The sequence below is a fragment of the Berghia stephanieae genome, chromosome 6 (assembly GCF_034508935.2).
Source record: "Berghia stephanieae isolate SIO BIC M18660-M18661 chromosome 6, UCSD_Bste_1.3, whole genome shotgun sequence".
NCBI lineage: Eukaryota > Metazoa > Mollusca > Gastropoda > Nudibranchia > Aeolidiidae > Berghia > Berghia stephanieae.
This window is the reverse complement of record NC_088365.1, coordinates 66,779,254-66,851,342: the sequence shown is the minus strand read 5'-3', so window position 1 is coordinate 66,851,342 and position 72,089 is coordinate 66,779,254. Positions and strand designations below refer to the sequence as shown.

General features: G+C 36.8%; 3 protein-coding genes across 5 annotated transcripts in view; 2 read left to right on the top strand and 1 right to left on the bottom strand.

Annotated features, from left to right (window-relative positions):
• Window positions 1–19,454: 19,454 nt before the first annotated feature.
• On the top strand, window positions 19,455–42,369 carry LOC144975498 (organic cation/carnitine transporter 2-like). 3 transcript variants are annotated; one of them, XM_078919651.1, is made up of 3 exons: window positions 19,455–20,118; window positions 37,800–37,877; window positions 39,693–42,369. In XM_078919651.1, the coding sequence occupies exons 2-3, from the start codon at window positions 37,865–37,867 to the stop codon at window positions 41,240–41,242; spliced, it is 1,563 nt and encodes a 520-aa protein (XP_078775777.1). In that variant the 5' UTR covers window positions 19,455–20,118; window positions 37,800–37,864; the 3' UTR covers window positions 41,243–42,369. The 3 variants fall into 3 exon arrangements, with proteins under 3 accessions (XP_078775777.1, XP_078775778.1, XP_078775776.1); XM_078919652.1 differs by having other exon boundaries at window positions 19,455–20,122; XM_078919650.1 differs by lacking the exon at window positions 19,455–20,118 and adding an exon at window positions 32,044–32,283.
• A 9,382-nt stretch (window positions 42,370–51,751) lies between these two features.
• LOC144975920 (solute carrier family 22 member 6-A-like) lies at window positions 51,752–54,536 on the bottom strand. Its single transcript, XM_078920108.1, has 2 exons — window positions 54,471–54,536; window positions 51,752–53,328 (listed from the first exon to the last, which is right to left on the bottom strand). Exons 1-2 carry the CDS (start codon window positions 54,481–54,483, stop codon window positions 51,752–51,754), a joined length of 1,590 nt encoding a protein of 529 aa, XP_078776234.1. The 5' UTR covers window positions 54,484–54,536.
• Window positions 54,537–56,272: 1,736 nt separating this feature from the next.
• LOC144975919 (uncharacterized) overlaps window positions 56,273–72,089 on the top strand; it is a 35,791-nt gene continuing 19,974 nt past the window's right edge. The window contains exons 1-2 of the mRNA XM_078920107.1: window positions 56,273–56,661; window positions 70,888–70,941. Of these exons, the coding sequence (XP_078776233.1) occupies window positions 56,571–56,661; window positions 70,888–70,941 (145 nt within the window). The 5' untranslated portion in view covers window positions 56,273–56,570. The remainder of the gene's footprint in view (window positions 56,662–70,887; window positions 70,942–72,089) is intronic.

Genomic DNA, 72,089 nt, shown 5'->3' with positions numbered 1-72,089 from the left:
GTACTTAGTTTGAGATCACCTAAAAGTCTCATCCAGACACAAGCACAGGTCCCAACTAAGAGGAATACACTCAAATGTTTGCAAATCTGATAATATAATATGTAAACTAAACATAATACAATGCATAACAGAGAGATGATTTATAAGGAAAAAAATATCATCTTCCAAACTATAACTATACATTCGACTGTTTCCCTCCCAGCCAAGGAACACCGGCCAGAGCCAGGACAAAACCAAGTAATCTCATTCCAAGACAACGACAGGAAACAATTGGAAAACGGGATGGGAGGATAGAAGACACAGCATGTACCTCCCTGCCCACTATGGGAGGTCAGGATCCCCACCCAGATTGACAGTCTAAATTCCACCCATTAAAAGTAAGATCAAATCATATTCAAACCTGAAACGTCAGTTCCTACATATTAATGTTAAACCCCGCCTTTTATAATATAACGTTATTTTGATAAATGTATGTCCTTTTCACCTGTTCCAACATCTCTAAAACAATTTGAGAATGATTGATTAACTAGTACTCAACACGATAACCTATCCAGTAACTTGGACATAAAAACTGCCCAAACGTATCATTCACTGACCAAGTTTTACTATGTCTGCATCGTGGACTCACTAAACCCATTTGCTGATAAATATAATTGACAATTTTGCACCAAAATTCTTAGATAACCTTTTTCCATAAGTTCAGTCTCTTACATACGCCCCTTTCTTAGAATTTAAATTGACTTAAAAACAATGTCAATTTTATTTTAATCAGTAAGAGATTAAATGTAAATGTAAAGTCTGATTAAAATCAGATAATAAAAGGTAAGAAATAGTTTATCAAAATGACAACACTTATACCATTTAGATGTTTTTAATAGTTTAAACTTCAGATTACTCAACACCAAAGTTGATTACAACATCTATATATATAAATATATCGATTATAGTTTTTTAAGTACTACAACATCGATAATAAGATATATATCAATTAAAAGTGATTACAGTTTAAATTTACCAGCACCATATATGATTAAAACATTATATATATATATATATATATATATATATATATATATATATATATATATATATATATATATCGATTATACTATTTAAGGTATTACAACATCGATAGTGATATCATTTAATTAAAAGTTGTTTATTTAATGATCTTTTCCACCTTAAATTCCATCTTCATAGCAATAAAAGTGTTAATTCTAGTCATATTCCATCGCATATCCATATTCTTGCTTGAAAAGGATGGTTCAAATCCCATTTGTGATAATAATAATAATAATAATAATAATAATAATAATAATAATAATAATAATAATAATAATAATAATAATAATAATAATAATAATAATAATAATAATAATATACTTTATTCATCCAAAAAAAATGGAAATTCGTTTACAGACGTGGAATGCATAAAAATCTATAAACACAAAGTTGAAAATCTATGGCGACAATGTATACACACACACACACACACACACACACACACATATATATATATATATATATATATATATATATATATATATATATATATATATATATATATATATATGCAAATGTACAAATATGTAAAAATATACAACCAAGAACCAAAAGCAACACCTTATATATTAATTTAATAAATTGAGATAGGCCATATGTCTGGCCTTTGGTCTGAACTTGTGAGTGTATATTTAAAAAGATAATTAATATTTCATTTAAATCACAGTTGGGCGTTAAAATTGGAACACCGTGTGGCAAAAATGAATTAAGGTGACGTGTTGTCTTTGTTTTTATAGATATAAAGCGACGGCTCCTCGTGAAGAACTTAATATATTTGCGAAGGGGGTGATTTCTCATCCTTCATAACTTTCTCCATTTTACTTAGATAAAATCTCTTGACCAGTTCTTCCACATTGAAAATTGGGTGAGTATAACTCCTGGCTTTATCAATTATCAATATACTCACGTTGTCTTATTCAATCTCAATTTACCTCTATACGACATGGGTAATAATCTCAGCTTCAAATGGATGTATGTTTACTCATTCACTGTCATATCAACAACAAAAATACATTGTGCATTCCCTTATATTGTATTATTCCATTTAAACAATATTATTACATTAATTCCAACTTATAATATGTGGTCCAAAAATATATTATATACAGTAGACTCCGGATAAGACGATGCTCAAGGGAACCGTGAAAAAATCGACTTAACCGAAAATCAACTTAACCGGAGTGTAACCAAATGAGCAAATAATCATGTGAACAAAGCAAGCCAATCTAGAATATGTCCCTTCATGTCGCGCTTTTCGCTGACGTTGCTTGGTTGCGTTGAATTGACCTGTAGCAGAGGGAATTAAGGGCAAAAAATAGCTCAATTGTGCAAACGAATGATGAAAGCATGAAACTTTCAGGGATTGTAAAGCACGTCAAGGGCTACAAAATGTGATAGAGAAGCACTTCCAACGATGTCTGTGAGCCAAGAAATTAAGTAAATAAAAGTTGATATTTTTTAATCGGCAACAATATTTATCATGGCGTCCGGTGTGTGAATATCATTGTGACAAACACGAAGCGGCGCGAAGGTAGAAGCAGGGTGGAGGGGTTGCGGGTTGGTGGAATTTACCCAGTCAACCGGAAGATTTTTATTCATAGACACGCACGTGTGTTGTATCATTCATTTTCAAATGACTGTTCATCTTTGACATTGTACTCTTCACACTTGAAAAAATATGCTGAGATCTCAATCGTCTTGATATTTGGTGAGTTCAACTATGTTTAGTAAAATTTAACGAAAATGGTAAACATTAGCGTACGTTTTTCTTTGTTTATCCACCGGATTTCTAACATCTATACGGCTGACAGTTTCCAAAAAATTATTTTTAGAATGGGCCAATATTGGGGCTGGCGGTGGTGTTTGAAGGGAAACATAAAACGTAAACCGGTGTTGACTCATTTTATAACCCTTTGTTGGCATGGATTGGTATTGATATAATCATATTACTATACACAGTTACATAGAATTATTTCGTTGATTGAAATGTAATGGTGGCGATGTTTTCTCCCTCTCTCTCTATCTCTCTCTCTCTCGCTCTCTCTCTCTCTCTCTCTCTCTCTCTCTTTCTCTCTTTCTTTCTTTCTCTCTTTCTCTCTCTTTCTCTTTCTCTTTCTCTCTCTCTTTCTCTCTCACTCCCTCCACAACCACCACCACCACCGTGCTTTTGGCATTGATCATTGTATGTAAAGTACTATATTAATTATGGCTTTACCTATGAAAATCACACACAACGAGAAATGTATTTTCTCACCTTGAGATATGCAAATCGTATATATGCACATGCAAACAAAACAGATTGTGCCTTAGGTGAATGACAAGTTCATAAAATTGCGTTAACGTCGTTTAGGTCATGCAACCACCAAAGAGTTGGACATAGAAGAACCCCATAAGTGATAAATTAAGTAAACATATGTATGCAAACATATTATATAGATAGTACCTAATATTGCACATTGTTCGTTTGGCTGTTTTCAGGCATGATGGCAACAAATATTGGTTCAAATGACTGGAAAAAGTGTTTGATTTGCCAAATTGATTCATCTGTAAAATTGATTTGTCCAGCTAATTCTAAACTTCCAAACAAGGACCAAGGATATTTAACCTTTCTGGAAAATCTAAATCAATATAATTCGTTAGCTGATAGCAATGTCAAAACACATCTTAATGGAACTCTTGAAGAATTGAAATCGAACAATGCAAAATGGCATCGGTCTTGTCGAGTGAAATATAACTCTAATGCAATTAAAAGCCTCCAAGACAAGAAAAACAAAGAAGAAAAGCATGAATTTAGACTAGAAGCGAACATTACAATATCTGATTTTGATTATCAAGATCCATCTTTGAGTATCGAATTGCCAATTGAAACAACACCCAGAAGAAGTATCAGGGAACCATGTCAAAAATCAGAGGAGAAGTTGAAATCAAACAGGACAAAGTGTTTTATATGTCAAAATAAGCGGCCAGGAAGGCTCCATGCTGTAATGACGAAGGAAATGGAAGATAAGATACTTGCTACAGCAACTTTGATAAAAGATATAACAATGATCAGCTATATCAATGGTGGTGATTTAGAAGCAAAAGAGGCACAATACCATAAACTCTGCCACATCAAATATATGAATAAGGGTAGAAAATCGAAGACTCATCATATGAAGGGAAAACATTCAGGTCCTGATGAAAGTTTCGCTTTCGCAGCAGTCGTGGCTTATGTAGAGGAGAACCATAATGCAACCCACCAGTTGTCAAAACTTATTAAGAAGTTTAAAAGTGAGTGCACCACTAGAGGCTATGGAAATAACTATGTACATCCCACCCGGTTCAAAGAGCGGCTTATGAGAATCTTTCCAAGCATAGAATTCTATTCTTCTGGACGAAATACATATGTAGCACACGATAGCAAAGTTGCTGCGTTATTAGTAAAGAATCAAAAGGAACAAGCAGTTGACAATGCGGTGTCTTTATGGCGTGCAGCAAAAACTATCCGACAAGACATCATTCGCAAATGCTCGCTAACACCAACACAATGGGACATCGGGATTGGAAGTCAAGAAGACACAGTGCCTAATTCCCTGTTGACATTCATCAAAATGATTTTGGTTGGATCGTCTCCTTCAGAAAAGTCCGATTTCAGGATTCAAGAAAGCCTATCTACGTATATCACAACTTATTGTGTCAAATACCAGAAATAAAAATAAAACCGAGCCGACTTTTCAAAAACGACAGTCGCAGATCAAAGAGACGCCATTACCGTTGTATGTAAGTATTTTTTTATACACACATACAAGTTCAAAGAAGATATTTGACACATTATTTTCGCTAGGGTTGTGTTCCTCATATAAACGTATTTGTCATTGTCATTGGATATCGCATCAGCAGCTGAAAATAGATTCGAAGAGGAAGGAATTCTTTGCCCAATCAATCTGAAGAAAGAACTCTTTACTGTTGCTGCTGTTGACAACATTGATTATAACCCAAGCTCAACAACTCACAAAAACTCTGTCCACGGAACAAGTATATCCATGTTTCAGCAACCTACAAATGTCCGGTGTTGATCGAGAAAAGTTGAATATGAATAGTTCTGACGTCATTCACACAGCCAGCAATATTTTGTCGGATTTTTTAAAGGTCGCCCAAGAAATTGCATTTGGAGTTAAACCAAATATACCTGCAACAAACACTGCTCCATCGAACATTATTTTAAACATGACAATTGACGGACTGGCTACAACATGTTTCATCAAATTTCTTGGAACAGGGTGTAAAAACATTGGCTGGATTTCATTCTAAACGCTCTTTGTCTCATAATATGCCGAAATTCATCAATACAATGCTTCCGTTGGTGGGAGAACAAGCAAACAAAGTGTCGACTATCAAGCATGCAATGGACCACATCAAACAAATGACATTTTTCCTCAACCCGTCGTAAACACCCGTAATGGCAGTTGACCAACCCCTTTTTGCTTTAGGGAAGCTTGTCCAATGGAAGTGGCCGGAGATGTATGGAAAAGAAAAGTTTGTCGTGATGATGGGAGGGCTTCACATCAAGATGGAACTTTTTAAAGACGATGGGCACTGTTTTGGAAGGAACTGGATGGACACACGTCTTGACACTGGCTAACATGTGTGGAGGCGGGACTGCCGAGTCATTTCTGAAAGCTTCTCATGTCAAGCGAACAAGGTATGCTCATCAAGTATCTGCGGCTGCAGTATTTGCTTTGAGACAAGAAGCATACTCTCTGATGAAAGAACGCGAGGAAAGTTGTGTCTCGTTTGATGAGTGGCATGAAGAAATGAATTCCAAGTCCCACCAGTTTTTCTTTTGGTTTATGGTATTGAAAATGGAAAAGCTTACTCTGTGCCTCGTAAGAAGCTTTAGAAATAGAAAGTATATGTCATACATATATATTTTGATGGAATTTGAACCTTTTATATTTGCCCTTGGAAAAACAAACTACGCACGATGGCTCCCAATCCATATCAGAGACATGCTAGCACTCCAAGAAAATAACCCATGTTTATTTGACCATTTTCAAAACGGATTTTTTACTGTCAAGAAATCTGACAGGCCTTTCACTTCAATGAGCATGGTGTTCTTGAGCAGAACAATCAATTATTGAAGGGGACAATGAATGTCATCAGCCTTATGGAAACACCCAAAACTCTACAAAGATGGATGCTAGCCGCACCGCATTTCTCGGAAGCTCTAGAGCGATTTGAATCTGATGTTCCGAATTTCAAGGCTAAAGAAAATGCGCGCCATGCAGACGACAGCTCAGCAAGGGAGCGTGTGTTCACCGATGATGTCAAGAATCATGTTGCTGCGTTCAACTCTGTTGGAAATCCATTTCTGGACTTAAGCGGCATTGAGATAGTCAATCTTGGGACGGGTGAGACTGCCAGCAAAGACGTTGTGAATTGTGCACGTGGCTTGGAGTGTACAGGGAAAGCGCTTTATCGTGAATTTGTGGAAAGAAGGATACACAAAATGTCTGTTAAAGTTATGGATCCAATCAAACTCCAGAAGCCACGATTGATGTCAGAAAAAAGTCTCCAAGCAAAGGACCACATCGTCCACCAAAATAAAGGAGTTAAAGCATGACTACAATTTGTTCTCCAAGTTATATATTGCATGTAATAGAAGAGGATGTGATATCGATGAATTCTTTTCTTATGAAAATTCATCCCATCCACCTTCATTAACATCAAATGGATTTCTTCTTACGAGTGATAGCAAATCAGATTTAATGTCATGCTTGCCTGTGGGATCTGAATTTGAGTCTTCTAGTGCGTCGATGCCACATTCAACTTGCGTTGTGTTTGATGGAGCTGTTATGGTTCATATAAATAGCCCAACAGGAATTATGACATACCAGCAGTATGCAGCATCTACATTCATTCCAAAGATATCTTGTTTTCGACACGTATCGATCCGACAGCTTAAAACTGAGTGCACGGGCAAAAAGGGGACATTGTGGGGTTAGACGCGTGACTCCCGATACACTGACACCGAGAAATTGGAAAGAATTTTTGAGAAATGACAAAAACAAATCTGCATGCTCTTGCTCCGTGTTCAATGGAGGAAGCAGACACAAGATTCATTCTGCACATAGCCGATGCTGCTCAAAATGGCCACCGTGATGTTCTTCTGCGATCTGTTGATACGGACATAATTGTTATTGCTGCAACTTTTTTCCAGCAACTTCCAATTTATACCTTATGCGTGGCGCATGGTACAGGAAGAAATTGTAGGTATATTGCAGTCCACGAGATTACCCGATCACTTGGTCCTGAAAAATCAAGTGCGCTTTTGTATTTTCACGCATTCACTGGTTGCTACAAAGTGTCAGCTTTTCGTGGAGTAGGAATAAAGACAGTATGGTCTACATGGGGAGCAGTTCCACAAATTACTGAAACCTTTATCGATTTGTCAAGGAAACCAAACGTCATTACGGATCATCACGTCACCCAGCTCGAGGCCTTTACTGTCACTATGTACGACAAAGCATTAGATTGCACAGGTGTTAATGCAGCCAGAAAATATTTATTTTGCCAAAAAGGTCGTGAATTAGAGAGATTTCCTCCCACAAGAAGTGCATTAAAGCAACACATTAAACGGGCGGCATATCAAGCTGGCTATGTTTGCAGCTCTGCAACAGAAAAAGATCCTGTACTACCATCGCCTCTGGAATGGGGCTGGAAAATGGACGGAGGAAAGCTCTTACCATACTGGTCATCACAGCCGGAAGTATCCAAAGTGTGCCAATAACTTGTCAAATGTGGCTGCAAGAAAGGATGCACGTCCCGATGCAAATGTTTGCGAGCCCGCATACCGTGCACAGACTTATGTCGATGTAGAGGATGTCATATCATAAACAATTAGGTAGGTTGAAAATGTAATTTGATTATAAAGGACTATGAGTATGAGGAAAAGTCAAACAAATACAAGCCAAGCAACTTTGGTCAGGCTTAACTCTTGACTTTAAACAGTCAATATCAGGTGTCAAGGTAGTTAGCATTAGCTTGAAAGCTTACCCAGTCCGGGAATCATTGTAAAGTGCTTTGAACAGTTTGGTGGGTATATAAGCTCACATGGTATTTTTTTGTTCATTGTAAAGCCACATGAATATGGAGTTGGTCGTGGATTCTGTACTGTGTAATATAATTTTCATGATTTTATTCATTTTCAAATAATATGTAATTTTGCCCAATTTGACGCTGTTAAAATATGTCCCGTTGAAAAACAAACAACCCTAAATCTTTCAAAATGAAAGCTATAAGATAGGGAATATGTCTATGGTTGATATACAACAAAAAGTACGAGAGAAAATATGGTTATTTCGCAACATAATTAATATGTTCAGTACTAATCAGTAAGAGGGCGAATAGAATTTCCTCGATTATTCCCCCTGAATTTACTAATGTTTATATAGTAAAATATAAAATGCTTTAATACCAACTTTTTTGTAAAATGTCAGAATGCTTCTCTATCAGATTGTGTTTTTGGTGGTATAAGGTACCTGTGTGCCAATTTTCATGCTTTCATCACCTATTTGCACAATTATACCTTAATTCCCCCTGCTAAAAGTCAAGGCTGGGGCGGGTGGGAGGGGGGCGTGCTCAAGGCCAGTGATCAATGTGAAAAGTGACCAAATAGAACCTTAGATGGGCAAACAATGCTATAACTGATCTCTTTGGAAAACTCATCGGTTTTCATAATCACAAAAATTCTAACCGCCTAGGTAAAATTAAAAATAGATATAAATCTTAATTTAAATTAATTGTCGAAACAATATTCTCTGTGTGGCCAATTTTGTTCAAATTGGCCAGGCCCATGGTCATCTGGCAGCAAGCTAAGATATCGGTATCGAGAATTGAGATCTATTTCAGGAGCCGGATTTCGAACAACTCTCAATCAAGACTTCCCGAGAGTAAATAAAACGCTGTAAATGATATTATTAAGCCGTTGAATTGCCATAAATTATATGCCTGTCCATTTCTGGTGATGCCTATAATAGGGTCAATATCAATGTCTTCATTATCGATTAAGGTATCAATTATATACGATATTTGGTCCTTTTTAAGATTTTTATTTCCGGTGGACTGAATACACGGCTGTGTTTTCAGTCCACTGGTGGACTGAAAACACAGTTCCTATTATTTATTATTATTATTATTATTATTATTATTATTATTATTATTATTATTATTATTATTATTATTATTATTATTATTATTATTATTATTATTATTACTATTATTATTATTATTATTATTATTATTATTATTATTATTATTATTATTATATTATTATTATTATTACTATTATATTATTATTATTATTATTATTATTATTATATCATCATCATCATCATTATTATTATTATTATTATTATTATTATTATTATTATTATTATTATTATTATTATTATTATTATTATTATTATTATTATTATTATTATTATTATTATTATTATTATTATTATTATTATTATTATTATTATTATTATTAGCATCATTATTATTATTATTATTATTATTATTATTATTATTATTATTATTATTATTATTATTATTATTATTATTATTATTATATCATCATCATTATTATTATTATTATCAGCATCATCATTATTATTATTATTATTATTATTATTATTATTATTATTATTATTATTATTATTATTATTATCATAACATATGGTATAGGGCATAATAGGATAATATCCATTGAATGCCCTTAATTTTAATGGTAACGCTATAAATCTATTGATTAAAGATTGCAATAATGATACACGTGGTAAAGATAGTATTTCAACTTAAATGTACTCATGCATATGTGATGTACAAACATATATCTTTAACCGTGACGTGCAAAGCGCGCGCGCACACACAGACACATACACACACACACGCGCGCGCGCATATGGAAGATAACCATAATAAGGTAACAATGCATAATATATACATACAAGATTGAAAGCCATGTCAACAACAGTGCAAACACGTATTATTCGTCATATATAAATCTCCCATCATATAATTCCCTGTCTACTAACACCTTGAAATAATCCATAGATTTTGCATTCTTTGTTTCAAATTTCAAATTGTTACATTTCTGGACAATACGAATACCGAACCAGTTTTGTCTTATGTTTGTTTTGCATCTAGTGACAAAAATCTTAAACTTGTCCCCTCTAGTAAAAGTAAAATTAGAATATGAAAAACTATCCGAAAAGTCTATCCTATCCAGACCATGTACCAATCTATAAACCTGAATTAAATCCCCACGAATTCTTTATATTTCAAACTTGGTAAGTCAAGAAATTCTGACCTTTCCTTATCAGATAAATACTGTATTGCATAAATCTTTTTGGTAGCTCTCCTCTGTACTCTTTCAAGACTAACAGATTGTCTTTTATATAATGGGCTCCAGATGCAATTTACATATTCTAGAATTGGTCGAACGAGCGATTTATACAAATATAAAAATGTGGTTTTCGCAAGTCTTATAAAGGTTCTATATATTATTCCCATCATTCTGTTTGCACGGCTTACACAATGATCAATATGTACATCAAAATTCAAAAGTGAATCAAAAGTAACTCCCACATCCTTTTCAAAAGGCGTCGGGCGGGGCTCTAACCGAGGTCCTTCCATCCGAAAGCGAGTGTCATACCACATAGCCGCTTGATTTAACATTGTTGAAATGGGTAATATTATTATTGTGTGTTGAGTTTGGGTGTGTATTTCCATAAGTAAAATTTGACATAGAAATATCGGTAAAATAATTATGACATGGATTATTATTTTCATATATTAATATGTAATACTTTACATTTCGAAACATTAAAATCCAGATGCCATGTTGTAGACCATTTGAAAAGTGAAAATACATCATTTTGTAGAATGTTATGATGTCCAGTTGTACTATAGATCTTCGTATCGTCTGAAAACAGTTTGCAGGCTGAATTTATGTCACATAGTAAATCATTTATATTTAAAAGAAATAAAAGTGGTCCCAATACGTTTCCTTGGGGTACACCGCTAATGACATTCTTAAAATCCGACCCCACCCCATTGACAATGACTCTTTGTATTCGATTATTAAGAAAGTCTTTAATCCAGTTAAAAATATTCCCTTTAAATTCATATGCTTTTAGTTTAATGAATAATCTCTCATGTGGTACAGAATCAAAAGCCTTGCGGAAATCAAGATAAACAACATCAATGCATTGATCACGAGCAATTAACTTGGTAAAATCCTCCATCACCTTTTAAAGTTGAGTAATACATGATCTCTTTGATCTAAAAACATGCTCATGGTTATCGTTTTGCATCGTAAGACTTTCAAGAAAGTCCATTATTCGGTCTTTCAAGATAGACTCCATAACATTACAGAGTATGCCTATTAAGCTGCCAGCCCTAACCAACAATTGGACAGTATCTCTCAAAAATCACAAAATCACTTTTTTCACATAATCAAAACTCTTGGACATAGGAAAGCTAACAAAGTTGTCAGAATGATCATATCTCAAGTATTTTTTGAAATTAGAGGCGATTAAAAATTTTGCTTGAAACAGTATCCGATTTAAGCCCCATCTTTAACCAACAAAAGGACAGTATCTCAGACAGTCGTCTCCGCCCCGTTAACGGGGTCCCTCGCATAGTAGTCTGTGGTCCCTCGTGAGCATGACGGTGGCGACAACGAATATTATAATAGTAATAGGCTTTTAACGAAATCGAGCCGATCGAGGAGCCGAACGCCGAACCCGAACGGATCTAGCCTTCTCACGTGACCACGAACGAGATCTGAGTAAAGGCTCTCAAGCGATATGCAGCATCGGATCTAAGGTCACGTGATAGAGGATAGCTTGGGTTGCTGTTGGCTTCAGCTGACAAGAAACGGAGAAGGAAAGAATGGAGACTACCTCAGGCCTCACCCTACCATATGTTAGGGGAGGGGCAAGGTCAGTGTCATTCAATAGTAGATAATTGTGCATGTGGCGCTCTACCCTAGATACGGAGAGAAAATTATAAATTGATTACGGGGGAACGTGGGGGGGGGGGGGGGAGGGGGGTTTGACCCACAAGCGACCGAGGTGTTGGGCTTCGGGGAGACCATGATACGACATCAAAGAGAAAAGTCCGCTGGTGGAAAAGGTTGGGGGGTGGGGGTGGGGGGTAGTGACAATCAGCATGGGATGTATACATTAACATTAGTAGTATAGGCAATAGATGACCAGGGATGTGTATTGTTTGTGTATTGTTTGAATATGTTTGTGTGTGTGTGTGTGTGTGTGTGTGTGCGCGCGCGCGAGTGTTTGTGAAAGGGATTACACAAAAACACCTTTCTCTGTAGCTTCCAAATGATTACGTATACGATAGATTTGAAAACCACATTGTTTGAATCAGCTTGCAAAAAGAAGAACATTTATCTTTGTTTACAAAAATAGGCTTAGAAATAACTTTTTTTTTCTAGTAGATGGATTGTGAAAAAAATATTGCTCAAATTTCTTAATTTAATGATAGTTTCTATATTTTCCGGTCGATTTTCTTGATTCATATCTCATTTTTTAATTCTCAATGCGACGAGCACACTGATGTATCTCGTGTGATTCAAAAGCGTTTAAAACACTAATTGCGTTGCTTCAAAAAAAAAAAAAAATATATATATATATATATATACTGAGAGTCCTGCCTCACTAATTCCGGAGTGACGAAATTAGACGAGAGGACGCGAGAAAAAATTAATCACGTGTTCGTTCAGTCGATCGTTTGGTATCCGTTCGGTGTGCAACTATAACTTGGTAATATTATAGCATGGCTGGACATGGCCGACTAGAGTACTATAGTTACGTCATGTGGCTGGATCATTCGAAACGGCTTGGGAAGACATCATAGATAACACTGCCAAATGGTCATGTTCATGGCCAATTGGGCCAAGATTGGCCACAATTAGAATAACATGGCTTTTTTTTTTAAATATTTTATTTACTTTTCCACAACTACTTTTTCCTTAGTGTAGTCGATCTTTATTTCTTTAAAATAAAAAACGATGAGTTTACAATGCAGTCAGAGCGTTAGTTCACATAAGGGTGTATTTGGATGCCTTTGATTTTGAAATTGGCCACGAGGAACTCTGATCATCTGACATTAGTGTCTATGCGTATGTGGGGAATTATTCCGTGTGTGTAAAAAAAAAAGAAGAAGAGAGCGAGAGAGAGAGAGAGAGAGAGAGAGAGAGAGAGAGAGAGAGAGAGAGAGAGAGAGAGAGAGAGAGAGATGACAATTGATAATGTATAGATAGAAATCACCTGTATCCTAGTTTGTACGTGCATGTGTCGCGGGTGGGGGGGGGGGGGGGGGGGGGCAGGGGCGTGGCTCTATTTGTTCAAATGGTGCCTGGCACCACATCCATGTTTTAAAAATGGATAACAGCATTTTTTTAAATATATAAAACTGAGAAATGGTATATGACTTACTTGACTTAGATGCCTTTCGCGTCTCGACTGTTTCCAGTATTTCCTGTGTGAGGTGTCTCCAATATTGCCGGTCCTCTGCTAGGGTTCTCAGATTTTCAAGGTCCCCTGCCGTTATGAGACTAATGCTTTGTCCAAGTCTTGTGAGGTTTTTGTTTAGGATCACAGGGAGTGTTGTGATCGGTCTTCCTCCGAAAAGGTTCCCGTGTTTTTGGAAGTATCCCGACATGGCTTGGTTAGCTGGTATGTTTTTGTCCCTGCGTAGTATGTGACCGAAAAGTTGCCATCGTTGTTGTAAAATGTCAAGGGAGATTGGTCTTTCTTTTGTGATCTTATAGATTGATTCATTTGAGATCTTTTTTGGGTATTTGATGTCCAGTACCCTTCTTAGCTGTGTGCGATGGAAGGCATCCAGATGTTCTTCTTCGGATTTTGTCAACGCCCAAGTGCCGCAGTTATACAGAAGTACCGGTTTTACAAGAGCACGGTACAGTTTCAGTTTGGTTTTTCTCTTTATTTTGTCACCTCTAATCCATACATTGGTGAGTTTACTGAGTGCGGCGTTTGATAGCTGTTTTCTTCTTTGTACATCCTCGGTGTCTCCAATTAGTGAGCCGACTTTCTTTGTTCTTTTCCATTCCTCTTTGTTCCTCGATATTGTTGTAAATTCGGTTTTATTGGCATTGACTTGGAGGTTATATTTCATGAGGGTATTTTGTATGATGTCTATATTTGCTGGTGTTGATCCAATAAAATCGACATCATCTGCATAGGCGATTTCTCTTGGGATTGCATTCTCAATATGAGTCGTTGGTTTTGGAATGACTTTTCGAACTTCTTTCAGAGCGTGTTCTAAGTATATTGTGAACAGAATCGGGCTCAGACTATCTCCTTGGGGGGTCCCGATGTTACTTTCGAACTGCGTCTGTTTTGTGGCCCCGTATATCCTTGGTTGTATCTTTGTGTTGCTGAGGAGAAATCGGATTATTCGGAGCTCGTCTTCGTCTACTATGTCTGTTAATATCTCCAAAAAGTTTTCCTCTGTCGATCGTATCAAAGGCTGCGGACATATCGATTCCGGTTATTGTTATGGATATGTTTTCTTTGAGTGCCTTTGCTGCCAACCATTTATGTGTCCATACAACGTCCGATGTGCTTCGGTCTTGGCGAAACCCGCTTTGGCTATGTGATAGATATTTTTCTATTTTCGGTCTAATTCTGTTGAGGACAATAGTTGACAGTGTTTTTCTTATGGTATTCAGTAATGTTATTGGGCGCAGGTTGTTTACGGGTCCTTTCGTTTTTCCTGGTTTTTGTATTGTAATTAGGACACCGCTGTTTATGGTATATATCGCCTTTTATCAACAGTGCGAAACTCCCTTTCTGTCACAACGCCTTCTACCCACGCTTTTCTCCCGATTCACACAGTCCGTTGATGACTGTCGTCAGCGACTGTGTACTATGGCTGAGCGAGTGACTGGATTTCCCCACTCAAACGATTCCAAGGAGCGGATCTTTGCTGGCTCCATTTGGCTATTACTATAGATAGTATGCAGATGACGTCACTCAGGCCTTTGTTATTGTTTTTGCCATCCGCGTTTGTGAGTTGTTCTCACTAAACTGTATTAACCAGACTATAAAAGTTCATGGTTACACATGGTTTGTGTGTTGGTCCGTTATACTTCCGGATGGCAATGTTGTGAACTCCTTGGCCAAGCGCATTCTATCTATAATGTACTATAATGTTGCCACATTGAATACCTGGCTCGAATTTTTACCATCTTCACATACGAGAAAAAAACCCGCCTCAGGTGCCGAGGAATTTTTGCTCCAACTCTGTTGGACTGGGGAAAAATAGCTAATGTTGGTCATTTACGTCATAGTCATAGTATGGTAACTTCGACCATCTTTATTATTATCGAAATCACGATTATTAACAAGTTCATTTGTTTCTCTCTCTGTGTCGTGATTATTGAATATAGTAATTTTTTATTATTATTATTATTATTATTATTATTATTATTATTATTATTATTATTATTATTATTATTATTATTATTATCATTATTATTATTATTATTATTATTATTATTATTATTATTATTATTATTATTATTATTATTATTATTATTATTATCATTATTATTATCATCATCATCATCATCATCATCATCATCATCATCATCATCATCATTATTATTATTATTATTATTATTATTATTATTATTATTATTATTATTATTATTATTATTATTATTATTGCTGCAAAAATTGATATGAAAGAATGTGAACGAGTTAAGTCAAACATTTCTTGATAGTGATGCTATATACTAAATGCATGGTCTTCGCGTGAATATGCGTTTTTGACTTTGTGTGTGTGTGTGTGTGTGTGTGTGTGTGTGTGTGTGCGTGCGCGTTCATCTCACATACACACACACACACACACACACACACACAGAGAGATAGATAGATAGATAGATAGATAGATAGATAGATAGATAGATAGATAGATAGATAGATAGATAGATAGAGAGAGAGAGAGAGAGAGAGAGAGAGAGAGAGAGAGAGAGAGAGAGAGAGAGAGAGAGAGAGAGAGAGAGAGAGAGAAAGAGAGAGAGAGAGATCTTGTATGGTGTCATGTTTGATTTCCGAAGTGGAATGGGGCTGTTTCATGACGTAACTTCAGTACTCTTTTAATAGGCCATGGGCTGTTTACATTCTTACGCTTTGTAAGTTTTGAAATTACCCTTTGTTCGATTGACATCTAGGCGGGCTGAGACAGGCCAGCCGAAGAGAAAAACCGCAAGGTGTGTTTAGGGCTCAACGTATAGTGTGTTCACACTTGTGGAGTGTGTAACCGAAATTCCAACAAAGTTGCCATATTGGTTTTTATTAGACAAAGCGAATTAAGTTTGGTTACTGATTCTTTGTCAAAATATGTTTCTTGGTTGAAATTCAGTTTAAGAGACACGTCTTTTAATATTTAGTGTCTAAAAATTAAAAGATATTTTAAACAATAATTTATATTCAACAAACCCAGCAAATCACACACAAAGACTTGATTCTTAATTGGCAAATATTTTTTGCTAATAAAACATCTCCTCTCTGACTATATACCGGTTTGGTACCGGCTTTGAATCTGTGATTTGCCCTATTTCACATTTCAGTCAGATTAACTGAAGCTCTAACTTTTAATTCCTTTTCAAATGTTTATACATTTAAACTGTGTTGTTGGAGTTTTAAATTCTTTATCCATATTGTTCCATACAGTAATTGTTTTGTAAAATGGGTAGAAAGTGCTCTGTCTTCAATTGTAGAACTGGCTACAGAGATCAACCTGCTGATCTGAAAATAACTGTGTACAAATTTCCGAAGGAAATTCAGAAACGTAAACAGTGGATTTCATGCTTACCAAATAAGCTTAACTTTGAAGATGTTACGGAACATATGGGAGTTTGTGCTCTACATTGGCCTGATAATCCAAAAATGGTTCGTGTAGGACGATATTTTGTTCCAGTTGACCCACCTTCTGTTTTTCATAATGTACCCCAATCATGTGTACCAAGCTCGTCACAAACTCAACATCGGATTACTACAAAAGCCACTGCTGCCTCTCGAGCTGTTGATTTGGATGAGATGTCAGATTTCATGGAGTCTGATTTATTTCAATATGATTCTTTTCATGACAAATTTTGTTGTGAAGTTGGAAATTGTGGTGCCATTTTCACTCTTCCGTCAGGATCACATGATTCATATATTTTATTGAGTAGTGAGAGGAAAGGTCAAATTCACAAGTTTGCAGTATATTTTAAATACAACACTGGAACTAAAAATCCCAGGGTGACGTATGAGATGTATCATTTGGGGAAACGTATTCGTCACCCATTCATCAGTGAGATTAAATGTTGGAGTCAGCTTGAAGAGTTTCTTCGATTTGTCAAAGCAGAAACACCATTTGAAGTTACTGATAAGAAAGTCAACTTTTGTATCAGAAATCTTCAGCTGATGAATTCGTCAAAAAACTCAAGGCTTTACTCTGCAGAGGACCTGTTTTTAGCGTTTTCATGGTATGAAAAATCCCGTGCTTTGTATCTTGAACTTCGTAATCATTTACAATTACCATCTATTTCTACCATGAAAAGAATTACAAGTGTGGCAAATAACACCTCTGATGAAAATCTCTTTACGAATGTTTTTAATCATCTTGAAGAAAGATCCAGAAATTGTATTTTGATTATTGATGAAGTTTATGTCAAGGCATCAGTTTCATACAGAGGAGGAACCATTTATAGATATGCTGTTGATTACCCTGATAAATTGGCTACTACGTTTTTATGTTTTATGGTAAAGTGCTTTTTTGGATCAAGAACATTTCTTGTCAAACTGTTACCCTGTCATGCCTTAACATCTGATTTTCAGTACAGTAACACTATAAATGTCATTTCTACAATTGAAAGATGTGGAGGGAAAGTAATTGCAATAATAAATGATAACAACAGATTGAATCAAGCTTTTTTCAAAAAATTTCCTAAAATAAATGAATCATCTCCTTGGATTACCATGTCCCCAGTTGATCCTACAAGATCCTTATTTTTACTGTATGATACTGTTCACCTGTTGAAAAATATCCGAAACAACTGGATTACTGAGAAAACAAAATGTCTGAATTTCTACCCTTGTCATTCATCTGAACCAGTAACTGCCCAGTGGTCTGATTTGGAAGAACTTCATAATTACGAGACAGGATTTCTTGTAAAACTTTCAACTCTTTCCAAAACAGCATTGAACCCCACAAGTATTGAAAAACAGAAAGTTTCCCTTGTATTGGAAGTATTTTCAGAGAAGACAAGCTCTGCATTGAAATCGTCATCAAAGTCTGTCAGTTCTTGGATCAACACTGCCTTATTTATAGATGAAGTTTTGAAGCTTTGGAAAGTTTTTAACACGAAGTTTCCCTTTCAAAGCACTCGTTTTCGTGACCCAGATCGATTATGTATTGAACTTTCAGAAGCTGGTAGTCATCAATTGAATATCCTGGATCAATGGGCACTGCTTGCTGACCGGATGACAGCATCAAGTCCTGTTCTAAGGGAAAAATCCTTCACAAGAGACACAGCAAATGCTTTAGCTTGGACCTGCAGATGCCTTATTGACTTATCAAAGTACCTATTGACACAAAAAAACTCTGTCCATCATCAATATGTTGCCATTGGTTTCTTCCAACAAGATGTCATAGAGAAGCATTTTGCTCATTTTAGGATGTCAGCTGGTTGCAATTTTTATATAACAGCTCAAGATCTTTTGAACTGTCATCATATAGACAGGGCCAAACTTTTTATTGAATTTGAGAAGGATATTGATTTTAACTCCTCTGGACATTCCTGTGATCTCTGTGGGAAAGAACTGACAGACTCGGAACTTCTCATCATTGACGACCTTCCTCTCACTACTAACACACTATCATCTGATGAGAAAATGATTCTTTATTATATCGGAGGCTATGTGGCCCTAAAGGATGAAAAGTTGCGAGGAGCAGATGGAGACGTGTTCCCTGAAGATGTCAAAGTCTACACTGAGGAAATGGACAGAGGTGGTCTAAATTACCCTTCGACTGCAACTTTTCATCTTATTCTATACTGCTACACTTTTTTTAAAATGTCTGGAGAAATGCATTGTCGTTCAAGACTCGTAAGAATTTTTCAAGATTTTCCAGCACTGTTTCATTTGGATGTTGTTCTCAGCAAAATTTCTACACGCAGAATTGTAAATATTTTATTGAAACGTTTCTGCACTCAAGCTGACAGTGACAATAAAATCCAACAACAGAGAAGGAAAATAGCCAAACTGTCATCTTTGTAGTTATAATGAATTATTTATACTCATTTTCCCAGCCTCACAAGTCCTATTTCATGCATTATTATACTGTTGAATCTTTTAATGGGCCATTGGCGGTCCCAAGCCCGCAGCTGAATGCATACCTTTTTATATGCGTTCAGTAACTCAGAGGGAAAGATTCTGTGTTTATTCAAATGGATATATATTAAATTGTGCAATTATCAAGGTAAGGCATGTTTTATATTTTAATACTTATTTTTCTTCTTTCATTCAATTTTTTTCTCTTTTTCTTTTTTTTTTTTTAAAATTTTTGTGTTTGTTTTACTAATGTGATTTATCAAAAGGGACCTTATCAAAAACAGAGCTTAAACTACAAAAATATATTTGCTATTTGAAAAATGAAAAAAAAAAACATTTTCTCTTATTATTATATAAAAAATCGGTCTCAAAAATATTGTGAAAAGAAAACAAATTCCGACCAAGATAGCGCGAGTGCACTAACACTAACACAGCGACTCGCTCGTACCTTACGCTGAGCCCTAAACGAAATCGCGACACGGTGTGCTGAGCTGGCCTGGGTCGGGTCGCTTAGATTGACATTCAATGTCTGTATGTGTCCCTTTAGCCATTTCCCTCAGTGTCCAAACTCCAATCAATATATTCGTTCGTGATTTATATAAACAAACTATTGAAAAGATTTGCAGGAATAGAAACATCACCATGCAAATTTACTTTACAAGTATGTAAGTTTTTTTTTTTCTTTCTTTTATATTTACACATGTAGCATGTGTAAGTCATTTTCGTCGGGCACCACTTTATACTGTAAGCATGCCACGCCGCTGGGGGGGGGGGGGGGGGGGGGGAGGGGGAAGGGTTGCGTATGCGTGGGTAATACGAGTGGAATGCATAATGTGATCAGTGCAATGTAGGAAGATATAACATTTTCTAATTTGATGATTTATTAGCAAGATATCGAAAACAAAGAAAATACTTTTTTTTATTATTAATTTGGGGGGGGGGGGGGGGGGGGGGGGGCTGGGGGGAAAAAGGGGTGTTACTCGCATTATTTGACTTGTTAAGTCACGCAGTAAATATAATTTTTTGGTGTTGATACATTTTGTGTTGACAAGTTTGGAACAGGAGTAATAAGAAATTTTGCAAATAATAATGTTTCCCTTAGGAAAAATCTGTCGTTCTGCATGTAAATTGCTACTTTATTCTAGCAAAAAGCCATGGGCAGACTCTTTTCGAAATAAAAGTTTGCCATGAAAAGAAATATCTTATGTCACCGTCCTTACCCGTCTGTCCTATACAACCATCCAAAACCTTTGTCATCCCTATCATCTGTAAATTTAAAATGATATATATCATCTAGACAAATTACACGATGGTGTCTCATTGAAAGAAAAGGATGATTTTGTTTTCTAATAGAAATCAGCTGATAAACCGCAATTCTACATACATTAATTGTTCATACCTATCTATATATTTCTTCTACAATTTAAAAAAAATCTTTTAAATCTTTAACATTTTGAGACAAATTCTATGTAATGGCCGGTTAGTATTGTTATCGAGATTTCGCCGAGTCTTGATTTAAAGTAACCAATGAAAACTTTAAAACTTTGGCTAATAAATTCATTCAATCTAGAATCTGACGGATATTCTCGTTCTGATCAACAGTCGTGACAATAAAGGTTATCATTATAATTTGGCTACTTCATGACGTCAGATTACTTGGTGATTGCTATAATATTATTATTAAGTAAATCTTCGAATCACGAAATTCGACAAGACGTTGAGTAGAGATTGGCGAGACTGACCAATTAAATTATCGGTGGATGGTATCAAAAACACACAGGTTGAACATGAAATACCAATATGCACGACACAAAGGGGCAGACTTGTGTTCAGATTCTGTTTCTGCTAGATGCTGAGTTACCTAAATGGCCATGTCAATCATGTAACATCTTTAGATGATCTCATCCTACTCTTGCGATTGTCAATAATGACAAAATCCCGCCCACAAACTTTTCATAGATCCATCATCAGTTTCAAACTTTTTTCTCGTGTGATGTCAAGACTTTCTCAGAGCAAATTATTGGTTCTTGATAGATGATGCTGGTGAACCTTTCACCATTACTTACAGCTTTTCACTGATTGGTTGCTTACAGATTAGAGCTTTTCTCGACGACCGTCTGAAAGTTGCGTCACCTTCTTTGCGTCCTTTGGAATTTAGTAGTGAGCCACGGCTCGTTGGGGAAAAAAGACAATGTATGTTTAGTCAGATTTCAAACAAACAAAGTACATCACCGATCTTGTCTCAGAGAGAAATGAAAAACGATACAGGAATCGAGAAAATCGGACAAGAAATAAATAAGTTACGAAAATAAACAAACGAGGACAAAACCAACTTTCAAAATAATATTTACTCTTAAAACAGTTGTTTCTCAATCGAATTTTATGATTCAAAGACTAATGTTCTCCTTCTTAATAGTTGATTTCAACAGTGCGGTTTTTATATTCCCCACTATGATATTTATTACTTTCAGTTTTTACACAATAAACTGACTCAGAAAGGTGTCAAGTATTATGTATGATTATGACATAATACTTTGACGGCCATGTCTTCGTTTTGGAAGACGTTGAGAAGCTTGACTAGTGTGAGACGTTTGTCGATCGAGTTAGTCGTATTTTGCTATATTCACAACTTAGATACTGTTCTTTTGGTGAAAACGGACGAAGCATTTGCTTTGCGGCCATGGATGAACAGTATGTCAGACGGGCGTATAAGATACTGTCCTTTTGTTGGTTACAGGTAGAGTTATTTGCATGGCTTTAACCAAGAAAGAACAGTATCTCAAAATATTACGCAACATATAACGTCAATGAAATCGCCGACTAAGAGAAAAACGCAATTTATCATTAGCTATTATTTAATGTTAGAAGACTTCCACTATGTAATAGAATTAAAGAGTTATGAATGAAAAAACTAAATGTGTCGATTGCTGCAAAACTGGCTGGATCTGGGTCTGCCCAGATACTGTCCTTTTGTTGGTTTGGGCAGAGCTGATGGGTCTATAGTTTGCAGCATCCAATTTTCTGCCCTTTTTATGAATGGCAGTAACATTGGCTTGTTTCCATTCAATGGGCAAGGTACCAGATTCAAGAAACTTATAATATATTATTGATAGCGGCTGTGATATTTCAAAGGCCACTTCCCTCAGTAAATGGGGATGAAGAGAATCGTGTCCCATGCTTTTAGTCACGTCTAAATTCAACAATTTGGCAATTATGTCTTCTTGTTTCATATAAAAATCGGGAACGTTTAATTGATTTGTAACATTGAAAGTTGGTATATTTGTAGTTTCTTCTTGAAGAAACACAGATAAAGAATAATCATTTAAAACATTAGCTTTATCTGTATCCGAAGTAACCTTGGTACCATCATCTTTCAGTAAAACATAACACCTGGTTTTCTTTTCAACATTCTGTTGACGTATCTCCAAAAGCCTTTCGGACTACTCTTACATTCGTGTGCCAATCATACGTTTTCACAGCGTTTCGAACCGTGTATTTGGTGTTATTTCTAACCTTGACATAATTAATTATGAAAATTATTTGTTGTAGGATACTTTTTGAATGTCTTGTACAATTTATATTTCTTATTGATTGTACTTTTAACGTTTTTTGTCAACCACAATGGTTTATTAGATCTAAAAAATTTATTAAGTCTTAATGGAATGTGTTTAGATTCTATACATTTTAGTTTGTCTTTAAAAAACACCCACGCTTCATTCACACCGTAGCCTTCAAGAGCATCCCAATTCACGGCATTTAGGTCTTCTATACAGGCATTGTAATTACCTTTGAAATAATTAAAATAAACATGTGAAGGATGTTTGGCGGATGAAAGATTTAACGATATAAGGAGTGAGCCATGATCACTTTTCCCCACCGAAGGCAAATGGTCAATGTTATTAATCCAGTAATCATCATCATTACATATTACCAAGTCGAGTATATTACTAGTTTGGTTCAGTCGGTGTCTCGTAGCCTGTGTCACCAGCTGAATAAAGAAAGCATCCCTAATTGCCTCGACAAATAGATAGTCGGGAAAAGTTAGACATGGTTCTGTCCATTTAATGTTAGGAAAATCGTAATCTCCGACAATGATCACGCAATCAAATTTCATTCTACCTACTGACTGTAAGGTTTCTTTTATATCCCTAATGAAAGTTAATTTGTCTGAATTATGAGACCTATATATATATATATATATATATATATATATATATATATATATATATATATATATATATATATATATATATATATATATATATATATATATATATATATATATATTTCCTACAAGTATGTGTAAATTATTATATTCAAAATCACACCATACACTTTCACTAATTATAGGATGATCAAAAGAGAATATATCGGCATCAATACAATCCAAAACATTGATAGAAACACCTCGACTTGGGTAATCATTCAAAAATAAGTTATATCCATCGATAAAAAATTCAATCTCTAAATCAAGCTCAAGTTTAATTTTTGGCATAATTTCAGTAAGATATATTATCATGGGATTATGTTTCTGTAAAATACATGTTAATTCTGATCGTTTGTTAAGTAAGCTATCGACATTAGAATATAATACAACAAAATTATTTGATGAAGGAATATGAAAAGACACATTTGTTGGGGTGTCACTCTCGGGTGTTCCAGACAGGTCTGTGTCAAGTCATTGGTGTGCATTCTGTCGTGTCGATGTCAGGCGTCTTGAATAAAATTCTCTCCCACCGGGAATGTAATGAGTTTTACGTTGGGTTTGGTGATGGTCTATCTGGCGTTGTGATGGTAGAGGGGTTGTCGACGTGATGTACATTTGGTCTTCAGTCTGTTTGATTGAACGAATTCGAGGGCTGGGCGTGTCGGCGCCAGTTGATTGTATTTGGGCATCGAGGGGACTGTGTGGATCAACCTCAGTCTCACACCATTGATGATTACTGCCATGACTTGTCCGTTCATTGACCATGCCGAGTCGATCCTATCGTCATTTTTTGCTGCTTTGAGCACATTGAAATTCTTCTGCGTTAAGTCTTCAAATATTGAAATTCCCGAGCCGTTTAACTTTATTCTGGCCTTGAGCACCATATCACGATCCAATCGCCTTACAAATTTGATAATTATTGGTCTGGGTTGATTTGATTTCGTTCTGCCAGTACGGTGTCGAGTGTCAATTCCGGTGATGTCAATTTGGGCTTGGGTTTCTAATCTATTTAATCAGTTCCGTGTGTTTTCTCTTGGATTCCAAAAATGCGGAGGGAATTTCTCTTCGAATAAGTTTCCAATTTGTTGTTTCGTTTGAAAATCTGAGAACCCTAGCAGAGGACCGGCAATATTGGAGACACCTCACACAGGAAATACTGGAAACAGCCAAGGCGACCCGATCTTTCGGTCGAGACGCGAAAGGCATCTAAGTCAAGTAAGTCAAGTGTTTCGTTTTTCGGTCATCTCGATTTGTTTGGATTTTTTTTCAGATTGTTGTTGATCATTTTCATTTCCCTTCTTTCGCCTTTGTTTTGGTTTAATTCATGTTTTAATTCCATGTTTTCTTGTCTTAGTTGGATAATTAGGTCTTTGAGATCTTTCATTTCGTTTTTTAATGGTATTTTGTAATGTTTGAAGTAAGTCTTGGTTGTCGAGTTCTTTAGAAGGGGTAGACTGGAGGGAAGGGATGTTTTCGAAGTTATCTGAGTTTCTTTTTTTTTTTTTTCGTCCCTTCGGCATCTTGCCCAAATTGGGATGACGTAATTTGTAGTTATCATGACACTGAAAAAACGCAACGGTTAGATAATATGCAATGAAAATCAATCAATACACTTATGTGGACGAATTTAAAGTTGAAACGAATATTACTATAGAAAACAAATACGAAAATGAATATATTAAATAAACACTCATCTCCTGATCCTCATCGTTGCAACGTAAAAAACATCAAATTCCATAACAAAACAGTACTGAAAAGAACACGTCGGTCATCTTGAAAATCTTAAATTATTATTATTTATTATTATTATTATTATTATTATTATTATTATTATTATTATTATTATTATTATTATTATTATTATTATTATTATTATTATTATTATTATTATTACTATTGTAATAATAATATAATAATAATAATAATAATAATAATAATAATAATAATAATAATAATAATAATAATAATAATAATAATAATAATAATGACATTCGACATATAACCTATTTAGAAAGATTAAAGTATCTAAATTTGCCTTCACTAAAATATTGTCGAATAAGAGGTGATCTTATTCACACTATATCTATATAGATATAGACTCGTTACAATATATATTAAAATGGTTTTTTAAAAATTATTCGCATGTTACAAACACACATTTTTGTAGTTTATATACCAGACCTTTTTTCCACACTTTGTCGAATGCTTTTTCAAAGTCCACCCATACCACAATTTTTTTCTTTCCATCCTGAAACGAGTCTTCTATTTCTTGGGATATGTAGGTTACTTGATTTTCAGTACTCCTGTGTCTTCTGAAACCGGCTTGTTCATTTATAAGCACATTATAGTTTTCAAGATACCACATCGGGTTTAAAAGTTTAAAATGCCAAATGAATGTAAAGAGATCAAATAATCCTACGAATATTGAACATGACATTTATGTATTAGAAATTTAATTCTCAATATTATCAATTAATTGGTATTATATACTAATTATGGAACTGATAAATTTTATCTATGCATACAGCTTACAGAGAGCATTAAAAGGTTTTTAGAACCTATAAGCTCTTAAACGATACGATACGATACCATACGATAACGATAGGATAATAATAACAATAATAATAATAATAATAATAATAATAATAATAATAATAATAATAATAATAATAATAATAATAATAATAATAATGATAATGATAATAATAATAATAACAATAATAATAATGTATTGTGTATGTATTTAGATTGTGTGTGTATTAAAGATATTAATACAAGTTGATATAAGACAGAAATGTTTGATATCAATGAGAATTAATGAATACTAAGAATGCATTTTAAACTGGAGTAAATTGAATAATGATCAGTTTTAATTTATTCTATCGATATTATTTTACTAGAACGAAGTATATATTGCAGTTGATCCTTCTTCCTCCTTCATACTAACTACTAATAAACTAGGTTCTCTTCCTCAAACATGCCATCACTATTTTCATGACGATAGCACCTTGCATGGCACGAGTCTGGTCCAGGGCTTCGTCCGCTGGACGAGCGACGAGCAGGATGATGCTCTCTCCCGGAGTTTATTTCCTCCATGACAAACACTTAAACCTGACAGTTGCCTAAAAATCACGTGACAATTCCAGCAAAAGATAATGAAATAAGTAAATAATCAATATTAGTGCTAACATTTCTACAATGTCCCATTGGTTGCATTTCTGTTTTAGTCATCACACTAAACGAATATTGATGTCAAGTTACAAAAATAATTTTTGACGTCAAATTATCAAACGTTAAATTTCACTAAAATAAGATTTTTTAAAAGACCTATCATGTAATTATTTTTGTCATTCAGAGATAACGAAATCAGAATAGATTGAAAGGTAAAACAAAACATTTCTTACAGTCTTGCTTTTTGGAATTCGAACTTTTTGTTCCCAACGCGCACTGTCTGTTAGCTCGTGCAGCGATTGGGAACACGTCGGGAAATCCAAAAAGTAGGAGTGTAAGAATCGCATGTTATTGAATACAACAAACGGTTCTCTTTCTTTTTGAGGTCATGACTGTGTTTTGTGACGCCATTCTCTGGTCACTGTCAGGCTATGAGATTTTGATGGTTATGACCATATGTGGCGTAGTTGTACACATATGTAATGGCTTGAGATCGCATAGTGGTGTTTTTTATAGATAGTAATATTATCATTTGCGTTGTGTTGTAGATGTTAATAATGACGAAAGAGTCCAAGGGCCGATGATGATAACTGAATGTACAACATCAAGACATTCAAATAAAAATCCAGATTCCAAGTTCCATTATATGTCGTGATAAATTCCAAATCCAAATCAAATAGCATGGTCATAATTCAATCAGTTTCATAAATTCCAAATCCGTAAATCCAATCCAAATGTAAAGTCATTTTGCCTAACTAACCATTTTCAATATATATGTGGAATATCTCTAAGTCCGTAAAATAAAGATTTTTAGTAAGATGGTAGAACTTAGGAAAGTGCAGCTCATCGTAAAGTAGAATGCAGAATCGAAGAATAATAATCTAGAATCTAGCAATACTATCTTTTTCCCCTATTGTAAATTATTTCAAGCCACACCTCTTACTAGTTTTGACAGTTCCCTGTCAGTCTACAATCCAACCCCTAAGAGTAAGATCAAATCATATTCAAACATAAAACGTCAATTCCTACATATTAATGTTAAACTCCGCCTTTTATGATATAATATTACTTTTGGTAAACGTCAGTTTTACGTTCAGTACGCCCAAATAATCTGTACGACCAAATAATTAATTCCGACTATAATTTGATGCTATTATCCCCAAATACCAAGTAACACCGATCAAAGAAAGTCATTTTCTAGTACTCAATATAATGACCAATTCTTTTACTTTGGAACGTAAAACTGACCTAGACTACTCAATATAATGACCAATCCTTTAACTGATATCGATAGTATGCGCTTGGCTCAGAAGCTCATAACATTGCCATCCGGAAGTAAAACGGACCAACACACAAAACTGTGTGTATCCATGAACTTTTATAGTCGAGTTAATACAGTTCAGTGAGTATTACTCATAAACGCGGATGACAAATAACAATAACAAAGACCTGTGTGACGCCATCTTCGAACTATTTATACAAGCACTTTGAACTCATTAAACCCACTTGCTATAAGCTAACTCTCTTACACATTATACTCTTAAGTCAAAGTTGGAAAGTTATAGACTGAACCACCAGGAAACAGAGACTGTAACGCACATGTTTCTTATGGACACTTATGATAAAAAAGTAGGTCAAAATTTTTATAAATTGTATCACGTGCTGACCTCCCCTGGTCTGACCTGCTATGCTTAATACGATTCAGTAGTCTGATGTCACGCGCCCGGCAACGGCGGCCATCTTGGTTCTAAACAAAGAAAATCATTACTTTTTATGCTTCATGCTAGCTAGAACGTTTCGTTCCCTTTTCGTATGCCTTGTGATCAGAATGTGTAAAAGTCAAAACATGATCAAATTTATGGGTTTGTTTTCCTCTGGAAACGCTTTTATACTCGTCGGAGAAATATTTCACACGGGCGTCCGCCATTGTTCCGATAGCTTATAGCCAGTGTTACTAAGTTACCATGCGTCATAAGGAAGGAAGTGACGTTACGACTACTGAATCCTATTGTCTGTGGCATCCATGACCTCGCTGACGAATCTAATCTTGTACTGAAGTCACGCGATGTCGAGCGTGACCAATTAGAGGATTAGTGACACGGGTAACGATATTTTGGCATGAGAATGAGACAATAGAATAAGTTATTGCCACATTCGGAGCTTGCCTGTCACCCCAAGTAACCAGCCTCACAGATCATGAGAATCTCTTCACAATTTTCACACAGGTGATTGTTGGAAATAATGCATCGTGTCGCCAAGTGTCATTATGCAATTCAGTCATCAATATGCTACGATATTTTGAAAAATACTCACAAATTATGATGCTGGTCGATTCCACTACTAGTCATGTACTACTGGCAGCTATAGATAGTATGCAGATGACGTCGCTCAGGCCTTTGTTATTGTTTTTGCCATCCGCGTTTGTGAGTTGTTCTCACTAAACAGTATTAACCAGACTATAAAAGTTCATGGTTACACATAGTTTGTGTGTTGGTCCGGTAGTATAACGGACCAACACACAAACTCTGTTTAACCATGAACTTTTATAGTCTGGTTAATACAGTTTAGTGAGAACAACTCACAAACGCGGATGGCAAAAACAATAACAAAGGCCTGAGTGACGACATCTTCGAACTATCTATAGTTTTGATTCCACTTGGCGGTGATGCACACTGAAAAAGTGTTTGTTCCAGGAAGGTTCCGAGCTCCAAGCCCTTATTCCGTTAACAACAAGAGCAAGTGAATATTAAATACATTACTTATACTCCACATAAGACTTGATAAAAGCCTGAAACGTCTGATCGAGTAAGAGAGTATAAAAAAGTACTTCATCCAGAATCAATACTCTTCAACAGTCGTAACGTCACTTCCTTCCTAATGACGCAGGGTAACTTAGTAACACTGGCTCTAAACTATCGGAACAATGGCGGACGCCCGTATGAAATATATCTCCGGCGAACATAAAAGCGTATCCAGAGGGGGAAAAACATAATTTGATCATGTTTTGACTTTTACACAATCTGATCACAAGGCATATGAAAAGTTCTAGCCAGCATGAAGAATAATAAGTAATGATTTTCTTTGTTTAGAACCAAGATGGCCGCCGTTGCCGGGCGGCGTGACATCAGACTACTGAATACAATTGTACTTTAGAATGCATGCGATTGGTTCGTGGTTCAGTCTTTTGATTGATGGCAACACAATATTCACAAGACGGCAAAACAAGGGACCTTTATCTCGGCGGTAACGTGAATTAGTGAATGTTGTGGCTTTAGTAATGGGAGCGATCTGCGTTCTGGTTTTCGACCAACCGAGTCATCAATCACATGATTTGTTGCTGTCCAACGGTTGGACATTTCCTAACAAATTTAAAATTGCACTTTGTTTACGAAAGTTGTAAACACACCCGAGTTTCAAGCTGAACAAAATGATCCATCATGATGTCATACCAATTTGAGTTTTCAGACCTGCAAATAAGGAAGTATAGTCGTGACGTCACATCCTCTATTCTTTTGGTTCCTAAATCCCGGAGAGTGTGTATGCAACTTGGTAACCAGACCTTGGGAGTACTAAAAATGAAAAGGTTATAAAAAGGAGGCATAACTATTTCAGTAGCAGGCTGTCTAGGCAGCTTAATAGGATGACGGGGGGTAAAATAGCAAGGATGGATGATTATAATTGACGACCAGAACATATTTAGAAAAGAAAATAAGATGCCATCACTCTGATAACAGAATATCAATAATACAATGTATGCATTCAGTCCCCCGGAATAGTGATTTTACACTTCCAATGAAATAGGAACCAGTTTTTTTTAAATCACATTTTTTATTCACCTATTAATCCACGTCGATTACGAGTGATGACCATGTTGACAAGATGGGTCGCATTTCGCCTCTACTGTAGGTCAAAGTAGGTCAAAGTAACTGTGACTGAATATATAATTTGAACTTGATATCGAGTATACAGTATAAGCCTTACCATAGGTGGATCCAATAATCTGTGTCAAAATCTGTGTGTCTCCAAGTCCGCAAAACACATATAAATATAGAAAAGTGGTCGGAAAATCGTTGTCTTTGTGGTCAAATGATGCTTCGCTGCTACAGTCTGTGGACTGTAAAAAGTAACGAACAAAAATATATAGAACAGCTCCGATAACAGAAGAAATATACCAACCACAGGACACAGAGAATCTGGGATTAAAAGGGTGTGTTCATTTTTTTCAAAAATGTTTTTCTTATTGGCTGAGGAAGGATTTTGAGCTCGAAGGGTTAGGTGTTTTATACTTTTTTTATTTCTCGAGTCTTTTGTTTTCACATTTGTTCATTGTTTTCAATATCCACGAATTTAAACGAAATTCAACTTGTATAAAAGCTTACATTTGTTTGACGTCTGTTGTTTTGGAATGGGAGAGAAATTTCTAAACGTTTTCGTCCAACCCAGTTGTCGATCACGTGATTTTTTGCTCTCCAACGACTGGCTGTTTCATAATTATTGTAAACACGTTGCTTTATTGATGAAAGTTGTAAATATACCCATGGATCAAGCGGAACAAAATGACCTACCGTGATGTTGGATATTTCGAAAACTGTGAACACTTATTATTCTGTAGAAGGTCATTTTGAGCCACACTTTGCCATACGACCAATACCTCAAGCTCACGGGAAAATAACATAAATCTTCCCCATTGGTGACTAAAATTAAATATGCGGGTCAATTTAATATATTGACATATTTGTGCTCTTTGTGCGGCTATTTAATGTGGTCTAGTGGTATGACAATCGCTTTCGGATCGGAAGGTCCTGAGTTCGAGCGTCGCTCGGCGCATAGTTGAGTCCTTGTAGAAGGCTCTTTACTCACATTCTCTCACCGTACTCGGGTGTAAAAAAGAGTACCTGGCCGTTAACAGCGTAGTCTCTGTCCTAAAAAATTGTAAAATCGCCTAAAAGGCGTCATGTCCCGTCCTACATGTTAAATGTTGCTGTTGGCCAGAGATCCCTTGTAAAGCGCTTTGAGCACGTTTAGTGGATATTGCACTATTTAAAAGCTCAATTTTTAAAATAATTATTTTCTTCCCAAAATGTGAGATGTGAAAAAAGTCGTTTGTCAGATTTGGTCATAAGGTGTTTACGTGCTATTTACATCATGGAAAGGCTTGCATGACAAATTCCTGTTCAGATTGGGACGGATGAATTCCTTGGCTATTCTTCTTGGCAACAAAGCGTGTTATTAGTAACATCATTTATAAACAGATTGTCGAGAGATGAAGAGGGCGGAGTTGTCATCGCTCAGCCCTTTATTTGTTGTTTATAGTTATAGACTGTCAGTTAGGTTATATCGATTTAGTAAATTTTCACTTAATACATCAGCCATATTTACTGTCGACATTAGAGGTTGCCCATAGTCTTGTGTGTTGTTTGGATTCTTCGTGTCTGTCGGGCAGAACAAGTGAGTATTTAACTAAATGTATAGTATTAATAGAAGGAGTATAGTTGGTATCACTCAGTTGCTTGTAAATACCTTTGAAAAAGATCGGAGAGGAATAATAATAATAATAATATAGATATAGATAGACCCAAATCTGTGAGAACTAATCACCTGACTGTCTGTCTCAAAACGGGAACAAAGAGTGAAATGCCGTCAATTTCATTAACCCGTAACCTTCCGTAAATTATAGAAGGAATGCATTTGACGTTACTCATTTCTTTGTTATTGTTCGTCGACAACAATTTCAATGTTTAGTTCCCACTAAATTTTATCATTCAGACCAAAAAAGCTTGAGGGTTTTTGTGTGTCGGTACGTTATAGCCGACTAGCCGATGTGGTGAGTATTTTACTCACATCACATATCATCTTTCTATTCATATCATCTTAAACATTTCGTCATTTGTACTTTTTTGAAATAACAAGTAAATACCGGGGGCCTTATTTATCACTTCTTTATGTTATAAATATCGTCGAGTCAGTCCTTGATCGCTCATCAGACCATGGCATTTTGGATGGTACACATAATATAACAGATGGTCTTCCTCGGATCAGCGGTGGGGGTTAGTGAAGTAAACATGTGACGTAAAGAAAACCATTCATAATGTTCCTCCTTTTCCCCTTTTTGTCACATCAGCACTGATATAAAGACTTAAATTTATTTAGTTCATTTATCTCTTTCAATCAAACTTTAAAGTTTAAATTGTAAAACTTTTGATTTCCCCGCTTGATTATATTGTCATTGAACTCGCTATTTATAGAATAAACTTTTTTTATTTACTCATTTGCATTTGTAGCCATTCGCTCAATCTTTCAATTAATTCATTCATTCATCCATTTATTCATTCAATCATTCCTTATTCCGGGAGCCTTTTTTATCACATCTATATTTTTTTATATGTAGTCCAGTTAGCTCTTGAGCGCTCATCAGACACCATGACAAAAAGAATTGAGCGTTTTATATAGCGCAATATCACCTAAACGTTTTCAAAGCGCTTTGCAAGGGGTCCCTGGCCATTAGCAACATTTAACATTTAGGACGGGACATGACGCCTGTTAGGCGATATTACAATTTTTTTTTCGGACAGAGATAACGCTGTTAACGGTCAATCACTTATTTTACACCTGAGTACGGTGAGAGAATGTAAGTAAAGAGTCTTTTCCAAGGACTCAACTATCCGCCGAGCGAAGCTCGAACCCAAGACCTTCTGATCCGAAAGCGAGTGTCATACCGCTGGACCACATACCCGTTCTAGAGCAGACACCATGACAAAGGCGAAGTTCAAACGCTGATCCAGAGTGCTTGTCTCTTTAACCAGTAAACTACCAAACTCTGGAAAAACTCGCATTAAAAAATTTGGCCAGGAAACTCGTCCTCAAATATCTATTGATTTCAATAACCCTCATCTTGGAAATAACTCTCAAACCTGGGTCTTAAGGAAGAATTTACGAAGTCTCAGGTTTGAGCGTTTTTTGCCAAGATGAGGGACATTTAAATCGATAGATATTTGAAGGACGAGTTTTCTGGCCAAATTTCTAAATATACGTGTTTTTCCAGGAGTAGGGCTGTTAATTAATGGATACAGGAATATAAAACTTGTCAGATTGTCAATTTGAATGACGTGAAATAATCAGACAATATTCAATGGTATATCAATCATCGATTATTTTGTGCAGATCTTAAACATGAGGTGAGAAAACACACATTTTATAGATAGAACGAAATTAACGTCACTCAGTTTTTTGTTATTGTTTTTGCCAGCCATTTTATGAGTAGTTCTCACTAAACTTTATTAATAAGAATCAGAATATAAACGTTTAGGTTACGCATAGCTTTGTGTGTTGGGACGTTATATCCGGCTGGCATTGTTACAAGTTTATTTTTATTTGTTTTTTTTTAAGTAAGCGCATAAAATCAATAAGCGGCTATGTGGTCTTGCGGTATGACACTTGCAATTGGATTCCAATGTCTGATGTCACGTCGCCCAGCAACGGCGGCCATCGTGGTTCTAAACAAAGAAAATCGTTACTTTTTATTCTTCATGCTGGCTGGAACTTTTCATATGTCTTGTGATCAGAATGTGCAAAAGTCAAAACATGATCATATTTATGTTGTTCTTTTTCTCCTCTGGATACGCTTTTATGCTCGTCGGAGAAATATTTCATAAGGGCGTCCGCCATTGTTCCGATAGTTTAGAGCCAGTTACTAAGTTACAATGCGTCGTTACGAGGGAAGTGACGTTGCGACTGTCGAAGCCTATGGGATCTGAAGGTCCTGGGTTCGAGACCCGCTCTGGGCATGGGATGGTGCATAGTTGAGTCTTGGAAAAGGCTCTTAACCCATATTCTCTCACCGTACTCAGGTGTAATATGACTATCGACCATTAACAGCGTTGTCTTTGTAGAAAAAAAATTGTAATATCGCCATACAGGTGTCACGTATCGTCCCACAAATGTTGTGATGCTGTTGGCTAGGGACATCTCGTAAAGCATTTTTAGCATGTTTAGTTGATATTGCGCTATATAAAAGCTCACGTTTTTATATTCTAAACGAAAGTGACAAAGTTGATGAGCAAAAACTTTCAGATCTTTGCCGTCAAAGGTCAAGGCCATGACCTTCTATCATTTAATTTCTTGACAAAGCACATGTTCAACATTAATTTATCAAATTTTATCTTGTTTGTTTTTGTGTGTATGTGCGAATTATTAATTTTCATGTTTATGTGTGTGTGTGTGTGTGTGTGTGTGTGTGTGTGTGTGTGTGTAAGGGAGAGATAGAGAGAGTGGGAGAAAAAGAGATAGATAGACAGAGAGATATAGACACAGAGAGAGAGAGAGAGAGAGAGAAATAGAGAGAAAAAAGAAAGATAAACGAAGAGATTAGGCATATAGATAGAGAGAGAAAAATAGATAGATAAATAGAAAGAAAGCTAAATAGATGGATATAGGGATAGAGAGAGGTAGAGATAGATAGGGAGAAAAATAGACCGAAATATATATAGAAATATATATTGAAGCTTTTGAAATGTGGTGCTTGAGAAGGATGCAGAGAATATCGTATACTGCACACAAAACGAACGAAGAAGTGCTAAAACAAAAATACCAACAAAGGAAACTAATGCCCTTAATAGCGGTTCGACAACTATCCTTTTTCGGACTCATAGTAAGGAAAGATAAGAATGAATACCTGGCAAGTTGTGGAAAAATACCTGGTAAACGCGCCAGGGGGAGACAAAGAAAAACACTCATAGACCAACTGAAGGGCTTCACCAACCTAACAATCCAAGAGCTGTTTGAAAAAGCAAGAGACAGCGAGGAATGGAGAGAGATAATTCATGCAGTATCCGAAGCCTGGGCCAGGCATGGAACCTAGAAGAAGATATATATATATATATATATATATATATATATATATATATATATATATATATATATAGAGAGAGAGAGAGAGAGAGAGAGAGAGAGAAAGAGATATAGAAATAGATAGAGATCTAGAGAGATAGATAGATAAATAAAGAGAGAGTGAGCGAGAATGATATATATATATATATATATATATATATATATATATATATATATATATATATATATATTCATTTATGAGTGTTGGTGGGTACTCGTAGGTACGAAAGTGCTCGATAATGATGGTTAGAGCTAATATAGAATATATATATATATATATATATATATATATATATATATATATATATATATATATATATATATAGAGAGAGAGAGAGAGAGAGAGAGAGAGAGAGAGAGAGAGAGAGAGAGAGAGATCGTTTAATGGGAGCGATCTATATTACAATTCCATGTGTCATTGGTTACATTTCAAAGTATGCTCAATATGACTCACATAGTTATGATAGTTCACAGTTTGAGAAATACCCAACCCCATTCTGCTCGACATTGACTCATGGGTATGTTTACAACTTTCATAAACACGGCAGCCTGTTTAATTTATAGATAAATATCCAGTCGTTGGGCAGCACCAAATCACGTGATCGAATATAGATAGTATGCGCTTGGCTAAGAAGCTCATAACATTGCCATCCGGAAGTATAACGGACCAACACACAAAACTGTGTGTATCCATTAACGTTTATAGTCGGAATAATACAGTTCAGTGAGTATTACTCATAAATGCGGATGGCAAAAAACAATAACAAAGACCTGAGTGACGTCATCTTCGAACTTTCTATAGATCACTCCCATTGAATCAGCGATGTTTATTATTTTTTTTTTGCAACATAATTCCTATGTGTGTATGTGTATGTGTGTGTGTGTGTGTGTGTGTGTGTGTGTGTGTGTACTGTTTGGGTGTGTTTTGTGTTTGTGTCAGCATGTGCGTGTGTTTTTTGTCGTCATGTGTGAATGTTTGTGTGTGTGTGTTTTGTGTGAGTGTGTGTGTGTGTTTTGTGTGGACGTGCGTGTGTTGTGTGTGTGTGTGTGTGTGCGTGTGTGCTGTGTGGGCGTGTTTTTGGTGTTTGTGTCAGCGCATGTGCGTGTTTTTTGTGGTCGTGTGTATGTGTGTGTTTTGTGTGAGTGTGTGTGTGTTTTGTGTGGACGTGTGTGAGTGTGTGTGTGTGCGTGTGTGTGTGTGTGTTTTGTGTGAGTGTGTATGTGTTTTGTGTGGACGTGTGTGAGTGTGCGTGTGTGTGTGTTTTATGTGAGTGAGGTGTGTGTTTTGTGTAGACGTGTGTGAGTGTGTGTGTGTAAGTGTGTGTGTAAGTGTTTTGTGTGGGCACATAAAATATGTGTGTTTAAAAAGATGTCTATCCGGCAACTTGTTCTACATCTTACAATCATAAAGGGAGCACCTACAACAACAAGGCTCAAATCGAGAAGACCTTTCCACTGAACAAAAATTATGGTAGACATCAACGTGGAAGAGAGCTGGAGATAAATGTGGAACAGGAAAACACCAAGAGGAGGAAATATCATAGAAGATCCCACCAAAAGAATGCCTACATTCCACAATGCCAGGAAATACTGTGTTACCTCAAATCTTCAGACGCTGTCATGGCGGAAGGACATAATTAATTCATTCATTCATTAACTATAATTACATAAGATACGAATTTTAGACTTTTGAAATGTTAGAAAAATGTGTATTCTCCAAAATAAAACAGAAATTTACCCCAAAATTTCACATTATTGGCTATGAATTCTATTTCAAGTACCTGGGTCATCCCGACATAACAACACTGAGATGTCGGGACATATTTTATTAATTCATTGGTTTTTATCTGCCGAATCAAGTGCTGTATGGTGCTGTTTTTCTATTTTCATGAAGATGTTGCTGCTTGAAGCTCGAAGGAAAAATATTTACCCGTTTAAACATCTCTCATTCGTTCTTATTGTTTCATTCATCGTGTTTTGTTGATAAAGGGGAAACCCGAAACGTCCACAGTGTTTGTCTTTATTTAATAAATTGGAGCCTACATTTCAATACTTATCGTTATTTCTCTCTATTTCAGGCAACTGATGTGGTGACAATTTGTTCTTGTTTTGACACCATAGATTTAACAGAAAGACGAACAAGATGGAACGCACAGGTGAATTAACCCGTAGATTGACCAATCAAAACATGTAATTTGTGACACACCTTCACATGTGCTCTGACAAACAGAGTTGGTAGTTTATAAACAATAAAGTGAATGAATTCGACCTTTCTCTGATCATTGTTATTGTTTTCTTACCGCCAAATGGGTGACTAGTTAACACACAATTTTCTCGATCATTTTATAAACGTTTAAGTTTGCACATATTATATCTAGATTTCTGTGTTGGTTCTATTGATCAAGCGGTAGAACAGTGGGTAGTTTACTTAGACACATACCATTGGGTAGTTTACTGTTTTTACCAATCACTGTGATTGTTAACATTATGACGACTGTCCGAGAGGCGTGGTTATCTAAGTGTCTATTGTGCATCAAACTTTGTCAGCAAAGCAGAAAGAAAAATACAAGAAAAAACAAACAGCACACCAGACCTCGTGACCACCAGTCAGACGTGCTACCATTACAACTAATATTGTCACGTGACTCTCGTCTACAGGCGGAAATGTCATTGGGTCGAGTCCCACTCTAGGCTGATTTATATTGAGTCCTTGAGAAAGTCACTCGACTCATTTTCTCTCACTGCACTTAGATGTAAAATGAGTACGAGGCCAATATTAGTGTTGTCTCTGTTGAAAAGAGAAATTGTAATAGCGTCTAACAGGTTTCATTTCTCATCCTACATGTTAAATGTTGCTTTTGGTCTGGGGACTCCTTGTAAGTGCTATGAACACATTTAGTTGACATTGCGCTAGATAAAATCCTAAGTTTGATAAGACTTAGCCATAGCCTATTATGGCTCGTTCTTCTTTTCCCCCTCTCTGATTTGCGAGGCTTTCGTCATTGGATAAGAAGAATAAAAGGTTTAGAGGGGAAATAACTGGGTTTTTTTAAAACTCTTTTTGGAATATCTTTTATTATTCCCCTTTATTTTTCAGGCTCAAGATCAATGATATTTCTATAATATTAAGCCCTCTATATACTTTGCGTCCATTGAATTGGTGACGATCCATGCGGTCGACTCTTACGATCAGTCGGCCGGGATTTTTGTCTACACATGGGAGGTGTTACTAACCAACCCGTTACTAACCGTCACCGGTTCAAGTCACTGCCTCCCTGTTCTATTTTTCTTCTTGCTCACAATCGGGATTAGTTCTCACTAAATTATATCAATCGAACTATAAACGTTCCACGGTAAAACACGAATTTGTGTGTTGGTACGTTATATCTGTCTGGCGGATGTTGTGAGTATTTTACCTGAACGCATAGTAATCTCATTAAAAAAAACGAATCTCCCCAACGAATCTCACCATCCGCCCAAAACAAAAGATCCACGGCATTGCAATGCTCCCTCAGATTGAGGTCAAGCTGTACTTTGGCACGGGATAGAACTAACCTTTCAAGTTTTCTCTGTATCAAAGAGTTATTTCTGCTTTGAAAGAGAAAATACATCCAGATTTTGTCATATCGTGAAACCTGAAATTTTACTTAACGAACAAAAATCAATATAACAGATTCAAAATAATGTACAAAATAACCAAACACCGGACGTTTCGGGCTCAATACCTACCTTCAAACAATAACAAAAAGCATAAAAAAACATTTATGCATTACTTAACATCACTGTAACCCATTCGGCCACTGGTCATGATTAACATTGCTTGACTTTTGCAACAAGAAAACGCACCAGGAAGCCATCGAGTCACACAATAATACACTTAATACAAATATCGTTTTCAATATGTGAGTCACAATTTGTCCGTGTGGAAGCTTTCATTCCAATTTTTTAATTGTTTTTTTTTTTTTTCACAGGCCAAGCAGACGGTCTGATCAAGTCATCAGGATGTGGTCCCTTCCAAGTCTTGATGGTTCTTTTCGTGGACGTCATCATCAAGATTGGTCTGGTCTACAGCATCGTATTCATGGCTTTTGGCAACTACAATCCTGGCTGGAGATGCTTGGACCAAAACACATCCGCTCTATACAACTATTCTATGAGTTTATTTCAGAACTCTTCAGGCGATCTAATTAAAAACAATACAATCTCATCAGAGTCAACACAAGACAACGATACAACAGAGTATACCACTGAAGGCTCTTGTGGTCTTTTTGAAGCTTGTCAAAATATCCAATTTAATCCAGAGACTTCGACTATCGTTACGGAATGGGGCCTGACCTGTCAAAAATCTTGGATTCTGTCTTTAATCATTTCTATACAGATGGCTGGAGTTTTGGTCGGCTCCCTAATTTCTGGTCAGCTCGGTGATACTTTTGGAAGGAAAAGAATTCTGTACATTGCTCTTGCATTGCTAGGAGCGTTAAGTTTGGCAACTATGTTTGCAACACATTGGCAAGTGTTTGCAGTGTTAAGATTCTTTATAGGAGCAATGATAGCATGCTTATATAACTTGAACAATATCCTGACGCAAGAATATTTGAGCCCCATATGGCGGACGCGTCTTGCAGCGTCCCCTGCTTGGCCCTTTGGAGGAATGTTGTTGGGTGTGGCTGGCATGATGTGTAAGGACTGGAAAACTCTACATTTGATAGTTGGAGTGTATTGTATTATTTCTTGTATACCAGCTTTGTGGGTGCCCGAGAGTTTAAGATGGCTGGAAGTTAAACACAAATCAAAAGATTTTCAAAAAGCCGCCAAAACAATTGTTACCATAAACAAATTGCCTCAAATGTTAGAAAACTACGACAGTTCTTATTTGGAAAATCTTGAAAAGTCGCAAGACAAACCTAACACTCGTGTGTATACGATGTTTGACCTCTTCAGAAAAGGCTATCGATTGTACACTGTCGTTCTCTCTTTTCTCTGGTTTTCTCCTGCTTTGTCCTACTATGCAATCAATTTTGGTGTTCAATCCATGTACGGCGATTTTTATGTGAATTTATTGGTGCTTTTCGCTGCTGATATTCCGTATGCCGTTTTCCCAATGCATCTCCCGTACTGTATAGGTAGAAAAAAGGCAAGCATACTTTTTACCTCCCTCACCGCAACGACTCTCTTAGCTGCAGCATCAGTTTCAATGTGGGCGCCAACACACATCAGAAACACAGCAATAGTCATTCTAGCTTTAGCAGCCAAGGTGAACATCACGTCATCCCTGTCTTGTTTCTTTATTTTAGCCACAGAAATTTACCCAACCGTTGTACGAAGCAATGCTATAGGGTATTTCAATAGCATGGCGCGTGTTGGTGGAACGGTAGCACCTTTATTGATTCCAACTGATTCAAAGGAGATCCCATTGTGCTACGGAATCATGGGAGCGATGGCCTTGACCTGTTCTCTCCTGATGATTAAAATTCCTGAAACGAATGGAACAAATTTGAAACAATTTTTTGACGAGGATTAGGCAAGGGGAAGAACTTTCCTTTGTTCGTTAAAATTGGATCTAACCTGCATGAAAACTTGAATAAGGTTCGTTTCTTGAAAGACCAAACCTAAAACAATCTAAGAAAATGGAATATGAAATTGATGCTACGATGCGCTTAGACAAAAAACTCACATATACTATACTAGAACTTTAATAAGGGCAAAACGTGTGACGTCACACCTGCCAACCAACGACCATTTTAGTTCCACTATCAACAAATAGGATCCAACTTTTTCCGTTACTACGAGCAAAATTGCTTTTAAAAACATCAAATTGATCAAATATTTCTTGGCTAAAACGATTGGATGATTTAAACCTCATTGTCAACATGGCTAGGAGAGGGAAGCCTGTGAGTTTTATCGATTTTCAGGTGGAACCATTTTGGTTGCTGTGAGCGTTATTAAGAGGAAGTGGCGTCACGACTTCGGAACCAGATTGTCTGAATTAGAGAACCCATCGTCTTAAACGGAATTATGTCAGGACTGATCTACCCCAAAACCTGAATTTAGAATCAAAATATGAATATGAAATATGAATTTTAAGCTTTTTGTATTGTAGGAAACTGTCTGTAATAACAGAAAATAAAGTGAGTAAAAAAAGTGCCAGAAGACAATAGAGAATAAAAATTTCGCTGCCTTGGGGGCTCGAACCCACGACCTTTCTGATACAACTCCGCATGGCCATGAGAGGGAATATATGCAATAGAGGCAATCCACCACTTCTAAGACTCCTTTCAAAATTCATTTCGATCCGTTTCTCTCAAACTGTGTAATCTTGAACGTTTATAGTCTGGTTAATACAGTTTAGTGAGAACAACTCATAAACATGGCCAATATTCTCAACACAAACATATAACATAGATTTTGATACGAATATTTTTGTATTCGTGGATAGCTCACAAGGTAGAGCCACGCTCTCACCTGCCAGGCGGAGTTGTCGTACCAATAAGGTCGCAGGTTCAAACCCCACCACCGCCGCGAAAAAATTTTTATTCTCTATTGTCTTCTGCCACTTTTCTACTCACTTCATCTCTTGTTATTACCAACATAAGTGCCTGCTCCACTCACTTTTCTGAATTAAAAATTCACCCCATATACCGGATCATACTCAATGTCCCAATCGTTTCTATGTTATATGTTTGTGTTGAGAATATTGGCTATTAAGCTTAACTGCTGGTCAAGTAACTTCGCGATGGTTGGTTGGCGAGCGAGCCCGCGATTTCCAGAAGTGGGTGAGAGAGAGTTCTAGAAATGACCTGAGTTTGATACGAATATTTTTGTATTCGTGGATAGCTCACACGGTAGAGCCACGCTCTCACATGCCAGGCGGAGTTGTCGTACCAATAAGGTCGCAGGTTCAAACCCCACCACCGCCGCGAAAATTTTTATTCTCTATTGTCTTCTGGCACTTTTCTACTCACTTCATCTCTTGTTATTACCGACATAAGTGCCTGCTCCACTCACTTTTCTGAATTAAAAATTCACCCCATATACCGGAGCATACTCAATGTCCCAATCGTTTCTATGTTATATGTTTGTGTTGAGAATATTGGCTATTAAGCTTAACTGCTGGTCAAGTAACTTCGCGATGGTTGGTTGGCGAGCGAGCCCGCGATTTCCAGAAGTGGGTGAGAGAGAGTTCTAGAAATGACCTGAGTTTGATACGAATATTTTTGTATTCGTGAATAGCTCACACGGTAGAGCCACGCTCTCACCTGCCAGGCGGAGTTGTCGTACCAATAAGGTCGCAGGTTCAAACCCCACCACCGCCGCGAAAATTTTTATTCTCTATTGTCTTCTGGCACTTTTCTACTCACTTCATCTCTTGATATTACACATACCATCAGTTAGCAAACTGTATATGCATGAAGCTCCTAAGTTTCTTGTCTCGATAATAGCATTTTAGTGTCGGATATATGCAATCACGTGATTACTTTGTTTACAAAATTGCCATGCATTCAAAGCATAGACATCTAATTGCCCATGCCTGTCACCCGAAGCAATCGGACTCGTTGCTTGTGAGTATTTACCACGATGTTTTGACACACTGATTATAAGGGAATTGCATTGCGGCACCTGCCGACGCCGTGGTTTATTTTCAATCGCCAGTGTTAAAATTGTAAGTGATGCTAAACCGTGGGAAGCAAAGGTAGTGACGTCACACCTTCCTCTCTACTGGTTCAAAACTTCTTGGAAGTGTGTAACCAGTCATCCGGTCAATGCGTAAACAATGAATAGGTTCCATATTGAATCGTAAGGTGACATAATTATTTTAGACGCATGATCTAAATGCAGATTCTTGGGATTACGGGACTTAAAAAGCGAGGATGGATGATCGCCATTGACGACCAGCATTTATTTAGGCTAGAAAATAAGATGCTATCACTCTAAAACCAGATGACCAGTTGAACAATCTATGTACCTTGTCCCCCAGAGCACCGGCTTTACACTTCCAAGGAGTGTCATGGTCTAAATAAGTGCTTAAGACCTAACTGGACTACATTCATAAAATAAAGGTGTGGAAAATAAGGCCCCTCAGAATTTGCTTGTTACTTTTTAAAATAAAAGAACAAATGACGAATTGATTTAAGATGATGAGAATATAGAAATATGAAATTTAATGAGATGAATGTTCTTATAAATAAATAAGGATCACAGAGTTACAAATGATAATATGACAATATTACATAATTTCTAGATCTTGAGGATAAAGTTATTGGGCTCGTAAGGTCCTACTCCCAGGCAGAGGATATTTTTTTATGACGTCCGGTTCCGACACTCCTGACAGTGGCTGGCAAAGGTAAACGGTGAAGTTCCCGGCGTCTTGATATTAGAATCAAATCCTGGAGTTTTGACCAAGTCCCAATAGCAAGATAAAAATCTTTAAAATATAAATTATATGAGGAGTGGAGTGGTCTGGCCGTCAAGGCATAGGTTATTGAGAGAAGTGAGTAAGGAAGATTAAATCGATCAGCTTTTATAATAAGTGGCTCCGTGACAAGGTAGAACGAAAAGTATTCACTAATTTGAAATGAATTCAAAGAGAAGGCTATTAAAGGAATGGGACCCGGTAATGGCAGGAATCCACCCCCCCCCCCTCTCCCCCCCCCCCCCCCCCGCCCCCGGTGTCCGGTGGGTGACGATTACAAAGAGCTGGCCTAATGAGATTAAAGAGAGAGAGAGAATGGGGATACCTCTCTCAAGCGTATAATGGACGGTGTTTCGAGCCCAAATAAGTCCCAAATAACAACCCTTGTACGCAGATTTCCTGACTACGGACAGAGATGCATTTACGAGATGGAAGTTGGTTTGGACGAATTCAGTCCCTCGAGGGGGCGGGGACATAAACTCCTCGAAACTGGGGAAGAAGTTGCCAGCTTTCTCCACAAGTCAGAGGAGGCAATGGGTGGTAGAGAATCGACTTCTTTTGAAAAACTATCTAACGCAAAATCGCTTTAACAGTGGGGACATTCCACCTGTCCAAAAAGTGGTAACGAGCCCGAAATCGCAGAGCATCTAGTTGAACAGTGTGTTGTTACGAAGCTTCCAGATGGTTTTGCGACTGTGCACAAGTGCGGTAAAGAATTTGCTGATTGGGTCGATCGTCAAAAAAAGAGTAGCGTGAGCTCCATTAGAAGCTGCTACTATTAACGCCCAGGTACTCATTTTACACCCGAGTACGAAGAGTGAATGTGAGTAAAAAGCCTTTCTCAAGGACACAACTATGTGCCGAGCGAGGCTCAAACCCAGCACCTTCCGATCCGAAAGCGAGCGTCATACCACAAGACCACATAGCCGTCTCAAATAGGTCACGTGTTTAAATTGCCATATTCGGAAAAGAAAAAAAAACAGTCAAACTGTTTGCCCAGAAAACTCATCCTTCAAATTACATCTATTGGTTAAAGAAACTGGTCACACTTTCTGAACACTAACAACAGACATTTCAAGACAAGTTGTGGACTGGAAGCCTTAGGGGAAAAGGAAGGTTGGGAGGCCAAAGAAAACATGGAGAAGGTCTTGTCAGGAAGAGGTGAAGTTGGTTGGAATGTCCTGTGGAGAGATGAAGAAGACACAGACCAGAATACGGTGGAGGTGTACTGTTGGAGCTTTGGGGGTGAAGTTTGCTGGAATCTCCTGGGGAGAGATGAAGAAGAAAACACAGACCAGAATACGATGGAGATATACTGTTGGAGCCTTGGAGGTGAAGTTTGCTGGAATCTCCTGGGGAGAGATGAAGAAGAAAACACAGACCAGAATACGATGGAGATATACTGTTGGAGCCTTGGGGGTGAAGTTTGCTGGAATCTCCTGGGGAGAGATGAAGAAGAAAACACAGACCAGAATACGATGGAGATATACTGTTAGAGCCTTGGATGTGAAGTTTGCTGGAATCTCCTGGGGAGAGATGAAGAAGAAAACACAGACCAGAATACGGTGGAGGTGTACTGTTGGAGCCTTGGAGGTGAAGTTTGCTGGAATCTCCTGGGGAGAGATGAAGAAGAAAACACAGACCAGAATACGATGGAGATATACTGTTGGAGCCTTGGAGGTGAAGTTTGCTGGAATCTCCTGGGGAGAGATGAAGAAGAAAACACAGACCAGAATACGGTGGAGGTGTACTGTTGGAGCCTTGGAGGTGAAGTTTGCTGGAATCTCCTGGGGAGAGATGAAGAAGAAAACACAGACCAGAATACGATGGAGATATACTGTTGGAGCCTTGGAGGTGAAGTTTGCTGGAATCTCCTGGGGAGAGATGAAGAAGAAAACACAGACCAGAATACGGTGGAGGTGTACTGTTGGAGCCTTGGAGGTGAAGTTTGCTTGAATCTCCTGGGGAGAGATGAAGAAGAAAACACAGACCAGAATACGGTGGATGTGTACTGTTGGAGCCTTGGAGGTGAAGTTGTTTGGAATCTCCTGGGGAGAGATGAAGAAGAAAACACAGACCAGAATACGGTAGAGATGTACTGTTGGAGCCTTGTGTTCCACAATGAATGGAATCCATGAGGAATGATGATTTTAAAAATCCCTCACATTGTCAAACGGCTATGTGGTCTAGTGGTATTACACTCGCTTTCGGATCGGAAGGTCCTGGGTTAGATCGGCGCATAGTTGAGTCATTGGAGGCTCTTTACTCACATTCTCCCGCCGTGCGCAGGTGTAAAATGAGTACCTGGCCGTTAATAGCGTTGTCTCTGTCCGAAAAAAAATTGGAACAGCGCCTAACAGGCGTCATGTCTCGTCCTAAATGTTAAATGTTGCTGTTGGCCAGGGACCCTTTGTAAAGAGCTTTGAACACATTTAGTGGATATTGCGCTATATAAAAGCTCAATTACTTGTTTTTAAACAATCTTATATCTGGGACTTCATGAAACTTTCCAAGGAAGCCGAAGGTTTGACTATTTTGACAAGACGAGGATCGTTTTGATCGGCAAATATTTGAAGGACGAATTTTCTGGCCAATATATATATTTTTTTTAAAATAGATATTGTTATTTTCGTAATAAAGCAGAGGGCAGATTATGTATGGACACAATGCTAAATATCACCGTGATTCATCTGAGAAAACCCGTCTTTGTTACACCTCGAGATGCCTTCGTGGATGGTAAGAAGTAATAAACAAAAGCGAATATAACAGCTTCAAGTAATAATTAAATACCAAACATCGAACGTTTCGGGCCCAAAACTATTCTTTAGTCATCAACAACAAAAAATAAAAACACATATTATTATAAATAACTGAGAAAACCAGATCGACGGTAGATTTATATTTGTTTTTTATTGTTTTTGTTATCGGCTGAAGAAAGATTGTGAGCCTGAACCGTTACGTGTTTGGTATTTTCTTCTTATTCGACGCTTGAATATTTATTCTTCTTTATTATTTTATTACTATTGATTAAACAAACTGGTCACACTTTCAGAACACTAACAACAGACATTACGCTTCAAACTGTGGACTGGAAGCCTCAGGGGGAAAAGGAAGGTTGGGAAGCCAAAGAAAACATTGTGAAGGTCCATATTTCGGCACATGTTGCACTCATACCCAGCACCTCGCCGAGGCCAAAGGTTACAATTCATGTCTGGTGACATTATATATAATATATATAATATATATATATATATACATATATATATATATATATATATATATATATATATATATATATATATATATATATATATATATATATATATATATCAAGAAGCTTTTAATATGAACTGGAGTGAGAGGCTGTGACGTCAGCGTGCACATTTTAACTACCTGCTCGCGTGCCGAGACAGGAGCGCTGGCCGCCATGCCCATTGTGGCAAGAGGAGGGTTGCTAAGTGGTTGTTTATCACGCACCGCCCCGCTTGCTATAGTATTTTGTGCTTTGTTTTAGTCGTTGTTGGTGTTGATGTTAAGACGGGTAGTAGTAGTAGTAGTAGTAGTAGTAGTAGTAGTAGTAGTAGTAGCAGTAGTAGTAGTAGTAGTAGTAGTAGTAGTAGTAGTAGTAGTAGTAGTAGTAGTAGTAGTAGTAGTAGTAGTAGTTGTTGTAGTAGTTCTTACTGCATTGTAGATATTATGTTTTTAAGTAATCTTTGCTAAAGTATATATATATATATATATATATATATATATATATATATATATATATATATATATATATATATTTATATATATATATATATATATATATTATATATATAATATATATATATATATATATATATATATATATATATATATATATATAAGGTATACGGTTTAATTACATTTTGTATCTACATGCATTGATAAGTATCCATTCTTTTGAACGTTTCCAAATTAAATATCTGGTTAAAAGACGAAGTGTGTGTGAAGATTTGCGTGGTTGTTTTGAATGCACTGACTGGAATGTTTTTATCGAATCATGTGATAGTGTGGATGAGCTGAATGACTGTGTGAGTGAGTATTTAAAATTCTGTGAACAGCTCGTGTCTTGTAAAAAGAAATAAAATATTATCCTAACAATAAGCCTTGGATAACAAAAGATCTAAAACTTTTATTGAACCAAAAGAAAACTCTCTATACTAGTGGAAACAAAAAAGATCTGAAAACAAAACAAAAAGAGATAAAGAGGGTAATATCCAGTTGTAGAGACAAGTACAAAAATAAAATTGAAAAATGCTTTTCTTCTGGGGATATACGGGACACGTGGCGGGGGCTTAAAACTGCTGTTAACTATAATCCAAAGCCCACGATTATATCAGAAGATATCGAAATTGAAACTTTAAATAAATTTTATTCACGTTTCGACACAGCAAACAAATTTGATATTGAAAATGAAAAACATAAATTAGACAGGGCTTTGGAAGATGAAATGACTATTGAGGTCAGTGAAGAGGAAACGAGATTCGTATTTTCGAAACTAAACGAGAGGAAGGCTGCTGGGCCGGATGGATTGAAAGGAAAACTATTAAAAGAATGTGCCCACCAGCTTTCCCCCATTTATACACATATTTTTAACTGGTCCCTCCAATGCGTTTCGATCCCTGAAATTTGGAAAACTTCAAAAATTATTCCTGTTCCAAAAAAAGAAAAACTTGAAACTATGAACGATCTCAGACCTGTTGCACTGACTTCAATAGTCATGAAATCTTTAGAAAAACTTGTTCTTGTTAAAATTAGGAATCAGTTTATGCCATTGAGTGATAGTCATCAATTTGCTTACAAACCAGGACGTGGCGTAGAGGATGCCATTTTGCTGTTTACAAACAACATCTACATGCATCTAGATCACGCTAGGAGCTATTGCAGATTGCTTTTTGCAGATTTTTCTTCAGCGTTCAATACAATGCAACCTCAGTTGGTTGTTCAAAAATTGACTAGTCTGAATTTAAACAAGTATATAATTGCTTGGGTGCTCGAATTTCTTACGGAGAGAGCACAATATGTTCAATTAGGGCAAAACAAATCTTCCTGTATAACTACAAATACTGGTGCTCCTCAAGGTTGTGTATTGTCCCCTGTATTATTCACAATATACACGAATGACTGTAGAAGTCAAAACCTGAGTGTACCTTTAATAAAGTTTACAGATGACACCGCTCTTCAATGGCTCATAACAAAAGGCAACGAAGTGGCTTATAGGCAAGAAATTGATAGATTTGTGTCTTGGTGTGATGCCCACCACCTAGAGCTTAACATAAGCAAGACAAAGGAGCTAGTGATTGACTTTAGGAGAGTGAAGGAACCGATAGAACCGTTAAAATTAAAGGACCAATTCGTCCAGCGAGTTCCTCACTACAAATACCTTGGTGTAACGATTGATGACAGGCTCAAGTGGGATGAACACTTGAAAATAATTAGGCATAAGATGTGCAGACGTACATATTTTTTATCGAAACTCTCTCAATTTAGAATAGATAAAACCCTCTGCACATTATTTTATAGAGCAGTAATCGAAAGTGTTTTGTCATTTTGTATAACAGCTTGGGGAGGCAATTGCTTAGCAGTGGAAAGGAACAAAATAAATTCAAATATTAAAAAATCCATTAAACGCTATATAAATGATGTTGACGATGTAGATCTTTTATACGAGAAATTTTGTATAAATAAAATAACTAAAATATTAAATGACCAGTATCATCCACTAAGACCATCAATTATTATGTCAGAAAGAAGTGGTCGCCCTTTCTCTATTTCAACGAAAACAGAGAGACACCGAAAATCTTTTCTGCCGTCCAGTATTAGGCTTTATAACAACAAGCAATAATCATTTTATATAATTATTTCTCATTTTTACTTTTTAAAAATATAATATTAATTTATTAATTTATTTGTTTTGCAATCTTTTCAATTTTCAATTTATAGTGACAGTTTTAACTATTTTACAGTGTTGAAATTATTCATATTATTAAGCGCAGCTCTGGTTATAGAGCTGCTCCTTTTTTATATATATACATCCTATTTCCATTGTATTTTTATCTTATGTGTAAATTACAACACGTCTGTACAAAAAATTTCCTTTTTGGGATGCAATAAAGTATTATTATTATTATTATTATTATTATTAAATGTTTTAAAACTTTGTTGCAAATGTTGCTGCTTGGAGTTCGATTAAATAAATTCTTTCTTAAACTGCGCGACACATTTTTTATTGCACTCCTTTTATAAATATTTATTATATTCTATTTTAATTCGTGTTTCCTCACTAAGGAACGGTCTATTTCCTGTCCGATCATTGTGTTGTTCATTAGCCTTAACAAGGCCCATCTCTCATATTTTTAATTAATTATTCCCGGTACTTAGCGATGTTTTCCAGCACAGGTTCTCATAGATCCTCTTCACTGGACTCCAGTTGTTATAATTTATCAGGCCAGGTCCCCATACGCCTACTGTTTTATTTTATTTATTTTTGTTTGTTTGTTTGTTTGTTTGTTTTTTTGGTCTGTTTTCATAATATAGTATTTCTTGCTCCATCTAGTATTTATCAAGTTATCGTGCGGCTATGTGGTCTTGTGGTATGACACTCGCTTTCGGATCGGAAGGTTCTGGGTTCGAGCCTCGCGCTCGGCGCATAGTTGAGTCCTTGGAAAAGGCTCTTTACTCACATTCTCTCATCGTACTCAGGTGTAAAATGAGTACCTGGCCGTTGACAGCGTTGTCTTTGTCCGAAAAATTGTAATATCGCCTAACAGGCGGCATGTCCCGTCCTACATGTTAAATGTTGCTGTTGACCAGGGACCCCTTGTAAAGCGCTTTGAGCACGTTTGGTGGATATATATATATATATATATATATATATATATATATATATATATATATATATATATGTGTGTGTGTGTGTGTGTGTGTGTGTGTGTATGAAGAAGAAGAAGAAGAAGAAGAAGAAGAAGAAGAAGAAGAAGAAGAAGAAGAAGAAGAAGAAGAAGAAGAAGAAGAAGAAGAAGAAGAAGAAGAAGAAGAAGAAGAAGAAGAAGAAGCTTGATTAGGTTTGTTTTTTTTTTCCCCTAGAACGTTAGTATGTGGATCCTTGAAGTCTCAAAGAGAATTCCTGAATTTTATAATACAAGATTTACTTGCACTTTTAAATATATTTGACCAAGACAAATGAAAAAACAGAAACAACAGTGAATAATCGTATAAGTAAATGTGTGCTCAGCAGATAAACAAAATAAAGATGCGGTGTATCAAAGTGTGCTTGTAATTGTAATTAAGTATGAGGTCACACATACACACCCATGCCGGTATTGTTTGCCCCAAAGCAAAATAGCCTTATCATGCCACAATGGGCATGGCGGCGATGGTTCCTTGCATGGCACGCGTGACGCCACCGCCTCTCACTCCAGTTCATATTATAAGCTTCTTGATATATATATATAATATATATATATATATATATATATATATATATATATATATATATATATATATATATATATATATATATATATATATATATATATCTTTATTCATTGTTGGTATTTAAATCTATACCCCTTTTTGATTGGTCTTGGGTGATTGTTATGAAATAGCTTCCTCATTGTCAAAAACTTCTTTCATGTCTGATTTTCTGGTTTCCGGAAGTTTATGTATAGACAGACAAGCAAGCAGACACGCCGCTCCCATAATTCCATAGTAGATATAAATAGCCTGCGATTCTTCTGATATAAACAAAGGGGCGAGAATTCCCCCAACCCGCGTCATAAAACTACAATATCCAATCACGATGCTTCTTACAACTGTAGGATATATCTCTGACGTCATTACGTTATTGTTAGATATGGTCGCCATGCTACTCACCCGAGCAGTCACTACTAAAATCAACAGTATGATATATTTAACATCCCCCGATACCCAAAACCCAACTCCAGTTGCTATCAACAAAGACAAGGCCGTGATTGCCGTAAAGAGAATACCAGCTCGTTTTCTGCCAATGATGTTTGGAACGTACATTGGGAAAATCAAGAACGGGATATCAGCGGTGCAAAGAGTAATCAAATTTAGATAGAAATTTCCGTGTAAAGATTTCACATCAAAACTTATGACGTAATACACCACAGCGGGTATGAATCGCACAAACCCAACGATAAATGTGTATAGTTTATAACCTTTTCTAAATAAATCAAGTACGGTGTATGTATGAATTTTCGTTACAACTTCAGACGAATCATTTATTACGATATGCGATATGGTTTGATCGCAACTATTTAACTCTATATTTAACTTATTCATTGTAATCAATCTCTTTGCAACTTTTTGGAACTCTTTTTGTTTTGATTTTATCTCCAACCACCTCAGACTTTCTGGCACCCATATCAACGACGGTATGAGAAAAGCTATGAAGAAAGCTCCACAAATTAACTGGATCAGCTTCCAGTCCTTACACATTATCACAGCCACAGCAAATATGAGCCCGCCAATGTTCTTTGCCGGAATTGCCGAATCGCGTGTCCGCCATTTTGAATCTAAAAATTCCGCGGGATACAGGCTGTATAGATTTATAATGCATGCAAGAGCGAGCCCTATGAAAAATTCAATGACAGCAAACATTTGCCAGAGGGAAGAAAACACAGAAACGATACTTAAAACACCAATTGATCCAAAAGACACGTAAAACATTTTCTGTCTTCCAAAAGTGTCACCAAATTGCCCGGATACAAGAGACCCGATGAGAATCCCTGACATTTGCACTGATATAATTAAGGACGCTGCCCAGCTCTTATCACAAAGCAAACCCCATTCCGTTACAATTGTCGACGTGTCTGGGTTAAATTCAACGTTTTCACACCTTTGAAAAAGTTCACAAGATCCTTTGGTGTACTTTTCTGATGTCTTGTTGCTTTTTGTAGAATCAAAACTTAAATAACTGTCACTGTGTGACGTGAAATTGACTTCTGAGATCTCCGATGAACTCATGAAAGCTTTGTGGAAGTTTTCTGTGCTGTTGTCCAGGCATCTCCAGCCAGGATTGTAGTTTCCAAAAGCCATGAACATCGCAGCATAAATTGCTCCAATTTTTGGCACCACGCTCACTAGGAAGACCAGCGTCACTTGGAAGGGGCCACAACCCGCTTCTTTGATGAGGTGGTCAGCCATACCTGGCAATGAGAATGATTGGATTAAAATCTGTTTTAGTTAGAATTTTGTTCTGTGAATCTCTATGTGTGAATATGTGTTTGTGTGTGTCTCTGTGTGTCTGTGTGTGTGTTTGTCTATTTGTGTGAATGGAATGATGCGAGTAAATACAAAAAGAACATTTTTTTTGGACCGCCTCCACCCCCTGTCCACCCAGCAGTGATTGAGTAAATGCGTCTGTCAGACCTGGCGGAACATATTTTGCGATAGTCTATCCAAAAGGTAGCAAGCAATTGTTATTTTCAGCTTCGCACTATAGATATACTCCGACTCCAGGTCCTAATGGCTCTGAATGACTACTGTTTAGTCAACGATACCCAATGGCATGAAATAGCTATTATATCCGGATGAGTCTGTTGCTCAGTGGTGATAACAGGGAAGAACGCGGGTTCAAAAATCCTTGGAAATGTGTATGTAACCAGTCCTTCTGAGAAATACTGATGAATAGATTGCATATCAAATCGTAAGGTGGCATTATTTATTTTAGTAGCAGGATGTATAGACAGATTCTATGGATTAAGGTAAAAGGGCGAGGATGGAGGATCTTTATTGGCGACCAGCATATATTTAGACTAGAAAATAAGATACCATTACTCTGACTCCAGAAGATCGTTTATACAACGTATGTAGTCAGTCCTCCAGAAGAGTGGTTTTAAGACTTCCAACCAGCTTTTGACATCACAGTATTCCCTATTATGACGATGAATTAAAATAAACAAATAAAAACAAAGTTCCCTTTATTTGCCCAATAGAGGAAATTTTTCTCAAGGGTCTATTCCAAGGGAAGAATGGAATAACCCCGGCGGCAGCCGCAGTAAAGCGCGGCAAGTTAAACCAGGGCGAGGTGACTTGCTAAAGGCCACACAGCACAACGGCAGGTAGGTGATCAAAGTCGGTACCTTTCGGGTAAGAAGCAAGGCTGAGGCCCGCTGGCCCCTAAGGGAAAATGGAAATTAAATAGAGAAAGAGTGTGTCGAATATTAAAAGTAGTGGGCTATTCCGACATGGAAAAGATATAATGTATTTCTATTTCCTTCCCCCATTACAAGTTTGTACATTTACCTGAAACTAGAGGTGCCTAAATGAGCCAATAATTTAAATTTACCTGAATTGGCCATTTTCTCAAGCTTTCTCCGTATCCTATTTTCAGTCCCGTCTTTAATTCAGACTCCTGAAATGGAAGACAAGTGTATGGTGATATTATTATAGAGGTTGCGATGGACGACGATTAGAAGACGATATGGGATGGTTGCCTTTGTTACCAAATTCCGTCTCCTGATCGGTGACCAATAGATAGTATGCGCTTGGCTAAGAAGCTCACAACATTGCCATCGGGAAGTATAACAGACCAACACACAAAACTGTGTGTAACCATAAACGTTTATAGTCTGGTTAATACAGTTTAGTGAGAATTACTCATAAACGTGGATGGCAAAAAAACAAAAATAAAGACCCGAGTGACGTCAACTTCGAACTATCTATAACTGGGAAGAAAAGTCGTTACATCAAACCATCTAGTCTTTGGTTCCTAAATACTTGGAAGTGGGTATGTATGTAACCAGTCCTCCAGAGGACTAATATTGAACAGGTTACATTATTGAACCATAAGATGGCATAAATAGCTTTCAGTAGCAGGATGTATAGTCAAACCCTTAGGATGACGGGACGTAAAAGAGCTAGGATGAATGATCTTTATTGACGACAAACATATATTTAGACTAGAAAATAAGAGGCCATCACTCGGAAATAAATCAAATCCAGAAAACACAGAAAATGATACGTTACCTGAAATATTATGGTTATTGATGCTATCCGTTTATGTGAAATACTCACGAAATCTGCCAGCCAAATTAAACATACTAACATACAAAACTGTGTGTTCTCTTTAACGTTTATACTGCCGTACTCTGAAGAAAAAAAAAACATATTTAAAAATTTGTCCAGAAAATTGGTCCTTCAAATATCGATCGATTTAAACGACTCTCATCTTGGCAAAACTCTCAACCCGGGACGTCTAGCAGAAATTCTAAAAGAAAACATTTGAGTCAACGGAATTAGGCTGTGATTTTAAAACGTTACTTATATATCAGTCTCTAAAAAATAGTTTAATTTTTTTTTTTTTTAGATTTGCCGGTAATTCTGTACTTGATGATAAAAATTTAACATCGACTTTACGGAACAATGTTGACCCCAAACCCTGTTATTTTTGTTTTTTAAAGAAAAAATGTGTCGTTTTGTGATCCTTGGCTGTCTGTTATTGACTATCGAGTTTATATTTTTCATTCATTCGTTTGAAGTGAGTTGTACTTAATTTGCCAACTATTCAACTTGCCTGTGGGGTTTTTATACTCAATTCGTTTCTATTCAAAGGCGATAGGAGTGGACCATAATATCTAGCCATACCTCTGATGCCCCTCTGATGAACTCGGTACAGGTAGTATATTACACAGATAACTCTTAAGGTCACACAACTGCTTTTCTTATGAGAAGGTCCTAGTTAACGATGATTGAGAATAAAAAAAAGTACCTACCTTTTCGTTCACTGTCAAAACGCAGGTCTTTAATTTTGGCCTGATAATAATAATTCATAAATTGGTGATTTATGTTGACTTGAGACTTGCTAGAAAATGATTAAACCTCAGACTTTCAAAAGATGAAGAACTTTTTGTAAAGTTTAGAGCCTGAGAAAGAAAAACACGTATTTAAAATGTTTGCCTTAGAATTCTCCTTTAAATATTGATCAATTTCTCTCTTGTGAAAAACTCAAAACATGACGAGTTGTTTTTTAGTCGAAATCTTAAATACGTGTTTCTTCAGAGTCCGGGAGAATAGTTTGATCCAGGAAGTGAAGTCCACCATCCACCAAAAACGGACATTCATTCGTTCTAACTCAGCACTCGGCCTACTACTACCTATTTCATATAGTAAATTATACAACACGTTTGTTAAAGAACTTAACGAGTCAGTCTCTCGAGTTTAATTTTATTTGATGCATCAAAGATTTTCTGTTTGATTTTCTTGTTGTGTGTTTACAAGGGATGGATTATAACAAAAAGGATAGAAGTTGGACACACTGATGGGTCCTTGTCCCCATTGGTGGACAGTTATGATGACACGTAATTTATACGTCAAATTGTTGGAGTTGTTACATGGTTTAGTGAGGACATTGTGATATTTTGTTACATGGTTTAGTGTTTACATTGTGATGTGTTGTTCATGGAAAATGATTTCCTTGCATGGATTTACCACTGACTTACACAGGATGTTTTGGTGTTTTGTTCTTATCACAATAATGGGTAAGACAGTTATCGGCCGTTATCAGATATGCTACTTTAGGAACACCATGTGGTTACAATGCAACCCAAAAGTTTATCTCCAAAGAGTAAATGGCAATCGGCCTTGCTTGGGACTCTGGATTAGAACTGGTGGGCATTTAACCAGTAAATTATTGACCAATCAAAAGGTGGAATTTATAAAATTCCCTCCAAGCCCGTTCAGACAAAAAATATCTTGTTGTTTAATACGATAGTGAAGGAAAGTGCAATGTAAAAAAACTGGTTGCTATCTCATTGAAAGTGTAAACCCACTATTTCCGGTGACTGAATACATAACTTGGGTAAATGATCTTCTGGTTTCAGAGTGATGGCATCTTATTTTATAGTCTAAATATATACTGGTCGTCAGTAAAGATCGCCCATTCTTGTTCTTTTACGTCCCATAATTCTTAGTATCTGCCTAGTTTTGCTACCTTATGATTCAATATGTAACCTATTCATTATTAGTCTCCGAAGGACTGGTCGTTTACATACATACGTCCAAGGCTTTGGGAAGCAGAGAATTATAGGTGTTACATCATGACTTTGCTTCGCTATTGACGTCACTGCTCATCGTTCTTGTTTTAAGCCATCCCTTTTCATGATTAGTTCTCACTAAATCAATCAGACTATAGATCGTATGAAGTTGACGTCACTCATGTCTTTGTTATTGCTTTTTGCCATCCGCGTTTAGTTGGTAATTCTCACTGAACTGTATTAACCTGACTATAAACGTTCAAGCTTACAGATAGTTTTGTGTGTTGGTCCCTTATTCTTCCGGGTTGCAATGTTGTGAGCTTCTTTGCCAAGCGCCTACTATCTATACGCGTTTAAGGTAACACATAGCTTCAGCTTTGTGTGTTGGTACGTTATATCCACCAGGCGAATATTGTGAGTATTCTATCTAAACGCATAGCATCAATATAGTCAGCCACTGTCATCAATTCAGGCACTGAATAAAGCAACAAGTCCTTACATTTAAAAAAAAATAAAAACATTTGAGGAATTACTCAAAGTTAAAAACAGCATTACTGAACAAAAACAACCAAAATAAAAATGTTTTTTATGTCGTTTTTTCACCAGAAATTGTTTATTTGCTGCACATATACACCAAATATGCACGGTGAGAATAGGCAGGTCCAAGAAGAAACATGCTATGAATCCGTGATATTAAACTGGGAAAATTGGGAAGAAAACTGTGATTTCAAATAAAACGGATTCCCATTTCATTGGAAGTGTAAACCCATACTCCTGGAGGACTGGATACATACCTTGTGACATTGATTTTCTGGTTTCAGAGTGATGGCATCTTATTCTCTAGTCAAAAAAAATATGCTGGTTGTCAAAAAAGACTATCCATCCTCGCTCTTTTACGTCCCGTAAGAAGAATGATGAGGGTGTCATGGGTGGAAAGGAAAAGAAATGAAGAAATTTTAGAAATGGCAAACAGAAAATGATCACTGATAACAAAAATCATCAAACGCCAAATGGAATTTTTAGGACACATTATCCGCCACCCTGGTTTGGAAGTACTCGCCTTGACTGGAAAGATGAATGGAAAAAGAATAAGAGGAAGACAAAGAATAACTTATTTGAAAGGGATAAGAACTTGGACAGATGAAGCTGAGAAAGGTGGCGCTGCTTTAATAGAATTGGCAAGAGATAGATCAGCTTGGCGGAAGATGACCTCCGACGTCTGCTTCAGATATGGAACTACATGATGATGATGATGAATCCTAAGAATCTGCCTGTACATTCTGCTACCGAAATAATTATGTCACCTTATGTAACCTATTCATTATAAGTACTCCGAAGGACTGGTTACATACACACCTCCAAGGATTTAGGAACCAAAAGAGTAGAGGGTGTGACGTCACGACTTTTCTTCCTTATTGACAATACTAAATAATTTGAGAGTTGAAATTACTTGAGACGTTTTTTGAAAACCACAGAATTGCTTGACAACTAGACAGATGCTGGAAAGGAATTCCAAACATGTGGGTCAGACCGTACCCATCGTTAACTTATAGCCTGACACTGACCAAAAAATGACGTCAAAATGCCAGTCTTTGGCCACAAAAGAAAACAAAACGTGAGTTGTATTCAATAGTTCAACCAATCGGACCACTTGTTTCCATGAGCACTACTAACGACAACTCACTAGGCGATGCAAAAACCAAATAATGACGTCAAAATGCCAGTCTTTTTGGATTTCAGTGTCAGGCTATAGATAGTATGCAGATGACGTCACTCAGGCCTTTGTTATTGTTTTTGCCATCCGCGTTTGTGAGTTGTTCTCACTAAACTGTATTAACCAGACTATAAAAGTTCATGGTTACACAGAGTTTGTGTGTTGGTCCGTTATACTTCCGGATGGCAATGTTGTGAATTCCTTGGCCAAGCGCATTCTATCTATAGATAGCATGCGATTGGCCAAGAAACTCACAACATTGCCATCCGGAAATATAACGAACCAACACACAAAACGATGTGAAACATTGAACTTTATAGTCTGATTAGCACAGTTTAGTGAGAATTACTCATAAACGCGGATGGCAAAACACAATAACAAAGATCCAAGTGACGTCAACTTCATTCTATAACTTACCAACACACAAAACTGTGTGTAACCTCGAACGTTTATAGTCTGATTGATACAATTTAGTGAGAACTACTCATAACAATGGATGGCCAAGAACAATAACAAAGAGCTGAGTGACGTCAATTTCGTCCCTTCTATGCTTATTGTGCCATCATATGATGTGTTTGGATACGTATTACATAAAGTTTACACGTCCTTGTATTACCTTTCTTTGATTTGTTTTTAAAATTCCTTAATTGAAGAAAATGTGTTTTGGGTCAATATAAAATGCATTTAAAGCGGATCATGACAGATTGATTATGCATGCATCGGTCCTAGATAGATGTGGAGAAATATGCACGATGATTTTTGTTTTAATGTGGAAGGGCATTATATATAAGGACATCATAGGTATATGACACAATCCCAATTCGATTCAATAGTCTGATGTCATGCCGCCCAGCGACGGCGGCCATCGTGGTTCTAAACAAAGAAAATCGGTTCTTTTTATGCTTTATGCTGGCTAGAACTTTTCATATGTCTTGCGATCAGACTGTGTAAAAGTCAAAACATGATCAGATTTATAATGTTATTTTCCCTCTGGATACGTTTTAATGCTCGTCGGAGAAATATTTCATAAGGGCGTCCGCCATTGCTCCGATAGTTTAGAGCCAGTTACTAAGTTACCATGCGTCATTACGAGGGAAGTGACGTTACGGCTGTTGAAGCGTATTATAGCATTAATGTACACATGACACACTTACATTAGTCATAATATTCTATTGAATCACCATGTAGAATGTAGAAAGAAGGAAGAAAAAAAAAAGGTTACTGTTCTTATTATAACAATCATCTATTTTTAAAATAGAAAAATAGGACCAGGGGTTAGAATTATTCAGTACAGTCCATGTGTCAACGAGCACAGAATTTCTGCAAAATCTAAATATTATACAAATAATTTTTACAGATTGATATACGAGTAACTTGCAAACTTTAACAAAATGAAAGATAATTTTATCAGCCCTTGACTCAAATCATAATTTACAAAATCTGCGAGGGCACAATGATTGGTCATTTACGTTTGGAATCGCCTTCTGGTCGCCCATTTGCGATTCATTTGGTTCACTTTATTACCGAACCTATTTTTATCGTTGATGGCTCAAAAGATTCCTCTCGATCTATGTTAATTTCCACAATACAATATTATAATAATTGAAATAGAGGTCTGTTCGCATTAGCCTTCAATAGGATTCAATATTCTGATGTCACGTCCGCCCCGCAGCGGCTTGGTTCTAAACAAAGAAAATCTGTACTTGGTTTTTATTCTTCATGCTGGCTAGACCTTTTTCAAATGTCATGTGATCAGCATGTATATAAAAGTCAAAACATGATCAAATTTATAATGGTTTTTCTCCTCTGGATACACTTTTTATGCTCGTCGTAGAAAGTATTTCATAAAGGCGCCGCCATTCAACCGATAGTATAGAACCAGTTATTAAGTTACTATGCGTCATTACGAGAGAGGTGACGTCACGACTGTTGAAGCATATGTGACCCTTCGCCTCAAAACGGTATAAAGTTGGGTTGGTAAAAATGTTGAAAATTGCATTTATAGCCAGAAATATCAGACTTGTATTGAGTTTGTATGTTTTATTGAGGAGAATGGATACCATAATTTAGGGTGCCAATGCCAACAATTTATATTTTTGACCAGTTTGACATTAAATTCGGATTTTATGCATCTTTTTCGTTCCGACATAATACCATTTTGAGGCAATGGGTCACATATTCTCCAACAAATATCGCGGCTTCTCCGTTAGTAACTTTGCCGAGTTATTCTGCTAAGCAGTTGCAGTTCGAAATACAAATCAAGTTAATAATATTTCATAATGAATTCATAATAAAATAATGACGAGCTCCGAATAATCCGATTTCTCCTCAGCAACACAAAGATACAACCAAGGATATACGGGGCCACAAAACAGACGCAGTTCGAAAGTAACATCGGGACCCCCCAAGGAGATAGTCTGAGCCCGATTCTGTTCACAATATACTTAGAACACGCTCTGAAAGAAGTTCGAAAAGTCATTCCAAAACCAACGACTCATATTGAGAATGCAATCCCTAGAGAAATCGCCTATGCAGATGATGTCGATTTTATTGGATCAACACCAGCAAATATAGCCATCATACAAAATACCCTCATGAAATATAACCTCCAAGTCAATGCCAATAAAACCGAATTTACAACAATATCGAGGAACAAAGAGGAATGGAAAAGAACAAAGAAAGTCGGCTCACTAATTGGAGACACCGAGGATGTACAAAGAAGAAAACAGCTATCAAACGCCGCACTCAGTAAACTCGCCAATGTATGGATTAGAGGTGACAAAATAAAGAGAAAAACCAAACTGAAACTGTACCGTGCTCTTGTAAAACCGGTACTTCTGTATAACTGCGGCACTTGGGCGTTGACAAAATCCGAAGAAGAACATCTGGATGCCTTCCATCGCACACAGCTAAGAAGGGTACTGGACATCAAATACCCAAAAAAGATCTCAAATGAATCACTCTATAAGATCACAAAAGAAAGACCAATCTCCCTTGACATTTTACAACAACGATGGCAACTTTTCGGTCACATACTACGCAGGGACAAAAACATACCAGCTAACCAAGCCATGTCGGGATACTTCCAAAAACACGGGAACCTTTTCAGAGGAAGACCAATCACAACACTCCCTGTGATCCTAAACAAAAACCTCACAACACTTGGACAAAGCATTAGTCTCATAACGGCAGGGGACCTTGAAAATCTGAGAACCCTAGCAGAGGACCGGCAATATTGGAGACACCTCACACAGGAAATACTGGAAACAGCCAAGGCGACCCGATCTTTCGGTCGAGACGCGAAAGGCATCTAAGTCAAGTCAAGTCAATGAATTCATGATTAATGAATACAATAATTAATTGATACAATCTAACGGATCACTTACGTACAGTCCTAACTCTAAGTCTTGCGGGCGTCCTGGTGGGCTGACCGTTGATTAAGAATGATGGATGAGGTGACAAGATCGAGTCCATTAAACACACCAACAAGGTGTCGCGTCATTCCCGACACACTTGCTATGACGAATGGCAGCAACTACATACCTGCCGAATCTTACGAATTTTAGTAATTTTACGAATTTTAGACAAATTTCATGGCCAAATACAATTTTTTGGGGAAAATTACGAATTTTTAATTCTTAATAATACTTTAATAATAATAATAATAATAATAATAATAATAATAATAATAATAATAATAATAATAATAATAATAATAATAATAATAATAATAATAATTGTAATAATAATAATAATAATAATAATAATAATAATAATAATAATAATAATAATAATAATAATAATAATAATAATAATAATAATAATAATAATGATAATACACAATTTCAGAAATTACGAATTTCCTTGTCAAATTACTAAGAAATGACATAAAAATGACTAAATTAGAAGTTTTCAATTTGGCATGTCTGCACAATACATCTGGTATTGATGACCATACACGTCAAATCCTTCGTGTTCTAAGTACTCAGTAAAGTACATGTCGGTCAAAACGGGTTTGGTTCGTTTTGGTCAGAAAAAATGTTAGTCTTATTTCAAGGAAGACCCAGGTGTGAGATTTTTTTGACCTGATGAGGGTTAGATCAATACTTGAAATTTTGTTGTTTTGGGGTTTGTTTGTTTTTTGGTTTTTTTTCGAGCACGGTAGTAAGGATATCTTTGTGTGTGTGTGTGTGTGTGTGTGTGTGTGTGTGTGTGTGTGTCTGTGTGCATGTATGTGTTAATGGTTGTGTTTGTATGTGTACGTGTCTGTGTATGTATGTGTGTCTGTGTATGTATGTGTGTCTGTGTATGTATATATGTTTGTTTTATGTGTGTGTTTCTGTGTGTGTTTTTGTTTGTTTGTGTTTGTTTGTGTGTGTGTGTGTGTGTGTGTGTGTGTGTGTGTGTGTGTGTGTGTGATTACCCAGACGTCATGTTGAAGACGTATGCGTTCAGAGATACCGCGTGTCGTGGTTTTTGGTGACATCATTGGATACGAGATGCCCGAGTTCTAGCGTTGACTAACACTTAACTTGAAGTACCGGGTTCAAACCCCATGTTAGGTAGCTAGTCTTTTCTTGTTTTGTTTTGTTTCTTTTTTTGGGGTTTTTTTTTTTTTGTTTCTTTTGGTTGTTTGTTGTTTGTTTTTTCAATTGTTTTTAAGTTGTTTGTTTCTGGTTTGTTTGTAAGTTATATCGGGGGGGGGGGGGGGGGGGGGGGGGGAATAGAAGGGTGCTTCGGTTTAATTGTTTGTTGATTGTTTTTAATTTGTTTGTTATTTTCTTATTTTATCGTTTATTTGATTGTTTTTTGTTTTGTTTTCTTTTTGTTTCTTTGTTTGTTTGTTTTTTGTTGCTGTTTTGTTTGTTTGTTTTGTTTTTGTTTTGTTTTTTTTTGTTTTGTTTTTAATCTGTTTATTTCCTTTTGGGGGGGGGGGGGGCGAGCAACACACTTACCCCTCATGTCTCAATAAAAAGCGCTGCACTGCGACTGACGCCAGGTCCTTTTTCGAGGTAGATCCTCAAGAGAAATATAATCATAGAATTTATAAACGTCATGTTGTTATACATGTATTTATCTAGATATTTCGAAACCATGCGCTCTTTTTGATCAGAAGATAAACATGAAATCAATAATGGAGTTATTGGGGGTCTTACGAGAATGCATCTGTCACGATTCTGTCCCTTTGTTGTGTTAAAACATAGTGAATATGTTACAAGGACAACTTAGGCATAACCAAACATGTCTCAGGATTTATGGTTTCTATGAGTGTCTAAATATCACAAATCAAAAATTAAACATCACAAATTACATATCACACATCACAAATCACAAATCACAAACCACACATCACAAATAACAAATCGCACATCACAAATCACAAAGCACAAATCACACATTACACATCACACATCACAAGTCACACATCACACATCACACATCACACATCACAAATCACAAATCACAAATCACACATTACACAACACAAATCACACTAACTCATGCGGATAGCCAACCACAACGTTTAGATGACAGTCCATACCAAGTGTGTGGTTCCCGCCCTTGTAATAGGGAAGAAAAGTTGTGTGGTGTCACTCGGTCTACTTTTCCGGTTCCAAAATCATTGGAAGTGTGTATGTAACCAGTCCTTCGGAGGACTATGAATGAATAGGTCACATATTGAATCATTAGGTGGCATACATTATTTTAGTAGTAGGGTGTATAAGCAGATTCTTAGGATTACGGGACGGAAAAGATCGAGGATGGATGATCTTTATTGGCGACCAGCATTTATTTAGACTAGACAATAAAATGCCGTCAATCTGAAACCAAAAGATAAATTACACAAGGTATGAATTCAGTCCTCCTGAGGACTGGTTTTAACACTTCCAATGAAATAGGAACTTCTTTTTTGACATCCCACTTTTCTTCACTATTCCAAAAAGCAAGCGTGTAAGAATCGTATCTTATTCTAGCTCTTTTGGTACGTGTTTTGATCGTGGACTTCGAACAAATTTGATGTCAGTGAATACCTGGCTGAGAGGAGTGAGGAACATTGCAAGGCTTCTAGAATAAAACTATGCCTAACACTTAAACTAAAGCATTTATATAGAGCAATATCCACTAAACGTGCTCAAAACGCTTTACAAGGAGCCCCTAACCAACAGCGGCAATTAACATATAGAAAGAGACATGACGTCTGTTAGGCAAATAACAAAATTTTGGCGGACAGAGACACAACAATGTTAACGACTAGGTACTCATTTTACACCTGAGTTTTCCAAGGACTTGACTATGCGCTGACACCTGAATACGGTGAGAGAATGTGAGTCAAGACCATTTTCCAAGGACTTAACTATGCGCTGCTCAGAGCCGGTCTCAAACCCTGGACCATCTGGTTCGAAGCCCAATGCCATACCGCTAGACCACATAGCCGCCCGGTGATGTGATCTGTATGAAAAAAATAAATTTGATTTTATATAGGATGAAGAGGAATTAATAAAATATATTGTGAAGCGCGTTAAACATGGTGTATTTGTGGAAATGCGCTATATAATTGTTCATGTTGAATTATTTACAAAATGCCCCTTATCAGGCTCGTTTTGACGCAAGGACAGTGACTTGAGATATCCCCATACGGGCAGAGAGGCGATAAAAGTACATGGAAGTAAGTGTCAAGGCCGTCTCGACGATTGACCTCACATGGCACAGACACGTTACAGACATAGAGGTTAGAGGTCATTCTTGTTGTGGGTTGCGTCAAATGACTAGGTCAGGACAGAGAGTTTATAAGTTAACGCTTAGAGAGCTCTCTCTCTCCCCTCCCGCTCTCCATGACAACAATGCATTTCATTGCGTATCAGCCGAAAACATGTGTGTCACGAAATAGGCGCGGATCACTGAATGTGTGTTTCGTCTGCCAGAGATCGGCTGCTCTTTTTCTTGACTATCGGCTCAGGCTTTATGTACAAAATCGTACAGATTCGTTTGATTCTCTAGATCAGGTTACGATAACTTTGTAAGATTCTAAAATAAATTACTTATAATAATAATGATGTGTGTGTGTGTGTGTGTGTGTGTGTGTGTGAGAAAGAGAGAGAGAGAGAGAGAGAGAGAGAGAGAGAGAGAGGGGGGGGGGGGGGGGGGGGTTAACTTTGACAAAAAAATAATCTAACTCCACTTTATAGCGAAAATCATGATTTATTTTAAACAAACATGATAGAAACAAACGTCCTTTGTATTTTCAACAAAGCCTTAACACACACACACACTCTCTCTCTCTCTCTCTCTCTCTCTCTCTCTCTCTCTCTCTCTTTCTCTCTCTCTCTCTCTTTGTGTGAGTGTGTGTGTGTGTGTGTGTAAGTGTGTGTCTAATTAACACACGTATAGTTTAAAATAATATGTACGATGAAAAAATAGTATGCATGACTAAGATGGCGTCAAGTTGCGTTGCATAGATTAATGACCACAAGTACAATTAAACATAATGAAGGATAGAAATACAAAATACATGTACACAAAAAGACTCCCTCCCTCTTTCTCTCTCTCTCTTTCTCTCTCTCTCTCTCTCTCTCTCTCTCTCTCTCTCTCTCTCTCTCTCTCTTGTAAGTATTGTAGTAGAATCTAATCTAAAACACATTTTATAAACTGAAAAATGGCTCAGTAAAATCACAAATATAATAAGAGAATAGGGGGACAATGCTGCACCAACACCGATGATTGACAGTGGCAGACCAGAATTGATAACCCCGGTATACATTACATCCATTGTCTCCTGAGACAGACGGAAGCCAACAACAACAGGCATACCGGTAAGAAAACAAATCAGCGACATATCAAATCTACACATGGCTAAATGTGGCAGCCTTCCTATTTCTATGGGTGGGCTGTTTTTCTGACAGTGTCTGATTCATTAACTGACATTAGTGAACAAATTAGCTATATAAAAAAGTAAGTCACACTTTCCATTTTTGCAACCGAGGCCCATGTGGGGTGGAATGCTTACCACAAGCCGTCTAATGATCCTATTTCTCAGACCAGTAATGTGCAGTGTGGGAGTAATGGCGTCTCTGAATTCCTTATCCTTAATTTCTATGATACAGAGATGTTCTGAACTTGGTGCACAGAGACCGCCATGCTTACAACCCTGAAGGTTCTTTGCACGCAGGAATACTTGACTCTCTTTGCCAGGGTCCTTGTCACCTTTCAATAAATCTTGACAGTCTGTACACACACGGGGCATTAATTTGACTGCAATATACCCAGATATGCAAGTTGTTACATTCTGTTCAATTGGTGTAAGGGATGGCATAGTGGCAACATCAGCTGTCTAATTTCCTGTGGCACATCTTGTTGAAGGCGTGTCTTGACTGCCACTGAAACAGGAAGCATCAAAATGTTCTTCACATAAAACATTTCGTCTGTGCAGTTCATCAGCTGACTTGTCATCGAAATCAGCACGCCTGCAGTTGCTGACCCAACGCCTGGACCTGTAAAAAATAACAAACGCAGTTCAATATTAGATCTAGATCTATTATTAGTAATTAATTGAGAGCTAGGTCAGATTAAGAGTTAATTTTATATATAAAAGTAAAAGCACATACTAATTGGCTGAGAGAGACTAGATTTATACTTCTCTTTAGATAAACTTCTAAAAAAAACTAAGCTCACTTCATTGAGATTACTACTGTACTAGAATCTAGACATAGGCATCACAAGTCTAATCAATATACATCCTATCTAGTCATCCCTCTAAAGCGCTTTGAGCATATCTATTGGTTGTTGCTCTATATAAAAGCTCAATTATTTTAAGCATAAATCCACTGGCACAACATATATGGCTATAAGTCAATGCCGTGTAGCTACACCGTCGCCCCTACCCTTTACTGTGTTTTAAATCAACCACATCTGCTATTACGGAAAAGGAGAAGAAGAAGATGAAGAAGAAGAAGATAATGGCCCGCCTCACCCCCAACAGAGCCACCTTTTAGGGTCACAGTCACGGTGCAGTAGATTAGAACTGGATCAGAAATCTAATGTTCGTTTTCTCTTGTAACACAATCTAGACGTGTTAATCTAGAAATATAGCTATTTGTTAAGATTAATAGATTAAAGTTTAATTTTCTCACCTTTCAGGATCCTTTGGGAAACAGAAGAAACCTAAATCTGGTCTCTTGTGTCGAGAATTTGAACAATTGATACCGGAACACCACTGGCATTTGTTATGTGTTGTCGGTGTCGGCGCCATCTTAACTCATTGTTGTACGCGCTTATTTCCACGATCAGCTGTTGACCCAGATACGAGCTTTTTGGCTAGAGAGAGCTCTCGAAGCGTTAGCTATACAATCTCTCTGGTCAGGATATAGACGGAATGACGTTGACGTCATTTAGCTCTTTTTGAATCGATTTTAGACCGACAGTTTGGGTGATTAGTTCTCACTAAAATATATTTAAGACATTTTTAAAATGTTAATTCATCAACTTTCTTTAAATGACATCATTCAGACAATAAATGTTAAATGTTACACACAGTTATGGCTATCGGAGTATTTTATCTAAACGCATAGCATCAATTATATCAATCAAACAATGAATGGCAACAAAACAAACAAAAAATAGGCCCTTTCTCAACGACACCATTAGGTCCCGTCGCCTAGGCATTCCATGAAGAAACATAGATAATCCATCAAATAAGATGTCTGATGGCAACAGGAATCACCCATGTAGTCCAAAGTGAGATACCGTCGCCTAGGCATTCCATGAAGAAACATAGATAATCCATCAAATAAGATGTCTGATGTCAACACAGGAATCACCCATGTAGTCCAAAATGAGATACCGTCGCCTAGGCATTCCATGAAAAAACATAGATAATCCATCAAATAAGTTGTCTGATGGCAACAGGAATCACCCATGTAGTCCAAAGTGAGATATCGTCGCCTAGGCATTCCATGAAAAAACATAGATAATCCATCAAATAAGTTGTCTGATGGCAACAGGAATCACCCATGTAGTCCAAAGTGAGATACCGTCGCCTAGGCATTCCATGAAAAAACATAGATAATCCATCAAATAAGTTGTCTGATGTCAACAGGAATCACCCATGTAGTCCAAAGTGAGATACCGTCGCCTAGGCATTCCATGAAAAAACATAGATAATCCATCAAATAAGATGTCTGATGTCAACACAGGAATCACCCATGTTGTCCAAAGTGAGATACCGTCGCCTAGGCATTCCATGAAAAAACATAGATAATCCATCAAATAAGTTGTCTGATGTCAACAGGAATCACCCATGTAGTTCAAAGTGAGATACCGTCGCCTAGGCATTCCATGAAAAAACATAGATAATCCATCAAATAAGATGTCTGATGTCAACACAGGAATCACCCATGTTGTCCAAAGTGAGCAAATCGGGGGTAAATAATCTTGCCCAAGGAAATAATGAAAGTGCCTGAAGCGGGGCTTAAACCCAGAACCTTCCGGGTCACAGTACAATGCCTTAACCACTCGGCCGGCAGATGTTTTGAATCGTTTGTTTGAACACATAGCATCAATATGTCAGAATTCACGAGGGGGGGGGTTAGTCACTTTCCGAAATAGGGAACTAAAATGTGATGTCAAAAAGTTGGTTTTAGACTCATTGGAAGTGTGGAAACCAGTCCTCCGGAGGTACATACTTTGTGTAATGGATCCTCCAGTGTTAGATCCATGATATCTTATTATACAGTCTAACTAACATGCCGGTCGTCAATAAAGAGTATCCATCCTCGCTTACTTTACCTCCAGTAATCTTAAGAATATGCCTATACATCCTGCTACTAAAATAGTTAGGCCACCTTTCGATTCAATGTGTAACCTATCCATTATTAGTACTCCGAATGGCTGATTACATACACACTTCCAAGGATTTTGGAGCAAAAGAGTAGATGGGGTGAAGTTATGACAAAGAGAAATTCACGTGGCAAACTTCGACACCGATGAGTCACCTCCGCCTGCACCTCGCCATCACGGCAAAGAGTTGCCTCCCTTGAAAGTCCTAAGAAAATGAAAAAGTCACTTGGAGTGAAATCATACCTGTAAGAGGGGTGATGTTCTACGACTTCAAGAAAACTTTCTCTCTCAATGTGAGCTTGTGTTTATGTGAACACTCTCGGTATCCAGCGGACGCATACCTTTTTGTAACCCAGAATTTCTTGAAGGATATAATATCCATCTCTTCCCACAGAATTTCCAAGCCTTTGTTAAATGTCTGATTGTTTTATTTTCCAACGATTCGCTCGATTCAGTTCGTCAATTATTTATTGTTGATTTACTGCGGTTGAAGCTCTTGGAGGACGACCTGCAAGTCCGCTCATTAATGTTGGCGGAGGCAGCAAAAGTTCACGTGTCACCATAAACACTTTACAACCGTTTATGAATGTTTCCCGGTGCACATCTCTCTGCAATAAAAGTGACTCAATCACATCAAGCTGTTTATAGTTTATTGCAATATGTTGTGCGTGATTTCTTAGACGGACATAATATTGGTGTAGATAGAATGCAGATGACGTCATTCGGGTCTTTGCTATTGTTTTTTTTTTTTTCTTTGGTCATCCCCGTTTGTGAGTTGTTCTCACTTAACTGTATTATCCAGACTATAAAAGTTCATGGTTACACAGAGTTTTGTGTGTTGGTCCGTTATACTTCCGGATAGCAATGTTGTGAGCTTCTTAGCCAAGCGCACACTATCGATAGGGGCTCTTTTAAATAAGATAAATTAAAATCAAGCAAGAGCAGTTAGACGTCTAGAACCGTCTAAACAAAATTTGGTGACCTTATAGAAGAAGAAATTACACCCATTTTGATGCATAGTTTCTACTGGTGAATATAATACAATCGGAAACATTTAATAGGCGTCAAGACTTTTCAGTCAAGCCTAGTAAACTCAATGTTCTGTAAGAGACTTTGTGTACTCAGGACACGTCGGTGAGAAGCCATAACATTCATGAGTAATTCTGTATATTTTCTATCAACAGCATTTGACACACTACAAGGTCAAGGCCAGGATAATAAAACAGATTATTATGAATGTAAGAAATAATAATACACATGTGTGAGTTTGGGTTTTTCTTTAATGACCATATTGTTGTTTTTGTTGGTGTTGTTGACGATGTTGTTCCATCATCTTTTCTATTGTTTTTTTTTTTCATGTATTTGGTTCGTTTTGTTTGATTATTTTTAAAAATTATTTGTTGTTTGTTTTGTTGTTTTTTTTTATATCGTTTTGTTTATTTTAAGTTTTTTGTTCTTGTTTGGGGGTTTTTTTTCTGCTTTGCATTTTTTTTAAATTCTGGTGTTTTGTTCCAGTTTTGTTTATTTTGTTTTGAAGAATTTGAGTTCCGATAATTTCATGATTTTATGTCTTTATTTTGTCTTGTTTGCCCTTGTTCTTTGTCTGGATTTTGTTCATTGTTTTTGGTTTGTTTATTCATGTATAGTTGTTTTGAATGTAGTTTTATTTATGTTGTTTTTTTTTTCAGGTTATTATTTTTTTTAAGGAATCGCGCTGCTTGGGTTGATAAGGTGTATCAATAACAGGATGGTCTTGATTCTACCTGAATTTCTTTAATTCAAATATTGATAAAACATGACAACACTTTGGGTCCCGATAGCTCAGTTGGTAGAGCACTCGCTTTAAATTAATGATAAAAAATAAATAACATTTCCTTTATTCATCCCAAAGGGGAAATTTGTCTCTACGGTCTATTCCAAGGGAAGACTGAAATAACCCAGGCGTCAGTCGCAGTGCAGCTCCACAAATTGAGCTAAGACGAGGTTACTTGCTCAAGGCCACACAGCACAGCGGCGGGTAATCGAACTGGGTACCATTCGGGTACGAAGCTAAGATCATACCGCTGAGCCACGCTGCCCGTTTTACACAAAGAGCCCTAGATTGTTACTTCCTGTCCACCCAGCAGTGATTGGGTTGATGGATCTGTTAGAATTGACAGAAAGTACTTTGCGATAGACCAGACCTATACCTGATACTAAAATAGTTATGCCACCTTTATGATTCATTATGTAACCTATTCATTATTAGTCCTCGAAGATTTAGGAACCAGAAAAAAAGGTGTGACATCACGACTTTCCTTCCCAATTGTAAATTCAATTTTCAGGGCCATATACATCCTTATGCAATACCCTTTGGGGGAGGTCGGTCACATATGTTATCTATTTT